At 61.2% G+C, this 66439-nt stretch overlaps 6 protein-coding genes across 6 annotated transcripts in view; all 6 read left to right on the top strand.

Annotated features, from left to right (window-relative positions):
- Positions 1 to 1734, top strand: part of LOC130683109 (NUT family member 2G-like) — a 9066-nt gene extending 7332 nt beyond the window's left edge. Inside the window, exons 8-9 of the mRNA XM_057499382.1 lie at positions 525 to 641; positions 964 to 1734. Of these exons, the coding sequence (XP_057355365.1) occupies positions 525 to 641; positions 964 to 1734 (888 nt within the window). The remainder of the gene's footprint in view (positions 1 to 524; positions 642 to 963) is intronic.
- Positions 1735 to 7801: 6067 nt separating this feature from the next.
- LOC130683110 (NUT family member 2B-like) lies at positions 7802 to 12782 on the top strand. The gene is made up of 8 exons (XM_057499383.1): positions 7802 to 7829; positions 8118 to 8374; positions 8498 to 8835; positions 9676 to 9804; positions 10152 to 10291; positions 10718 to 11013; positions 11573 to 11689; positions 12012 to 12782. The coding sequence occupies exons 1-8, from the start codon at positions 7802 to 7804 to the stop codon at positions 12780 to 12782; spliced, it is 2076 nt and encodes a 691-aa protein (XP_057355366.1).
- A 6068-nt stretch (positions 12783 to 18850) lies between these two features.
- Positions 18851 to 23838, top strand: LOC130683111 (NUT family member 2B-like). The gene is made up of 8 exons (XM_057499384.1): positions 18851 to 18878; positions 19167 to 19423; positions 19547 to 19884; positions 20725 to 20853; positions 21202 to 21341; positions 21657 to 22063; positions 22629 to 22745; positions 23068 to 23838. The coding sequence occupies exons 1-8, from the start codon at positions 18851 to 18853 to the stop codon at positions 23836 to 23838; spliced, it is 2187 nt and encodes a 728-aa protein (XP_057355367.1).
- Positions 23839 to 29893: 6055 nt separating this feature from the next.
- On the top strand, positions 29894 to 34883 carry LOC130683112 (NUT family member 2G-like). The gene is made up of 7 exons (XM_057499385.1): positions 29894 to 29921; positions 30210 to 30927; positions 31768 to 31896; positions 32245 to 32384; positions 32700 to 33106; positions 33674 to 33790; positions 34113 to 34883. Exons 1-7 carry the CDS (start codon positions 29894 to 29896, stop codon positions 34881 to 34883), a joined length of 2310 nt encoding a protein of 769 aa, XP_057355368.1.
- Positions 34884 to 52005: 17122 nt separating this feature from the next.
- On the top strand, positions 52006 to 56995 carry LOC130683113 (NUT family member 2G-like). Its single transcript, XM_057499386.1, has 7 exons — positions 52006 to 52033; positions 52322 to 53039; positions 53880 to 54008; positions 54357 to 54496; positions 54812 to 55218; positions 55786 to 55902; positions 56225 to 56995. Exons 1-7 carry the CDS (start codon positions 52006 to 52008, stop codon positions 56993 to 56995), a joined length of 2310 nt encoding a protein of 769 aa, XP_057355369.1.
- Positions 56996 to 58982: 1987 nt separating this feature from the next.
- The window catches only part of LOC130683114 (NUT family member 2G-like), a 9055-nt gene continuing 1598 nt past the window's right edge, over positions 58983 to 66439 (top strand). Inside the window, exons 1-7 of the mRNA XM_057499387.1 lie at positions 58983 to 59511; positions 59753 to 59853; positions 63391 to 63624; positions 63748 to 64085; positions 64926 to 65054; positions 65403 to 65542; positions 65858 to 66264. Of these exons, the coding sequence (XP_057355370.1) occupies positions 58983 to 59511; positions 59753 to 59853; positions 63391 to 63624; positions 63748 to 64085; positions 64926 to 65054; positions 65403 to 65542; positions 65858 to 66264 (1878 nt within the window). The remainder of the gene's footprint in view (positions 59512 to 59752; positions 59854 to 63390; positions 63625 to 63747; positions 64086 to 64925; positions 65055 to 65402; positions 65543 to 65857; positions 66265 to 66439) is intronic.

Consider the following 66439-nt stretch of genomic DNA (forward strand, 5'->3'; position numbering starts at 1 on the left):
CACCCATGTCGGGGTGGTGCCCAGGCAGCTGGAATTAAGTTGTTCTTATTCCTCAGCTCTGATGTGTGTGTGTGTGTGTGTGTGTGTGTGTGTGTGTGTGTGTGTGTGCATGCGTGTGCGGGTGCGTGTGTGTGACAGTGGATGTGCATATGTATCTGTGTAAATGTATGTGTGTGTCTGAGTGTTGTACAGGGGTAAACCAGGTGAGCCAGGGTTGTGCGGGGTGTTGGTGTGCATGCTTGTGTGTGCGTGTGTGTGCATAGGTACCTGTGTATGTACTTGTGTGGCTGTGCATATGTTTGCGTGCACGTCTCGTGTGGGGTGTGTGGCATGCACACATGTACGTGTGTATATGCTGTGCGTGTGCATGTGTGCCTGTGGTCGGGGACCGTGACCACGTCTTTCCAACACCTCCTTGTTGTGGAGGCTGGGGCTGGTCTCTGCTTTTCCCTCGCCCTCTGGGTCCTCTGGGTGCCCAGGGGATTCCCTCCAAGGATGCTCACAGCCTCTTCCTTCTGGGCCAGGCGGACGCAGTTCTGCACCCACGCTTCCTGGCGGAGTTGCCCTGCCCGGAAGCCCAGCTGGATCTCTTGGCCCTCGCTGAGGAGCTGGAGCAGGAGGAAGGACTGTCTTTGGCACAGGTGAGCTGGGAAAGGGAAGGAAACAGGTGAGCCTGGAGAGAGGCAGCCCGGGTGTGCCAGGGCAGGGGACCCCAGGACAGGATTCCTTCCTGACCGTTCCCCTGCGTTGCATGGCAGAAGTGGCAGGGAGGGCCTCTCTGAGGGTGGGGGCCGGGCAGGAGTACGGCAGGGAGAGGATGGGGGGAGCCGGGGAGGAGAGAGAGGACGCCGGCCGGGGCACCAAGCTGGGGGGTGAGGTTGGCAGGAGAGCCGCAGCGGCTGTCGTTGGCGTGGCACCGCCTCCGCCTCTCGGGCGGCCTCACGGTGCCCTCCCTCCTCGCAGCTGGAGCAGAAGCGACTCCTGGAACTGAAGCAGGAGGAGGGTGTGCAGGCCCCCGCGAGTCACGGCACACCCCGACTGGACTCAAGGCCTTCTGGGTCTGAGGCCGGCCAGGATCCCCAGAGGCACGGCCATGGCCCCCAGCTAGGGGCCAGCGACCAAGCCTGCCCACCAGAGTCTGGTTGCGGGCAGCGCCAGGCGCACAGCCGAGGAGACGCTGGCGTGTGGAGGCCCGAAGCCTTCGCTGCCTCTCCAGGACGCCAGGAGCCCCCTCCCCTGAAGGCTGGCTGGCGGCCCCATGCCCCCCAGGCTCGGTGCCGCACTTCGCCCAGCCTGGGGCCCAGGCTCGCCACTGCTCCGGGAGAGACCTGTCCTGCTCGGGAGCCCCTGGGGCCCACGGGCAGGCCCAGTGAGGGCGAGGAGGAGCTCCCCAGCCTGGCCTTCCTCCTGGCATCTCAGCACACACTGCCATCCTGGGGACTGCCCCAGAGTCCTACTCCAGGCTCAGACCTCCTCCGCCCTGGAGTACCCCAGGCCCGCTCTCCCCAGAAGCCGGGCCTCAGCCCCGCTGGCCCTCCAGCTGGCAAGGCCAGCAGTCGGGCCCCGTGTGCAGGCCCAGCCCCTGCTGGGAAGACACCCCTGCCAGGGGCCAGCCTCGGGGTCGCTGGGGGACCAGCCTTGGCTCTGGGGCTGGGCTGCCCCTCACAGCCCCGGAAGAGAAGGGGGGACCCTTTCGGCACAGGGAAGGGTAGGAAGCGGCCCTGCAGCCAGTAGGGAGGAGTCGGCCCTCCAGGGCAGCTTCGGGCTCCTCCACATCCCAGTCCTGATCCTGGCTGCTGTGGGACAGGGAGGGTGGGGTGGGAGAGGTGGGAGGGCAGGGCCCCTGGGGGTGGCTGGTTGGGGGGTGGGATAAGAGGGTGGTGGGAAAGGTGTGGGGCGGTGGGGGTGTTCAGCCCATTTGGGCCTTGTATGCAAATGCAAATAAAGCCTGTTTTGTCACGAAAGGCTCGGCGTCTCTGCCCCTAGTGGCATCTGGGCTTCTCCACGGGAAGGGGCGCCGAAAGCAGGAAGGTCCCGGGCTCCGGGACCCAAGGCGATGATGTCCCCGTTCCCCCTCCACATTCATGTGCATTCTCCAGATGGCTCCCGATTGCCCACCGCCCGCATAAGCCCTCCCCCGCCCCACCTCTGCCCTCCTGGAGGCCGCTTTTGGGAGTCCCCAGGACACAGCGTCATCACAGGACCCCAAACTTCGAAGGATGGCAGCTGCTTTGGCCCTGTGCTCTCTGCAGCACCAGCCCACTTTCTGGACAGAGCCTGCAGACAGCCGTTGTCTAGAGGGGGCCCTCCCTTTCTCGCTGAAGCGGGCTGGGGCGCTGGGGGATGCTCAGGCATCAGGGTCTCCTGGGGGGCTGAGCAGAGAGGAAAGGCATGTCATGAGGGGACAGGCTCCACAACCGACGTGGAAGGCCCATCCTCCGGCCTCGGTGGGCGCATGAAATGTGTGGGCTGGTGGACAGTCCCTCTTCCCTCAGCACAGAGAGGGCATCGGGCTGGGAAGGAGAATCGGGGCACTCAGAAAGGAGATTGGGCGGGGGGGGGCACCTCGTCTCTCTGGGGGATTTCTGTGCAGGAGCGTCCCGTCCACTGAGGTAGGAGGCCCCATGTAGCTGTGGCCTGAGAGGCTGGCCTCAGGGCCTTTGCATTTCAACGATGCCCACACTGCTGTCCCATCGCCTCCCCCCAGGGCTGGACCTTCTGTGAATAGGGTAATTTGGTGCTTTTGTTTAGACACATGACTGGTTTCTATATGTTGATTTTGTATTCTGCAAGTTTGCCAAATTGGTTTATGAGTTCTAAGAGTTTTTGCTGTTGACACTTCAGGGTTTTCTACATGTATGATCGTGACATGCATGAGCAGAGATAGTTTTACTTCTTTTCTGATTTGGATGCCTTTTATTTCTTTTTCTCCCCTAATTCCCCTGACTGGGCCTTTCGGTGCTATTGAATAGAAACAGTGAGGGTGGGCACCTTTGCCTTCTGCCTAACGTTAGAAGAAAAGATTTCAGTTTTTCATCAGTGAGTATGCTTGTTGTGGGTTTTTCATATATGCCTTTATTGTGTTGAAGTACATTCCTTCTACACCCAATTTGTTGAGAGTTTGTACCGTGCAAGGGGTGCTGAATTTTCTCAAGTCCCATTTCTGCATCGATAGAGATAGCTTATTTTATTCCTTCCTTTTGTTAATTCAGTGTGTCACATTCATTTGGGTATGTTGAACTGTCCTTATATCCCAGGAACAAATCTTACTTGATCATTGTGTATGATCCTTTTAATGTGGTGTTGAATTTGATTTGCTACAATTTTGTTGAGGATTTTTCCATCTATGCTTATCAGGGATATTGGCCTGTAATTTTACTGTATTGTATTGTATTGTCCTGTCTAGCTTCAGTATCACGTAATGCTGGTCATCTAAATGAGTTTGTAAGTGCTCCCTCCTATCCAATTTTTTGGGACCATTTAAGGACTTTTTACATTTCTCTTTAAGTGTTCGGTGGAGTTCACCAGTGAAGCCATGCCATCTTGAACTTTGCTGTTTGGGGAGGTTTTTAAAAATTGATTCAATCTCATTTGTTGTTGGTGTGTTCAGACTTTCTATTTGAGCTTGATTCAGTTTTGGTGGATTATGTTTCTAAGAATTTATCCGTTTCTTCCAGGTCATCCAATTTGTTGGCACATAGCTGTCCATAATTATCTGCTATGACCCCTTTTATTTCTGAGTCATCATCCGGGGCCGCCTCAGCTCGGCGCCGAGAGCCCGCGAGGTGCTGGAGGCCGGCAGCCGCCCGAGCGTCCCCGCCCACCCCCGGCAGCGAGGACGCGGCGGCCACGTCCCCGCCCGCGCTGGGCGGGGCTAGCCGCCGCGGACCCCCGACCGGCCGCTCGGCCGTTGGCCCCGCCCCGCGCGCTCGTGCGCAGCGCGAGCGGTCCGCCGCAAGGGATCCTGGGAGCCGTTGGAGCCGCTGGTCCGCGCGCCCGGAGCCCGCCCGCTCCCTGGGCGTGTGGCGCGCGTGCGCGCGACGCGCGAGGCGAAGCGGGAATCCGCGGCTGGCAGGACCCGGCTTCAGGGTCCCGGGGCGTCGGAGCCGGGCCTCCTTTCCGCCGCCTGTGGACTGCGCACCCCCAGCCCGCACCCTGCGCTCGGCGGCCGGGCCCACGCACCGCGGGCTGGCTGCCTCGCAGCCGTCCTGTCTCACAGGCCTCACGGGCAGCGCGCTGACTCCCTAGGTTCGCGCCCCGCCCCCGAGTCCAGGGGCGGCCCTCCAGAGCTTCCCGCCAGACCTCAACGATAGTGAAAACATTTGCTCTGCCAGTGATCGCCTTAACAAGATGGAAAGACGAGTTGCAGATTGGGAGCAAATATTTGCAAAACATATGTCTCACAAAGGACTAGTGCCTAAAATGTAAAAATAACTCTTCAGAGAACACTCCTGGCTCAGAGCTCTAGACCCACCCGGGAAACACTCGGGGTTCTTCCGCAGGCCTGCTGCACTACGTGTCCCCTTCACGGCACCTGCTGAGTGCATGCAGGTTTCCCGGCGAGCACGCCTCCGCGTGGAGGGTGGCGGGCACACCCTCCTCCGTGAGCATGGCGCTCTGACCTGGATCCACACGGGCCAAGGGGCCAACTGAAGTGGCATAGCAGGCAGTGTAGGAGTAGCTTTACTCCCCTCCTCTTCCAGAGGGAATTTTGCAGCACTTGAGCTGGCAATGAAAAAGACAGGCAGCAGAAGCCACTTTGGGACTTGAGTTTGTAATGCATTCCCAGAAGCTCCACACACCCGTCCGGCCTGTTGCAAGGTGGGTACCGGGTGTCAACTCCGCAGCTTCACCTACCACACTAAAACCTTGTGTGCACACGTGATCTCCCCATTCTGCTGCTCCTCCCTGACTGGGAGGAAGATCCTCTGTCCGCTAAGGCCTGAGACCCACGTCCGGAGATTTTTGTTTTCTCGAAAGACACCCGCCCCTGGCCTTCCTGCAGGGATGGTCAGAAATCAGAGTGCAGAGGACTGTCATCTCCCCCTTGCGTGGCTGGTGTTTTCAAACACATTTGGGCTAACAATTCTATCTGCTTCTGGAGCCTAGGCTTTTTGATGGAGTCATATAAAAAGAGGTGTGGAATTGGGACGAGATAATTTTTCCACCGTGCGGTTTTCCAGTCGGTGGTCCTGAGAAGAACAAGCAAATCCTACATGAAAGCCGTGAGGGAGAATCTTGTCCACAATTGGTGGAGGAAGCAAGAGGGAAGCCTGCCTCTCGTGAGTGTCTCAGTACCATGCTGTGCTTCATCATCCCTCTGAATATGAAGTTCCTTGGTGAAAATCATCTAAGGTTTCCCATGATAAAAACCCAAGTCCTGGGAGATGTCTGCAAGTTGTTCTTTTCTCAATCCCCAGCAGGAGTTCTGTTAAGTAAAGCTCACTGTGGCTTGCTTGCAAGGCTGTAAATATCTGCAAATATATCAGAACATAAATGAATTTTCACCAGAAGAGAAAACTGAAAGCATTTAAAAAATAAGAAGAGAATGCATTTGCCTTTGGCCACATAGCACATGTCTGAGAAGATCTGCACAATCAGATGACACCGGTTCCCGGTGGACAGCGATCTGGGATGCTGGGAAAGAGGCGGGAGGAGGACTCGCCACTGTACTTTCCGTGTTTACAGTGGACTGTGGATCATGCGAAGGTCTTACTTGTGTGAGATAGTACATTAAAACCATTAAAAAGGTAAACATACATATTTAGCAGGAGGGTGATGTTCCAAGAAACGCAAAGGAGGAATTTCTGGTCTTGGACGTGGAGTCTGCAGGGCCTTTCTTTGATGGGCTGGGGCTTTCCAGCAACGGGGGCCTGGCTGGGGTCTGCAGGGCCTCCACACACAGCCCTGGGGACGCACGGGCTGCTTCCTGAAGCGCGACGGGCACAGTGCCCCGAACAGGCTCGCGGCTGCACGGACATCCCCATTTCAAACGCAGGGCTGCCCGTGGCCATGAGTACCTGCGTGCTCATCAGAGCACCTGTTCCCATGGGTTCAGAAAGCCTAGCCTCTGTGGAAGTCAGTGACGGGCAGTAGGAAGCAGTGGGGCCCCGGCCGCACACTAGGTCGATGGTCACGGAATGAAAGTAGCGGGAACATCAGCTAGGACCTTGGTGCTGTGAGCCCGAAAAACGATTTGTAAGCGGCCAAGAGAGGCACCCACCGAGGGTGTGGCGCTGTAAGCTGGAAGAGCACCTGTGCTCTTGCCCACCTGCCAGAGTGCCCGTGGAATGTCTCCCCCTCCCTCGTGCCCCCAGCCCGCCTGCCCTCTGCCCCTCCCCCACTGCAGAGTGTCTTGGGCCCCTACATTCTAGGCCTGTTTACATTCAAACTTGCCCTGCCTGAGTGGGATCCTGAGCAGTTGGTGGAGGAGGCTGCTCTCTGGTCCTGGACTCGGTTCCCCAGGTGGAACGGCCAAGCAGCTGCGGTCGGATCTCAGCCTGTGGGGATGACTTCAGGAGGAGGTAAGGCCTGAAGGCTGGGTGGCAGTGTTTCAGGGGCCACCGCCCACCGGTCCCTGGGATTCAAATGTGACTGTTATCCGGGCACAGTGGTTAGACCGTCAAGGGGGGAGAGAGCTCTGGGCCCCAGGGTATCTCACCTGGGAGGTGCGGGGAGGCCTCTGGAAAGCTGAGGTAGCCCTGGGGAGGTGGCTTCTGGAGGTGGGTCAGGTGACACAAGGGAAGCGCCCTGAGCAGGGAGAAGGGACTGCCGCCCACACGCTGCTGCTTTCTAGAAAGGAGACGCGCCGTGGACCCTGCGTTTGGGGAGGCTGTGGTGGTGGCACGGAGGGGGGTGGTCCCGGGAAAGCCCGGCCCTGAGTCACCCTCCTGGGCACAGGGCTGGCCCCACGATGTCATCCCAAGGGATCTGAACTGCACTTTACCAGACCCCACAGTGCGCTAGGAGAGGTAGACAGACTTGGCCTGAGCCAGAAAATTGTCCAGGGGCCCTATCTGTGGCCAAGTCTGCAGGCACGTGTCCTCTCCACGAGCAAGTCCACAGCGTCCCCTGGCTGCCGGAGCCCAGACCTGCCACCCTCCCTCCAGCCAGAGCTCTTCTCCTCTGGGCAGTGGGCTGTTGTTGGGCTCACCGGGGACAGGGCAGCCGGGTGACGCCAGCAGGATAGGGCTTGGGTTCCTGAGTCATCCTGAATCCTTCTCCCTGTGAGGAGACTCAGTTCTGCAGAGCCACTTCCTCCTGTCCAGTGTCTCACAAACTTGAGCTTTGCGTTTCACCTTTGAGATGAGGCGTTTGCTTGTGTGCGAGGCACTAACCCAGGGATGATAGTGGACGTGGAGTATGGTTGCCTGTCCCGTGGGACATCTACACGTGCTGATTCCTTTCCAAAGCGGAGGGATCCTCCCCTGACTGCCCTCTGCTCTCCATTCCCAGCCCTTTCCCAGGCTCTGCAGGCCACACTGGTTGTCGAGTGACAGAATTCAGGGCACACGAGACCTCCTCCACTGACCCTCTCCTGGGAATGGAGCTCCTGAGCGGTGGCAGGGACCCTGGCCCATGTTAAGGGTGTGCTGTGGGTGGTTCTGGATGGGTTATGTCAGTCAGGGTCCCGGGGCCTTTCCCGCGCAGAGGGACATTTCAAGTGCGTTGGTGTGCTGTGTCAGGCAAGAAAGAGAGGGATTTACGTGGGCACGGGCACCGCAAAGCAGAGGGGCGTGGGCCCCGGTGTTTTAGACACTGCCGGGTCTCAAGGCCCCAGGTCCCGGACCATACCCGGGGGATGAGTGCCCTGCGGCTCACGGGCTGTGGTCGGGGTCGTCCCCGCAGGCAGGTGTCTGCAAGTCTTGTGTGGAGACAGCCATGAGGCCAGGGCCTGGTGGCACAAACGCAGCACCTGCTGGGAGGTCTCTTCTTGGCAGAGTGGGCCGGGGGCCCGGGTGGGGCAGACATTTCCAGGGGAACGGTCTCAGCTGGTCGGGGCCTGACTGTCCCCTGCGGACAGCTGTGCCCTGCCCGGTTCCACCAGCACACCGGCCCCTGAGTCCCGGGCACCCTTCCCAGGACAGATTCTCTCAGCACCTCTCCTGTCTTGACAGCGTTTCCAGTGCCGGGCCCGCAGGGGACCGTCAACCTTGGCACCTTCGTGTCATCTTTCACAGTGATGCCGTCAGCCCCTCCCGTCCTCGGCCCGCCACACTGGGCCCCCTGGCAGCAGCACCCACCGAACATCCTGGGCCCAGTGTTGCCCCCAGGAAGCACCCTGGTGCTGCCGACTCTTCCCAGCACGCCGTTGGTGGCAGCACAGGCCAGCTGTGGCCCAGGCTGGCCCGGGGCCTGCAACGTCACTGTGCACGTCTGGCCGGAACAGAGGCCCGTGCAGGCTCCCCAGCCTCAGACCTTTGTCGTGACTCAGGCCCCTCTCCATGGGAGCACTCCTGGGGCCCTCTGTGGGGGTGCTGTGTGTCCTGTGCCCCAGTTCCTGGCGGCCTCGGGAGTGAAGACCATCCTGCCCGCCCCTCCTGCCTGGAGCACCCAGGCTAGCGATGAAGGCTGGTCCCTGCACCGTCCACCTCGAGCTGCAGTGCCAGCTGCCCAGCTGGCCTCTGGCGGGCTCCCAGCATTGGCCAGTCCTTGTCCACCTGGGGCCGCTAGGAACAGCGGCCCGGCCTGCTCGCAGCCCACCGCCTCGCCCGGGAACGCCTGCCACCGCACCAGCGTGAACGAAAAGTTCCGGCGCTGGCAGCACTGCAAGCCCCTGGCCCGCAGGCACCTGCCCCAGAGTCCCGATGCGGAGGCACTGTCCTGCTTCCTCATGTGAGTGTCGTCCAACGGGGAAGCCACGGTGTCCAGCCTGGATCAAGGGCGGTGTCGCCCTCGCTCTGACCGGGCTGGTTGTCGGGAGGCGGTCACTTCTGGTGGTGACATCCTTTAGGCCGCATCTCGCGGGCGGTCCCTGTGAGCCAGCCGGCCTCTGGCTGCAATGCTCACCACAGGTTCGCTGCGGGCTCACAGTGGGGCCCCTGGCCGGCAGGCCCAGGGTTGGAGGCTGCGGTCTCAGGGTTCTGCCCGTTTTAACACCGGGCTGAGGGGATGATACCTGGGCATCCCCTCAGGGAGGCGGGGGACCCCAGGGCCCAGGAGACAGCTCTCTGCCCAACTGCCCTCCTGGGTGCAGGGTCCAGGCCAGGAGAGGCAGGGGGGACTGGGGCGGGTGGGGCGGCACACTCGGAGCCCAGGGCGGGGAAGCCCCACCATTTCCGGGCGCCTCCTGACTGGCCACTCCACTGCATTCCGAGGCCTGCAGAGCCCGCGCCTTGGGCTGTCCAGGCAGGGTGTCTGATGGCGTGTCCTGTGCTCGCCCATTTGATGCCTGTCGTTGTTAGACGGAAAATGCCAATTTGAGGAGTAGCCCAGCTCTCCAGGCCACAGTGGGCAGCTGCGGTGTGAGGGCACGGGCGGCCGCAGTCCGTGGCGGAGGCTTGTGGAGTCAGGCGGCACCACAGTGGCCCGGAAGGCTGGCCTCTACCGCCGAGACCCTGCCGGTCTCCTCCTGGGCTTAGTCCTCCGTGCTGGGGATGCGGGCTCCACAGTGTGAGGTGGGGTGGGCAGGTTCCGGGCTGCAGATGGTGACTGACCCCAGTGGGCGAATTACAGCCCAGTGCTTCGGACCCTGGCCCGCCGGAACCCCACCATGACCCGGGAGGAGGTCCTGCAGCGGGGCGTGCAGAAGTGGCATTGTCTAAGCAAGTCAGAGCGCAGCATCTACTATGTGATGGCGGGAAGGTGAGTCAGTGCCCTGGGCCAAGGGCAGGATGAAGACCTGTACCCCTCTGGGATCATGCCCCCCACACTTTGGGAGGCTGGCTACTCGTTTCCCCTGCCCCAGAGTCCCAACTGGCCAGACGCTGACCTTTTCTGTCTAGACATGAAGGTCTCAGGACATTGGGGGGGGGGTTCAGACACTGGCACTGGGGCTGCACATGGGGTCGGGTGTCCCAGGCAGCCTGCCTCCCCACCATGGCCGGGGCCATGACACCCCATGCCCTCTCCGTCTGACCTCTCCATTGACTGCTTCTCTGCCTGGGCCCGGGAGGCCTCCTCCTCAAGGGACCGTGCCTCCCTCGCCCCAGGTTCATGGAGTTCGAGGCCGAGGAGGCGAGGCAATGTCAGAACGCACAGTGGATGAAGGCGGCGCAGGGCGTGCCTCATCCAGCACCCCTCAGGCCTGTTCCTCGGGCGCCCTCAGCCCCAGAGCGGGGCCAGAAGCGAGGTATGCCACCGTGTTCCCCCGGAGCCAAAGGCCAGAGGCAGTGGGAGCCTGGGAAGGCTGCGGTCCCCAACACGGTCCTACTCATCCCGGGCGCATTGGGCAGTGACCTCGATGCCACCAGTAGCGTGGGGTCTCCCTTGGTCCCGACGGGAATGGGCCAGGTTTAGGACATGGCCACCCCCCTCTGCCCTGATCAGAGACCCACAAGGGGTGCTGGAAGGGGCAGGGGGCTGGGAGGAGGGCGGGCCTCCCTCCCCAGCATGAAGCCCTCGGAGGCCCTGTGTCCCCTTCCACACCTTGGTGCCTGCGGACCAGCTGGCCATGACCCCCCACGGGAATGTCCCCGAGCTCCGTCCTCCCTGAGCACGCTCAGTGCTGGGTAGGTGCGGCCAGGCTACCCACACTCCTTCCCTGCACCCTCCTCAGCACGCATCCGCGAGAAGGCCAGCGCCGGGGCCCAGTCCGCCAACGCCCAGCCACCGCGATGCCGGCAGAGCCCGCACACCGAGGCGCCGACGGAGATCCCCCTCGAGGCCGTGGCAGAGGGCCTGGAGATCATGGAGGGGCTGCTGGGGCCCAGCGGCCCAACTCAGGGGCTGCCCGGTGAAGAACGTGGGGAGGATAGCTCCAAGCCGCCACAGGGAGAGGAGGGCGTCTATCCAGACGCGGGTCTCCTGACCTACATCAATGAGCTTTGTGCCCAGGGAGACTTTCTCAACAAGGTAGGCTGGCCCTGGCCAGGGTGCTACAGGATTTCAGGGAGCGGCACTCCCACCACCCATGTCGGGGTATTGAACAGGCAGCTGGAATTAAGTTGTTCTTATTCCTCAGCTCTGGTGTGTGTGTGTGTGTGTGTGTGTGTGTGCATGCGTGTGCGGGTGCGTGTGTGTGACAGTGGATGTGCATATGTATCTGTGTAAATGTATGTGTGTGTCTGCGTGTTGTACAGGGGTAAACCAGGTGAGCCAGGGTTGTGCGGGGTGTTGGTGTGCATGCTTGTGTGTGCGTGTGTGTGCATAGGTACCTGTATATGTACTTGTGTGGCTGTGCATATGTTTGCGTGCACGTCTCGTGTGGGGTGTGTGGCATGCACACATGTACGTGTGTATATGCTGTGCGTGTGCATGTGTGCCTGTGGTCGGGGACCGTGACCACGTCTTTCCAACACCTCCTTGTTGTGGAGGCTGGGGCTGGTCTCTGCTTTTCCCTCGCCCTCTGGGTCCTCTGGGTGCCCAGGGGATTCCCTCCAAGGATGCTCACAGCCTCTTCCTTCTGGGCCAGGCGGACGCAGTTCTGCACCCACGCTTCCTGGCGGAGTTGCCCTGCCCGGAAGCCCAGCTGGATCTCTTGGCCCTCGCTGAGGAGCTGGAGCAGGAGGAAGGACTGTCTTTGGCACAGGTGAGCTGGGAAAGGGAAGGAAACAGGTGAGCCTGGAGAGGGGCAGCCCGGGTGTGCCAGGGCAGGGGACCCCAGGACAGGATTCCTTCCTGACCGTTCCCCTGCGTTGCATGGCAGAAGTGGCAGGGAGGGCCTCTCTGAGGGTGGGGGCCGGGCAGGAGTACGGCAGGGAGAGGATGGGGGGAGCCGGGGAGGAGAGAGAGGACGCCGGCCGGGGCACCAAGCTGGGGGGTGAGGTTGGCAGGAGAGCCGCAGCGGCTGTCGTTGGCGTGGCACCGCCTCCGCCTCTCGGGCGGCCTCACGGTGCCCTCCCTCCTCGCAGCTGGAGCAGAAGCGACTCCTGGAACTGAAGCAGGAGGAGGGTGTGCAGGCCCCCGCGAGTCACGGCACACCCCGACTGGACTCAAGGCCTTCTGGGTCTGAGGCCGGCCAGGATCCCCAGAGGCACGGCCACGGCCCCCAGCTAGGGGCCAGCGACCAAGCCTGCCCACCAGAGTCTGGTTGCGGGCAGCGCCAGGCGCACAGCCGAGGAGACGCTGGCGTGTGGAGGCCCGAAGCCTTCGCTGCCTCTCCAGGACGCCAGGAGCCCCCTCCCCTGAAGGCTGGCTGGCGGCCCCATGCCCCCCAGGCTCGGTGCCGCACTTCGCCCAGCCTGGGGCCCAGGCTCGCCACTGCTCCGGGAGAGACCTGTCCTGCTCGGGAGCCCCTGGGGCCCACGGGCAGGCCCAGTGAGGGCGAGGAGGAGCTCCCCAGCCTGGCCTTCCTCCTGGCATCTCAGCACACACTGCCATCCTGGGGACTGCCCCAGAGTCCTACTCCAGGCTCAGACCTCCTCCGCCCTGGAGTACCCCAGGCCCGCTCTCCCCAGAAGCCGGGCCTCAGCCCCGCTGGCCCTCCAGCTGGCAAGGCCAGCAGTCGGGCCCCGTGTGCAGGCCCAGCCCCTGCTGGGAAGACACCCCTGCCAGGGGCCAGCCTCGGGGTCGCTGGGGGACCAGCCTTGGCTCTGGGGCTGGGCTGCCCCTCACAGCCCCGGAAGAGAAGGGGGGACCCTTTTGGCACAGGGAAGGGTAGGAAGCGGCCCTGCAGCCAGTAGGGAGGAGTCGGCCCTCCAGGGCAGCTTCGGGCTCCTCCACATCCCAGTCCTGATCCTGGCTGCTGTGGGACAGGGAGGGTGGGGTGGGAGAGGTGGGAAGGCAGGGCCCCTGGGGGTGGCTGGTTGGGGGGTGGGATAAGAGGGTGGTGGGAAAGGTGTGGGGCGGTGGGGGTGTTCAGCCCATTTGGGCCTTGTATGCAAATGCAAATAAAGCCTGTTTTGTCACGAAAGGCTCGGGGTCTCTGCCCCTAGTGGCATCTGGGCTTCTCCACGGGAAGGGGCGCCGAAAGCAGGAAGGTCCCGGGCTCCGGGACCCAAGGCGATGATGTCCCCGTTCCCCCTCCACATTCATGTGCATTCTCCAGATGGCTCCCGATTGCCCACCGCCCGCATAAGCCCTCCCCCGCCCCACCTCTGCCCTTCTGGAGGCCGCTTTTGGGAGTCCCCAGGACACAGCGTCATCACAGGACCCCAAACTTCGAAGGATGGCAGCTGCTTTGGCCCTGTGCTCTCTGCAGCACCAGCCCACTTTCTGGACAGAGCCTGCAGACAGCCGTTGTCTAGAGGGGGCCCTCCCTTTCTCGCTGAAGCGGGCTGGGGCGCTGGGGGATGCTCAGGCATCAGGGTCTCCTGGGGGGCTGAGCAGAGAGGAAAGGCATGTCATGAGGGGACAGGCTCCACAACCGACGTGGAAGGCCCATCCTCCGGCCTCGGTGGGCGCATGAAATGTGTGGGCTGGTGGACAGTCCCTCTTCCCTCAGCACAGAGAGGGCATCGGGCTGGGAAGGAGAATCGGGGCACTCAGAAAGGAGATTGGGCGGGTGGGGGGCACCTCGTCTCTCTGGGGGATTTCTGTGCAGGAGCGTCCCGTCCACTGAGGTAGGAGGCCCCATGTAGCTGTGGCCTGAGAGGCTGGCCTCAGGGCCTTTGCATTTCAACGATGCCCACACTGCTGTCCCATCGCCTCCCCCCAGGGCTGGACCTTCTGTGAATAGGGTAATTTGGTGCTTTTGTTTAGACACATGACTGGTTTCTATATGTTGATTTTGTATTCTGCAAGTTTGCCAAATTGGTTTATGAGTTCTAAGAGTTTTTGCTGTTGACACTTCAGGGTTTTCTACATGTATGATCGTGACATGCATGAGCAGAGATAGTTTTACTTCTTTTCTGATTTGGATGCCTTTTATTTCTTTTTCTCCCCTAATTCCCCTGACTGGGCCTTTCGGTGCTATTGAATAGAAACAGTGAGGGTGGGCACCTTTGCCTTCTGCCTAACGTTAGAAGAAAAGATTTCAGTTTTTCATCAGTGAGTATGCTTGTTGTGGGTTTTTCATATATGCCTTTATTGTGTTGAAGTACATTCCTTCTACACCCAATTTGTTGAGAGTTTGTACCGTGCAAGGGGTGCTGAATTTTCTCAAGTCTCATTTCTGCATCGATAGAGATAGCTCATTTTATTCCTTCCTTTTGTTAATTCAGTGTGTCACATTCATTTGGGTATGTTGAACTGTCCTTATATCCCAGGAACAAATCTTACTTGATCATTGTGTATGATCCTTTTAATGTGGTGTTGAATTTGATTTGCTACAATTTTGTTGAGGATTTTTCCATCTATGCTTATCAGGGATATTGGCCTGTAATTTTACTGTATTGTATTGTATTGTCCTGTCTAGCTTCAGTATCACGTAATGCTGGTCATCTAAATGAGTTTGTAAGTGCTCCCTCCTATCCAATTTTTTGGGACCATTTAAGGACTTTTTACATTTCTCTTTAAGTGTTCGGTGGAGTTCACCAGTGAAGCCATGCCATCTTGAACTTTGCTGTTTGGGGAGGTTTTTAAAAATTGATTCAATCTCATTTGTTGTTGGTGTGTTCAGACTTTCTATTTGAGCTTGATTCAGTTTTGGTGGATTATGTTTCTAAGAATTTATCCGTTTCTTCCAGGTCATCCAATTTGTTGGCACATAGCTGTCCATAATTATCTGCTATGACCCCTTTTATTTCTGAGTCATCATCCGGGGCCGCCTCAGCTCGTCGCCGAGAGCCCGCGAGGTGCTGGAGGCCGGCAGCCGCCCGAGCGTCCCCGCCCACCCCCGGCAGCGAGGACGCGGCGGCCACGTCCCCTCCCGCGCTGGGCGGGGCTAGCCGCCGCGGACCCCCGACCGGCCGCTCGGCCGTTGGCCCCGCCCCGCGCGCTCGTGCGCAGCGCGAGCGGTCCGCCGCAAGGGATCCTGGGAGCCGTTGGAGCCGCTGGTCCGCGCGCCCGGAGCCCGCCCGCTCCCTGGGCGTGTGGCGCGCGTGCGCGCGACGCGCGAGGCGAAGCGGGAATCCGCGGCTGGCAGGACCCGGCTTCAGGGTCCCGGGGCGTCGGAGCCGGGCCTCCTTTCCGCCGCCTGTGGACTGCGCACCCCCAGCCCGCACCCTGCGCTCGGCGGCCGGGCCCACGCACCGCGGGCTGGCTGCCTCGCAGCCGTCCTGTCTCACAGGCCTCACGGGCAGCGCGCTGACTCCCTAGGTTCGCGCCCCGCCCCCGAGTCCAGGGGCGGCCCTCCAGAGCTTCCCGCCAGACCTCAACGATAGTGAAAACATTTGCTCTGCCAGTGATCGCCTTAACAAGATGGAAAGACGAGTTGCAGACTGGGAGCAAATATTTGCAAAACATACGTCTCACAATGGACTAGTGCCTAAAACGTAAAAATAACTCTTCAGAGAACACTCCTGGCTCAGAGCTCTAGACCCACCCGGGAAACACTCGGGGTTCTTCCGCAGGCCTGCTGCACTACGTGTCCCCTTCACGGCACCTGCTGAGTGCATGCAGGTTTCCCGGCGAGCACGCCTCCGCGTGGAGGGTGGCGGGCACACCCTCCTCCGTGAGCATGGCGCTCTGACCTGGATCCACACGGGCCAAGGGGCCAACTGAAGTGGCATAGCAGGCAGTGTAGGAGTAGCTTTACTCCCCTCCTCTTCCAGAGGGAATTTTGCAGCACTTGAGCTGGCAATGAAAAAGACAGGCAGCAGAAGCCACTTTGGGACTTGAGTTTGTAATGCATTCCCAGAAGCTCCACACACCCGTCCGGCCTGTTGCAAGGTGGGTACCGGGTGTCAACTCCGCAGCTTCACCTACCACACTAAAACCTTGTGTGCACACGTGATCTCCCCATTCTGCTGCTCCTCCCTGACTGGGAGGAAGATCCTCTGTCCGCTAAGGCCTGAGACCCACGTCCGGAGATTTTTGTTTTCTCGAAAGACACCCGCCCCTGGCCTTCCTGCAGGGATGGTCAGAAATCAGAGTGCAGAGGACTGTCATCTCCCCCTTGCGTGGCTGGTGTTTTCAAACACATTTGGGCTAACAATTCTATCTGCTTCTGGAGCCTAGGCTTTTTGATGGAGTCATATAAAAAGAGGTGTGGAATTGGGACGAGATAATTTTTCCACCGTGCGGTTTTCCAGTCGGTGGTCCTGAGAAGAACAAGCAAATCCTACATGAAAGCCGTGAGGGAGAATCTTGTCCACAATTGGTGGAGGAAGCAAGAGGGAAGCCTGCCTCTCGTGAGTGTCTCAGTACCATGCTGTGCTTCATCATCCCTCTGAATATGAAGTTCCTTGGTGAAAATCATCTAAGGTTTCCCATGATAAAAACCCAAGTCCTGGGAGATGTCTGCAAGTTGTTCTTTTCTCAATCCCCAGCAGGAGTTCTGTTAAGTAAAGCTCACTGTGGCTTGCTTGCAAGGCTGTAAATATCTGCAAATATATCAGAACATAAATGAATTTTCACCAGAAGAGAAAACTGAAAGCATTTAAAAAATAAGAAGAGAATGCATTTGCCTTTGGCCACATAGCACATGTCTGAGAAGATCTGCACAATCAGATGACACCGGTTCCCGGTGGACAGCGATCTGGGCTGCTGGGAAAGAGGCGGGAGGAGGACTCGCCACTGTACTTTCCGTGTTTACAGTGGACTGTGGATCATGCGAAGGTCTTACTTGTGTGAGATAGTACATTAAAACCATTAAAAAGGTAAACATACATATTTAGCAGGAGGGTGATGTTCTAAGAAACGCAAAGGAGGAATTTCTGGTCTTGGACGTGGAGTCTGCAGGGCCTTTCTTTGATGGGCTGGGGCTTTCCAGCAACGGGGGCCTGGCTGGGGTCTGCAGGGCCTCCACACACAGCCCTGGGGACGCACGGGCTGCTTCCTGAAGCACGACGGGCACAGTGCCCCGAACAGGCTCGCGGCTGCACGGACATCCCCATTTCAAACGCAGGGCTGCCCGTGGCCATGAGTACCTGCGTGCTCATCAGAGCACCTGTTCCCATGGGTTCAGAAAGCCTAGCCTCTGTGGAAGTCAGTGACGGGCAGTAGGAAGCAGTGGGGCCCCGGCCGCACACTAGGTCGATGGTCACGGAATGAAAGTAGCGGGAACATCAGCTAGGACCTTGGTGCTGTGAGCCCGAAAAACGATTTGTAAGCGGCCAAGAGAGACACCCACCGAGGGTGTGGCGCTGTAAGCTGGAAGAGCACCTGTGCTCTTGCCCACCTGCCAGAGTGCCCGTGGAATGTCTCCCCCTCCCTCGTGCCCCCAGCCCGCCTGCCCTCTGCCCCTCCCCCACTGCAGAGTGTCTTGGGCCCCTACATTCTAGGCCTGTTTACATTCAAACTTGCCCTGCCTGAGTGGGATCCTGAGCAGTTGGTGGAGGAGGCTGCTCTCTGGTCCTGGACTCGGTTCCCCAGGTGGAACGGCCAAGCAGCTGCGGTCGGATCTCAGCCTGTGGGGATGACTTCAGGAGGAGGTAAGGCCTGAAGGCTGGGTGGCAGTGTTTCAGGGGCCACCGCCCACCGGTCCCTGGGATTCAAATGTGACTGTTATCCGGGCACAGTGGTTAGACCGTCAAGGGGGGAGAGAGCTCTGGGCCCCAGGGTATCTCACCTGGGAGGTGCGGGGAGGCCTCTGGAAAGCTGAGGTAGCCCTGGGGAGGTGGCTTCTGGAGGTGGGTCAGGTGACACAAGGGAAGCGCCCTGAGCAGGGAGAAGGGACTGCCGCCCACACGCTGCTGCTTTCTAGAAAGGAGACGCGCCGTGGACCCTGCGTTTGGGGAGGCTGTGGTGGTGGCACGGAGGGGGGTGGTCCCGGGAAAGCCCGGCCCTGAGTCACCCTCCTGGGCACAGGGCTGGCCCCACGATGTCATCCCAAGGGATCTGAACTGCACTTTACCAGACCCCACAGTGCGCTAGGAGAGGTAGACAGACTTGGCCTGAGCCAGAAAATTGTCCAGGGGCCCTATCTGTGGCCAAGTCTGCAGGCACGTGTCCTCTCCACGAGCAAGTCCACAGCGTCCCCTGGCTGCCGGAGCCCAGACCTGCCACCCTCCCTCCAGCCAGAGCTCTTCTCCTCTGGGCAGTGGGCTGTTGTTGGGCTCACCGGGGACAGGGCAGCCGGGTGACGCCAGCAGGATAGGGCTTGGGTTCCTGAGTCATCCTGAATCCTTCTCCCTGTGAGGAGACTCAGTTCTGCAGAGCCACTTCCTCCTGTCCAGTGTCTCACAAACTTGAGCTTTGCGTTTCACCTTTGAGATGAGGCGTTTGCTTGTGTGCGAGGCACTAACCCAGGGATGATAGTGGACGTGGAGTATGGTTGCCTGTCCCGTGGGACATCTACACGTGCTGATTCCTTTCCAAAGCGGAGGGATCCTCCCCTGACTGCCCTCTGCTCTCCATTCCCAGCCCTTTCCCAGGCTCTGCAGGCCACACTGGTTGTCGAGTGACAGAATTCAGGGCACACGAGACCTCCTCCACTGACCCTCTCCTGGGAATGGAGCTCCTGAGCGGTGGCAGGGACCCTGGCCCATGTTAAGGGTGTGCTGTGGGTGGTTCTGGATGGGTTATGTCAGTCAGGGTCCCGGGGCCTTTCCCGCGCAGAGGGACATTTCAAGTGCGTTGGTGTGCTGTGTCAGGCAAGAAAGAGAGGGATTTACGTGGGCACGGGCACCGCAAAGCAGAGGGGCGTGGGCCCCGGTGTTTTAGACACTGCCGGGTCTCAAGGCCCCAGGTCCCGGACCATACCCGGGGGATGAGTGCCCTGCGGTTCACGGGCTGTGGTCGGGGTCGTCCCCGCAGGCAGGTGTCTGCAAGTCTTGTGTGGAGACAGCCATGAGGCCAGGGCCTGGTGGCACAAACGCAGCACCTGCTGGGAGGTCTCTTCTTGGCAGAGTGGGCCGGGGGCCCGGGTGGGGCAGACATTTCCAGGGGAACGGTCTCAGCTGGTCGGGGCCTGACTGTCCCCTGCGGACAGCTGTGCCCTGCCCGGTTCCACCAGCACACCGGCCCCTGAGTCCCGGGCACCCTTCCCAGGACAGATTCTCTCAGCACCTCTCCTGTCTTGACAGCGTTTCCAGTGCCGGGCCCGCAGGGGACCGTCAACCTTGGCACCTTCGTGTCATCTTTCACAGTGATGCCGTCAGCCCCTCCCGTCCTCGGCCCGACACACTGGGCCCCCTGGCAGCAGCACCCACCGAACATCCTGGGCCCAGTGTTGCCCCCAGGAAGCACCCTGGTGCTGCCGACTCTTCCCAGCACGCCGTTGGTGGCAGCACAGGCCAGCTGTGGCCCAGGCTGGCCCGGGGCCTGCAACGTCACTGTGCACGTCTGGCCGGAACAGAGGCCCGTGCAGGCTCCCCAGCCTCAGACCTTTGTCGTGACTCAGGCCCCTCTCCATGGGAGCACTCCTGGGGCCCTCTGTGGGGGTGCTGTGTGTCCTGTGCCCCAGTTCCTGGCGGCCTCGGGAGTGAAGACCATCCTGCCCGCCCCTCCTGCCTGGAGCACCCAGGCTAGCGATGAAGGCTGGTCCCTGCACCGTCCACCTCGAGCTGCAGTGCCAGCTGCCCAGCTGGCCTCTGGCGGGCTCCCAGCATTGGCCAGTCCTTGTCCACCTGGGGCCGCTAGGAACAGCGGCCCGGCCTGCTCGCAGCCCACCGCCTCGCCCGGGAACGCCTGCCACCGCACCAGCGTGAACGAAAAGTTCCGGCGCTGGCAGCACTGCAAGCCCCTGGCCCGCAGGCACCTGCCCCAGAGTCCCGATGCGGAGGCACTGTCCTGCTTCCTCATGTGAGTGTCGTCCAACGGGGAAGCCACGGTGTCCAGCCTGGATCAAGGGCGGTGTCGCCCTCGCTCTGACCGGGCTGGTTGTCGGGAGGCGGTCACTTCTGGTGGTGACATCCTTTAGGCCGCATCTCGCGGGCGGTCCCTGTGAGCCAGCCGGCCTCTGGCTGCAATGCTCACCACAGGTTCGCTGCGGGCTCACAGTGGGGCCCCTGGCCGGCAGGCCCAGGGTTGGAGGCTGCGGTCTCAGGGTTCTGCCCGTTTTAACACCGGGCTGAGGGGATGATACCTGGGCATCCCCTCAGGGAGGCGGGGGACCCCAGGGCCCAGGAGACAGCTCTCTGCCCAACTGCCCTCCTGGGTGCAGGGTCCAGGCCAGGAGAGGCAGGGGGGACTGGGGCGGGTGGGGCGGCACACTCGGAGCCCAGGGCGGGGAAGCCCCACCATGGCCGGGCGCCTCCTGACTGGCCACTCCACTGCATTCCGAGGCCTGAAGAGCCCGCGCCTTGGGCTGTCCAGGCAGGGTGTCTGATGGCGTGGCCTGTGCTCGCCCATTTGATGCCTGTCGTTGTTAGCCGGAAAATGCCAATTTGAGGAGCAGCCCAGCTCTCCAGGCCACAGTGGGCAGCTGCGGTGTGAGGGCACGGGCGGCCGCAGTCCGTGGCGGAGGCTTGTGGAGTCAGGCGGCACCACAGTGGCCCGGAAGGCTGGCCTCTACCGCCGAGACCCTGCCGGTCTCCTCCTGGGCTTAGTCCTCCGTGCTGGGGATGCGGGCTCCACAGTGTGAGGTGGGGTGGGCAGGTTCCGGGCTGCAGATGGTGACTGACCCCAGTGGGCGAATTACAGCCCAGTGCTTCGGACCCTGGCCCGCCGGAACCCCACCATGACCCGGGAGGAGGTCCTGCAGCGGGGCGTGCAGAAGTGGCATTGTCTAAGCAAGTCAGAGCGCAGCATCTACTATGTGATGGCGGGAAGGTGAGTCAGGGCCCTGGGCCAAGGGCAGGATGAAGACCTGTACCCCTCTGGGATCATGCCCCCCCCACTTTGGGAGGCTGGCTACTCGTTTCCCCTGCCCCAGAGCCCCACCTGTCCAGACGCTGACCTTTTCTGTCTAGACATGAAGGTCTCAGGGCATTGGGGGGGAGGGTGCAGACACTGGCCCTGGGGCTGTACATGGGGTCGGGTGTCCCAGGCAGCCTGCCTCCCCACCATGGCCGGGGCCATGACACCCCATGCCCTCTCCGTCTGACCTCTCCATTGACTGCTTCTCTGCCTGGGCCCGGGAGGCCTCCTCCTCAAGGGACCGTGCCTCCCTCGCCCCAGGTTCATGGAGTTCGAGGCCGAGGAGGCGAGGCAATGTCAGAACGCACAGTGGATGAAGGCGGCGCAGGGCGTGCCTCATCCAGCACCCCTCAGGCCTGTTCCTCGGGCGCCCTCAGCCCCAGAGCGGGGCCAGAAGCGAGGTATGCCACCGTGTTCCCCCGGAGCCAAAGGCCAGAGGCAGTGGGAGCCTGGGAAGGCTTCGGTCCCCAACACGGTCCTACTCATCCCGGGCGCATTGGGCAGTGACCTCGATGCCACCAGTAGCGTGGGGTCTCCCTTGGTCCCGACGGGAATGGGCCAGGTTTAGGACATGGCCACCCCCCTCTGCCCTGATCAGAGACCCACAAGGGGTGCTGGAAGGGGCAGGGGGCTGGGAGGAGGGCGGGCCTCCCTCCCCAGCATGAAGCCCTCGGAGGCCCTGTGTCCCCTTCCACACCTTGGTGCCTGCGGACCAGCTGGCCATGACCCCCCACGGGAATGTCCCCGAGCTCCGTCCTCCCTGAGCACGCTCAGTGCTGGGAAGGTGCGGCCAGCCTACCCACACTCCTTCCCTGCACCCTCCTCAGCACGCATCCGCGAGAAGGCCAGCGCCGGGGCCCAGTCCGCCAACGCCCAGCCACCGCGATGCCGGCAGAGCCCGCACACCGAGGCGCCGACGGAGATCCCCCTCGAGGCCGTGGCAGAGGGCCTGGAGATCATGGAGGGGCTGCTGGGGCCCAGCGGCCCAACTCAGGGGCTGCCCGGTGAAGAACGTGGGGAGGATAGCTCCAAGCCGCCACAGGGAGAGGAGGGCGTCTATCCAGACCCGGGTCTCCTGACCTACATCAATGAGCTTTGTGCCCAGGGAGACTTTCTCAACAAGGTAGGCTGGCCCTGGCCAGGGTGCTACAGGATTTCAGGGAGCGGCACTCCCACCACCCATGTCGGGGTGGTGCCCAGGCAGCTGGAATTAAGTTGTTCTTATTCCTCAGCTCTGGTGTGTGTGTGTGTGTGTGTGTGTGTGTGTGTGCGCATGCGTGTGCGGGTGCGTGTGTGTGACAGTGGATGTGCATATGTATCTGTGTAAATGTATGTGTGTGTCTGCGTGTTGTACAGGGGTAAACCAGGTGAGCCAGGGTTGTGCGGGGTGTTGGTGTGCATGCTTGTGTGTGCGTGTGTGTGCATAGGTACCTGTATATGTACTTGTGTGGCTGTGCATATGTTTGCGTGCACGTCTCGTGTGGGGTGTGTGGCATGCACACATGTACGTGTGTATATGCTGTGCGTGTGCATGTGTGCCTGTGGTCGGGGACCGTGACCACGTCTTTCCAACACCTCCTTGTTGTGGAGGCTGGGGCTGGTCTCTGCTTTTCCCTCGCCCTCTGGGTCCTCTGGGTGCCCAGGGGATTCCCTCCAAGGATGCTCACAGCCTCTTCCTTCTGGGCCAGGCGGACGCAGTTCTGCACCCACGCTTCCTGGCGGAGTTGCCCTGCCCGGAAGCCCAGCTGGATCTCTTGGCCCTCGCTGAGGAGCTGGAGCAGGAGGAAGGACTGTCTTTGGCACAGGTGAGCTGGGAAAGGGAAGGAAACAGGTGAGCCTGGAGAGAGGCAGCCCGGGTGTGCCAGGGCAGGGGACCCCAGGACAGGATTCCTTCCTGACCGTTCCCCTGCGTTGCATGGCAGAAGTGGCAGGGAGGGCCTCTCTGAGGGTGGGGGCCGGGCAGGAGTACGGCAGGGAGAGGATGGGGGGAGCCGGGGAGGAGAGAGAGGACGCCGGCCGGGGCACCAAGCTGGGGGGTGAGGTTGGCAGGAGAGCCGCAGCGGCTGTCGTTGGCGTGGCACCGCCTCCGCCTCTCGGGCGGCCTCACGGTGCCCTCCCTCCTCGCAGCTGGAGCAGAAGCGACTCCTGGAACTGAAGCAGGAGGAGGGTGTGCAGGCCCCCGCGAGTCACGGCACACCCCGACTGGACTCAAGGCCTTCTGGGTCTGAGGCCGGCCAGGATCCCCAGAGGCACGGCCACGGCCCCCAGCTAGGGGCCAGCGACCAAGCCTGCCCACCAGAGTCTGGTTGCGGGCAGCGCCAGGCGCACAGCCGAGGAGACGCTGGCGTGTGGAGGCCCGAAGCCTTCGCTGCCTCTCCAGGACGCCAGGAGCCCCCTCCCCTGAAGGCTGGCTGGCGGCCCCATGCCCCCCAGGCTCGGTGCCGCACTTCGCCCAGCCTGGGGCCCAGGCTCGCCACTGCTCCGGGAGAGACCTGTCCTGCTCGGGAGCCCCTGGGGCCCACGGGCAGGCCCAGTGAGGGCGAGGAGGAGCTCCCCAGCCTGGCCTTCCTCCTGGCATCTCAGCACACACTGCCATCCTGGGGACTGCCCCAGAGTCCTACTCCAGGCTCAGACCTCCTCCGCCCTGGAGTACCCCAGGCCCGCTCTCCCCAGAAGCCGGGCCTCAGCCCCGCTGGCCCTCCAGCTGGCAAGGCCAGCAGTCGGGCCCCGTGTGCAGGCCCAGCCCCTGCTGGGAAGACACCCCTGCCAGGGGCCAGCCTCGGGGTCGCTGGGGGACCAGCCTTGGCTCTGGGGCTGGGCTGCCCCTCACAGCCCCGGAAGAGAAGGGGGGACCCTTTCGGCACAGGGAAGGGTAGGAAGCGGCCCTGCAGCCAGTAGGGAGGAGTCGGCCCTCCAGGGCAGCTTCGGGCTCCTCCACATCCCAGTCCTGATCCTGGCTGCTGTGGGACAGGGAGGGTGGGGTGGGAGAGGTGGGAGGGCAGGGCCCCTGGGGGTGGCTGGTTGGGGGGTGGGATAAGAGGGTGGTGGGAAAGGTGTGGGGCGGTGGGGGTGTTCAACCCATTTGGGCCTTGTATGCAAATGCAAATAAAGCCTGTTTTGTCACGAAAGGCTCGGCGTCTCTGCCCCTAGTGGCATCTGGGCTTCTCCACGGGAAGGGGCGCCGAAAGCAGGAAGGTCCCGGGCTCCGGGACCCAAGGCGATGATGTCCCCGTTCCCCCTCCACATTCATGTGCATTCTCCAGATGGCTCCCGATTGCCCACCGCCCGCATAAGCCCTCCCCCGCCCCACCTCTGCCCTCCTGGAGGCCGCTTTTGGGAGTCCCCAGGACACAGCGTCATCACAGGACCCCAAACTTCGAAGGATGGCAGCTGCTTTGGCCCTGTGCTCTCTGCAGCACCAGCCCACTTTCTGGACAGAGCCTGCAGACAGCCGTTGTCTAGAGGGGGCCCTCCCTTTCTCGCTGAAGCGGGCTGGGGCGCTGGGGGATGCTCAGGCATCAGGGTCTCCTGGGGGGCTGAGCAGAGAGGAAAGGCATGTCATGAGGGGACAGGCTCCACAACCGACGTGGAAGGCCCATCCTCCGGCCTCGGTGGGCGCATGAAATGTGTGGGCTGGTGGACAGTCCCTCTTCCCTCAGCACAGAGAGGGCATCGGGCTGGGAAGGAGAATCGGGGCACTCAGAAAGGAGATTGGGCGGGTGGGGGGCACCTCGTCTCTCTGGGGGATTTCTGTGCAGGAGCGTCCCGTCCACTGAGGTAGGAGGCCCCATGTAGCTGTGGCCTGAGAGGCTGGCCTCAGGGCCTTTGCATTTCAACGATGCCCACACTGCTGTCCCATCGCCTCCCCCCAGGGCTGGACCTTCTGTGAATAGGGTAATTTGGTGCTTTTGTTTAGACACATGACTGGTTTCTATATGTTGATTTTGTATTCTGCAAGTTTGCCAAATTGGTTTATGAGTTCTAAGAGTTTTTGCTGTTGACACTTCAGGGTTTTCTACATGTATGATCGTGACATGCATGAGCAGAGATAGTTTTACTTCTTTTCTGATTTGGATGCCTTTTATTTCTTTTTCTCCCCTAATTCCCCTGACTGGGCCTTTCGGTGCTATTGAATAGAAACAGTGAGGGTGGGCACCTTTGCCTTCTGCCTAACGTTAGAAGAAAAGATTTCAGTTTTTCATCAGTGAGTATGCTTGTTGTGGGTTTTTCATATATGCCTTTATTGTGTTGAAGTACATTCCTTCTACACCCAATTTGTTGAGAGTTTGTACCGTGCAAGGGGTGCTGAATTTTCTCAAGTCTCATTTCTGCATCGATAGAGATAGCTCATTTTATTCCTTCCTTTTGTTAATTCAGTGTGTCACATTCATTTGGGTATGTTGAACTGTCCTTATATCCCAGGAACAAATCTTACTTGATCATTGTGTATGATCCTTTTAATGTGGTGTTGAATTTGATTTGCTACAATTTTGTTGAGGATTTTTCCATCTATGCTTATCAGGGATATTGGCCTGTAATTTTACTGTATTGTATTGTATTGTCCTGTCTAGCTTCAGTATCACGTAATGCTGGTCATCTAAATGAGTTTGTAAGTGCTCCCTCCTATCCAATTTTTTGGGACCATTTAAGGACTTTTTACATTTCTCTTTAAGTGTTCGGTGGAGTTCACCAGTGAAGCCATGCCATCTTGAACTTTGCTGTTTGGGGAGGTTTTTAAAAATTGATTCAATCTCATTTGTTGTTGGTGTGTTCAGACTTTCTATTTGAGCTTGATTCAGTTTTGGTGGATTATGTTTCTAAGAATTTATCCGTTTCTTCCAGGTCATCCAATTTGTTGGCACATAGCTGTCCATAATTATCTGCTATGACCCCTTTTATTTCTGAGTCATCATCCGGGGCCGCCTCAGCTCGGCGCCGAGAGCCCGCGAGGTGCTGGAGGCCGGCAGCCGCCCGTGCGTCCCCGCCCACCCCCGGCAGCGAGGACGCGGCGGCCACGTCCCCTCCCGCGCTGGGCGGGGCTAGCCGCCGCGGACCCCCGACCGGCCGCTCGGCCGTTGGCCCCGCCCCGCGCGCTCGTGCGCAGCGCGAGCGGTCCGCCGCAAGGGATCCTGGGAGCCGTTGGAGCCGCTGGTCCGCGCGCCCGGAGCCCGCCCGCTCCCTGGGCGTGTGGCGCGCGTGCGCGCGACGCGCGAGGCGAAGCGGGAATCCGCGGCTGGCAGGACCCGGCTTCAGGGTCCCGGGGCGTCGGAGCCGGGCCTCCTTTCCGCCGCCTGTGGACTGCGCACCCCCAGCCCGCACCCTGCGCTTGGCGGCCGGGCCCACGCACCGCGGGCTGGCTGCCTCGCAGCCGTCCTGTCTCACAGGCCTCACGGGCAGCGCGCTGACTCCCTAGATTCGCGCCCCGCCCCCGAGTCCAGGGGCGGCCCTCCAGAGCTTCCCGCCAGACCTCAACGATAGTGAAAACATTTGCTCTGCCAGTGATCGCCTTAACAAGATGGAAAGACGAGTTGCAGACTGGGAGCAAATATTTGCAAAACATACGTCTCACAATGGACTAGTGCCTAAAACGTAAAAATAACTCTTCAGAGAACACTCCTGGCTCAGAGCTCTAAACACTCGGGGTTCTTCTGCAGGCCTGCTGCACTTCGTGTCCCCTTCACGGCACCTGCTGAGTGCATGCAGGTTTCCCGGCGAGCACGCCTCCGCGTGGAGGGTGGCGGGCACACCCTCCTCCGTGAGCATGGCGCTCTGACCTGGATCCACACGGGCCAAGGGGCCAACTGAAGTGGCATAGCAGGCAGTGTAGGAGTAGCTTTACTCCCCTCCTCTTCCAGAGGGAATTTTGCAGCACTTGAGCTGGCAATGAAAAAGACAGGCAGCAGAAGCCACTTTGGGACTTGAGTTTGTAATGCATTCCCAGAAGCTCCACACACCCGTCCGGCCTGTTGCAAGGTGGGTACCGGGTGTCAACTCCGCAGCTTCACCTACCACACTAAAACCTTGTGTGCACACGTGATCTCCCCATTCTGCTGCTCCTCCCTGACTGGGAGGAAGATCCTCTGTCCGCTAAGGCCTGAGACCCACGTCCGGAGATTTTTGTTTTCTCGAAAGACACCCGCCCCTGGCCTTCCTGCAGGGATGGTCAGAAATCAGAGTGCAGAGGACTGTCATCTCCCCCTTGCGTGGCTGGTGTTTTCAAACACATTTGGGCTAACAATTCTATCTGCTTCTGGAGCCTAGGCTTTTTGATGGAGTCATATAAAAAGAGGTGTGGAATTGGGACGAGATAATTTTTCCACCGTGCGGTTTTCCAGTCGGTGGTCCTGAGAAGAACAAGCAAATCCTACATGAAAGCCGTGAGGGAGAATCTTGTCCACAATTGGTGGAGGAAGCAAGAGGGAAGCCTGCCTCTCGTGAGTGTCTCAGTACCATGCTGTGCTTCATCATCCCTCTGAATATGAAGTTCCTTGGTGAAAATCATCTAAGGTTTCCCATGATAAAAACCCAAGTCCTGGGAGATGTCTGCAAGTTGTTCTTTTCTCAATCCCCAGCAGGAGTTCTGTTAAGTAAAGCTCACTGTGGCTTGCTTGCAAGGCTGTAAATATCTGCAAATATATCAGAACATAAATGAATTTTCACCAGAAGAGAAAACTGAAAGCATTTAAAAAATAAGAAGAGAATGCATTTGCCTTTGGCCACATAGCACATGTCTGAGAAGATCTGCACAATCAGATGACACCGGTTCCCGGTGGACAGCGATCTGGGCTGCTGGGAAAGAGGCGGGAGGAGGACTCGCCACTGTACTTTCCGTGTTTACAGTGGACTGTGGATCATGCGAAGGTCTTACTTGTGTGAGATAGTACATTAAAACCATTAAAAAGGTAAACATACATATTTAGCAGGAGGGTGATGTTCCAAGAAACGCAAAGGAGGAATTTCTGGTCTTGGACGTGGAGTCTGCAGGGCCTTTCTTTGATGGGCTGGGGCTTTCCAGCAACGGGGGCCTGGCTGGGGTCTGCAGGGCCTCCACACACAGCCCTGGGGACGCACGGGCTGCTTCCTGAAGCGCGACGGGCACAGTGCCCCGAACAGGCTCGCGGCTGCACGGACATCCCCATTTCAAACGCAGGGCTGCCCGTGGCCATGAGTACCTGCGTGCTCATCAGAGCACCTGTTCCCATGGGTTCAGAAAGCCTAGCCTCTGTGGAAGTCAGTGACGGGCAGTAGGAAGCAGTGGGGCCCCGGCCGCACACTAGGTCGATGGTCACGGAATGAAAGTAGCGGGAACATCAGCTAGGACCTTGGTGCTGTGAGCCCGAAAAACGATTTGTAAGCGGCCAAGAGAGGCACCCACCGAGGGTGTGGCGCTGTAAGCTGGAAGAGCACCTGTGCTCTTGCCCACCTGCCAGAGTGCCCGTGGAATGTCTCCCCCTCCCTCGTGCCCCCAGCCCGCCTGCCCTCTGCCCCTCCCCCACTGCAGAGTGTCTTGGGCCCCTACATTCTAGGCCTGTTTACATTCAAACTTGCCCTGCCTGAGTGGGATCCTGAGCAGTTGGTGGAGGAGGCTGCTCTCTGGTCCTGGACTCGGTTCCCCAGGTGGAACGGCCAAGCAGCTGCGGTCGGATCTCAGCCTGTGGGGATGACTTCAGGAGGAGGTAAGGCCTGAAGGCTGGGTGGCAGTGTTTCAGGGGCCACCGCCCACCGGTCCCTGGGATTCAAATGTGACTGTTATCCGGGCACAGTGGTTAGACCGTCAAGGGGGGAGAGAGCTCTGGGCCCCAGGGTATCTCACCTGGGAGGTGCGGGGAGGCCTCTGGAAAGCTGAGGTAGCCCTGGGGAGGTGGCTTCTGGAGGTGGGTCAGGTGACACAAGGGAAGCGCCCTGAGCAGGGAGAAGGGACTGCCGCCCACACGCTGCTGCTTTCTAGAAAGGAGACGCGCCGTGGACCCTGCGTTTGGGGAGGCTGTGGTGGTGGCACGGAGGGGGGTGGTCCCGGGAAAGCCCGGCCCTGAGTCACCCTCCTGGGCACAGGGCTGGCCCCACGATGTCATCCCAAGGGATCTGAACTGCACTTTACCAGACCCCACAGTGCGCTAGGAGAGGTAGACAGACTTGGCCTGAGCCAGAAAATTGTCCAGGGGCCCTATCTGTGGCCAAGTCTGCAGGCACGTGTCCTCTCCACGAGCAAGTCCACAGCGTCCCCTGGCTGCCGGAGCCCAGACCTGCCACCCTCCCTCCAGCCGGAGCTCTTCTCCTCTGGGCAGTGGGCTGTTGTTGGGCTCACCGGGGACAGGGCAGCCGGGTGACGCCAGCAGGATAGGGCTTGGGTTCCTGAGTCATCCTGAATCCTTCTCCCTGTGAGGAGACTCAGTTCTGCAGAGCCACTTCCTCCTGTCCAGTGTCTCACAAACTTGAGCTTTGCGTTTCACCTTTGAGATGAGGCGTTTGCTTGTGTGCGAGGCACTAACCCAGGGATGATAGTGGACGTGGAGTATGGTTGCCTGTCCCGTGGGACATCTACACGTGCTGATTCCTTTCCAAAGCGGAGGGATCCTCCCCTGACTGCCCTCTGCTCTCCATTCCCAGCCCTTTCCCAGGCTCTGCAGGCCACACTGGTTGTCGAGTGACAGAATTCAGGGCACACGAGACCTCCTCCACTGACCCTCTCCTGGGAATGGAGCTCCTGAGCGGTGGCAGGGACCCTGGCCCATGTTAAGGGTGTGCTGTGGGTGGTTCTGGATGGGTTATGTCAGTCAGGGTCCCGGGGCCTTTCCCGCGCAGAGGGACATTTCAAGTGCGTTGGTGTGCTGTGTCAGGCAAGAAAGAGAGGGATTTACGTGGGCACGGGCACCGCAAAGCAGAGGGGCGTGGGCCCCGGTGTTTTAGACACTGCCGGGTCTCAAGGCCCCAGGTCCCGGACCATACCCGGGGGATGAGTGCCCTGCGGCTCACGGGCTGTGGTCGGGGTCGTCCCCGCAGGCAGGTGTCTGCAAGTCTTGTGTGGAGACAGCCATGAGGCCAGGGCCTGGTGGCACAAACGCAGCACCTGCTGGGAGGTCTCTTCTTGGCAGAGTGGGCCGGGGGCCCGGGTGGGGCAGACATTTCCAGGGGAACGGTCTCAGCTGGTCGGGGCCTGACTGTCCCCTGCGGACAGCTGTGCCCTGCCCGGTTCCACCAGCACACCGGCCCCTGAGTCCCGGGCACCCTTCCCAGGACAGATTCTCTCAGCACCTCTCCTGTCTTGACAGCGTTTCCAGTGCCGGGCCCGCAGGGGACCGTCAACCTTGGCACCTTCGTGTCATCTTTCACAGTGCTGCCGTCAGCCACTCCCGTCCTCGGCCCGCCACACTGGGCCCCCTGGCAGCAGCACCCACCGAACGTCCTGGGCCCAGTGTTGCCCCCAGGAAGCACCCTGGTGCTGCCGACTCTTCCCAGCACGCCGTTGGTGGCAGCACAGGCCAGCTGTGGCCCAGGCTGGCCCGGGGCCTGCAACGTCACTGTGCACGTCTGGCCGGAACAGAGGCCCGTGCAGGCTCCCCAGCCTCAGACCTTTGTCGTGACTCAGGCCCCTCTCCATGGGAGCACTCCTGGGGCCCTCTGTGGGGGTGCTGTGTGTCCTGTGCCCCAGTTCCTGGTGGCCTCGGGAGTGAAGACCATCCTGCACGCCCCTCCTGCCTGGAGCACCCAGGCTAGCGATGAAGGCTGGTCCCTGCACCGTCCACCTCGAGCTGCAGTGCCAGCTGCCCAGCTGGCCTCTGGCGGGCTCCCAGCATTGGCCAGTCCTCGTCCACCTGGGGCCGCTAGGAACAGCGGCCCGGCCTGCTCGCAGCCCACCGCCTCGCCCGGGAACGCCTGCCACCGCACCAGCGTGAACGAAAAGTTCCGGCGCTGGCAGCACTGCAAGCCCCTGGCCCGCAGGCACCTGCCCCAGAGTCCCGATGCGGAGGCACTGTCCTGCTTCCTCATGTGAGTGTCGTCCAACGGGGAAGCCACGGTGTCCAGCCTGGATCAAGGGCGGTGTCGCCCTCGCTCTGACCGGGCTGGTTGTCGGGAGGCGGTCACTTCTGGTGGTGACATCCTTTAGGCCGCATCTCGCGGGCGGTCCCTGTGAGCCAGCCGGCCTCTGGCTGCAATGCTCACCACAGGTTCGCTGCGGGCTCACAGTGGGGCCCCTGGCCGGCAGGCCCAGGGTTGGAGGCTGCGGTCTCAGGGTTCTGCCCGTTTTAACACCGGGCTGAGGGGATGATACCTGGGCATCCCCTCAGGGAGGCGGGGGACCCCAGGGCCCAGGAGACAGCTCTCTGCCCAACTGCCCTCCTGGGTGCAGGGTCCAGGCCAGGAGAGGCAGGGGGGACTGGGGCGGGTGGGGCGGCACACTCGGAGCCCAGGGCGGGGAAGCCCCACCATGGCCGGGCGCCTCCTGACTGGCCACTCCACTGCATTCCGAGGCCTGCAGAGCCCGCGCCTTGGGCTGTCCAGGCAGGGTGTCTGATGGCGTGGCCTGTGCTCGCCCATTTGATGCCTGTCGTTGTTAGCCGGAAAATGCCAATTTGAGGAGCAGCCCAGCTCTCCAGGCCACAGTGGGCAGCTGCGGTGTGAGGGCACGGGCGGCCGCAGTCCGTGGCGGAGGCTTGTGGAGTCAGGCGGCACCACAGTGGCCCGGAAGGCTGGCCTCTACTGCCGAGACCCTGCCGGTCTCCTCCTGGGCTTAGTCCTCCGTGCTGGGGATGCGGGCTCCACAGTGTGAGGTGGGGTGGGCAGGTTCCGGGCTGCAGATGGTGACTGACCCCAGTGGGCGAATTACAGCCCAGTGCTTCGGACCCTGGCCCGCCGGAACCCCACCATGACCCGGGAGGAGGTCCTGCAGCGGGGCGTGCAGAAGTGGCATTGTCTAAGCAAGTCAGAGCGCAGCATCTACTATGTGATGGGGGGAAGGTGAGTCAGGGCCCTGGGCCAAGGGCAGGATGAAGACCTGTACCCCTCTGGGATCATGCCCCCCCCACTTTGGGAGGCTGGCTACTCGTTTCCCCTGCCCCAGAGCCCCACCTGTCCAGACGCTGACCTTTTCTGTCTAGACATGAAGGTCTCAGGGCATTGGGGGGGAGGGTGCAGACACTGGCCCTGGGGCTGTACATGGGGTCGGGTGTCCCAGGCAGCCTGCCTCCCCACCATGGCCGGGGCCATGACACCCCATGCCCTCTCCGTCTGACCTCTCCATTGACTGCTTCTCTGCCTGGGCCCGGGAGGCCTCCTCCTCAAGGGACCGTGCCTCCCTCGCCCCAGGTTCATGGAGTTCGAGGCCGAGGAGGCGAGGCAATGTCAGAACGCACAGTGGATGAAGGCGGCGCAGGGCGTGCCTCATCCAGCACCCCTCAGGCCTGTTCCTCGGGCGCCCTCAGCCCCAGAGCGGGGCCAGAAGCGAGGTATGCCACCGTGTTCCCCCGGAGCCAAAGGCCAGAGGCAGTGGGAGCCTGGGAAGGCTTCGGTCCCCAACACGGTCCTACTCATCCCGGGCGCATTGGGCAGTGACCTCGATGCCACCAGTAGCGTGGGGTCTCCCTTGGTCCCGACGGGAATGGGCCAGGTTTAGGACATGGCCACCCCCCTCTGCCCTGATCAGAGACCCACAAGGGGTGCTGGAAGGGGCAGGGGGCTGGGAGGAGGGCGGGCCTCCCTCCCCAGCATGAAGCCCTCGGAGGCCCTGTGTCCCCTTCCACACCTTGGTGCCTGCGGACCAGCTGGCCATGACCCCCCACGGGAATGTCCCCGAGCTCCGTCCTCCCTGAGCACGCTCAGTGCTGGGAAGGTGCGGCCAGCCTACCCACACTCCTTCCCTGCACCCTCCTCAGCACGCATCCGCGAGAAGGCCAGCGCCGGGGCCCAGTCCGCCAACGCCCAGCCACCGCGATGCCGGCAGAGCCCGCACACCGAGGCGCCGACGGAGATCCCCCTCGAGGCCGTGGCAGAGGGCCTGGAGATCATGGAGGGGCTGCTGGGGCCCAGCGGCCCAACTCAGGGGCTGCCCGGTGAAGAACGTGGGGAGGATAGCTCCAAGCCGCCACAGGGAGAGGAGGGCGTCTATCCAGACCCGGGTCTCCTGACCTACATCAATGAGCTTTGTGCCCAGGGAGACTTTCTCAACAAGGTAGGCTGGCCCTGGCCAGGGTGCTACAGGATTTCAGGGAGCGGCACTCCCACCACCCATGTCGGGGTGGTGCCCAGGCAGCTGGAATTAAGTTGTTCTTATTCCTCAGCTCTGGTGTGTGTGTGTGTGTGTGTGTGTGTGTGTGTGTGCGCATGCATGTGCGGGTGCGTGTGTGTGACAGTGGATGTGCATATGTATCTGTGTAAATGTATGTGTGTGTCTGCGTGTTGTACAGGGGTAAACCAGGTGAGCCAGGGTTGTGCGGGGTGTTGGTGTGCATGCTTGTGTGTGCGTGTGTGTGCATAGGTACCTGTATATGTACTTGTGTGGCTGTGCATATGTTTGCGTGCACGTCTCGTGTGGGGTGTGTGGCATGCACACATGTACGTGTGTATATGCTGTGCGTGTGCATGTGTGCCTGTGGTCGGGGACCGTGACCACGTCTTTCCAACACCTCCTTGTTGTGGAGGCTGGGGCTGGTCTCTGCTTTTCCCTCGCCCTCTGGGTCCTCTGGGTGCCCAGGGGATTCCCTCCAAGGATGCTCACAGCCTCTTCCTTCTGGGCCAGGCGGACGCAGTTCTACACCCACGCTTCCTGGCGGAGTTGCCCTGCCCGGAAGCCCAGCTGGATCTCTTGGCCCTCGCTGAGGAGCTGGAGCAGGAGGAAGGACTGTCTTTGGCACAGGTGAGCTGGGAAAGGGAAGGAAACAGGTGAGCCTGGAGAGGGGCAGCCCGGGTGTGCCAGGGCAGGGGACCCCAGGACAGGATTCCTTCCTGACCGTTCCCCTGCGTTGCATGGCAGAAGTGGCAGGGAGGGCCTCTCTGAGGGTGGGGGCCGGGCAGGAGTACGGCAGGGAGAGGATGGGGGGAGCCGGGGAGGAGAGAGAGGACGCCGGCCGGGGCACCAAGCTGGGGGGTGAGGTTGGCAGGAGAGCCGCAGCGGCTGTCGTTGGCGTGGCACCGCCTCCGCCTCTCGGGCGGCCTCACGGTGCCCTCCCTCCTCGCAGCTGGAGCAGAAGCGACTCCTGGAACTGAAGCAGGAGGAGGGTGTGCAGGCCCCCGCGAGTCACGGCACACCCCGACTGGACTCAAGGCCTTCTGGGTCTGAGGCCGGCCAGGATCCCCAGAGGCACGGCCACGGCCCCCAGCTAGGGGCCAGCGACCAAGCCTGCCCACCAGAGTCTGGTTGCGGGCAGCGCCAGGCGCACAGCCGAGGAGACGCTGGCGTGTGGAGGCCCGAAGCCTTCGCTGCCTCTCCAGGACGCCAGGAGCCCCCTCCCCTGAAGGCTGGCTGGCGGCTCCATGTCCCCCAGGCTCGGTGCCGCACTTCGCCCAGCCTGGGGCCCAGGCTCGCCACTGCTCCGGGAGAGACCTGTCCTGCTCGGGAGCCCCTGGGGCCCACGGGCAGGCCCAGTGAGGGCGAGGAGGAGCTCCCCAGCCTGGCCTTCCTCCTGGCATCTCAGCACACACTGCCATCCTGGGGACTGCCCCAGAGTCCTACTCCAGGCTCAGACCTCCTCCGCCCTGGAGTACCCCAGGCCCGCTCTCCCCAGAAGCCGGGCCTCAGCCCCGCTGGCCCTCCAGCTGGCAAGGCCAGCAGTCGGGCCCCGTGTGCAGGCCCAGCCCCTGCTGGGAAGACACCCCTGCCAGGGGCCAGCCTCGGGGTCGCTGGGGGACCAGCCTTGGCTCTGGGGCTGGGCTGCCCCTCACAGCCCCGGAAGAGAAGGGGGGACCCTTTCGGCACAGGGAAGGGTATGAAGGGGCCCTGCAGCCAGTAGGGAGGAGTCGGCCCTCCAGGGCAGCTTCGGGCTCCTCCACATCCCAGTCCTGATCCTGGCTGCTGTGGGACAGGGAGGGTGGGGTGGGAGAGGTGGGAGGGCAGGGCCCCTGGGGGTGGCTGGTTGGGGGGTGGGATAAGAGGGTGGTGGGAAAGGTGTGGGGCGGTGGGGGTGTTCAGCCCATTTGGGCCTTGTATGCAAATGCAAATAAAGCCTGTTTTGTCACGAAAGGCTCGGCGTCTCTGCCCCTAGTGGCATCTGGGCTTCTCCACGGGAAGGGGCGCCGAAAGCAGGAAGGTCCCGGGCTCCGGGACCCAAGGCGATGATGTCCCCGTTCCCCCTCCACATTCATGTGCATTCTCCAGATGGCTCCCGATTGCCCACCGCCCGCATAAGCCCTCCCCCGCCCCACCTCTGCCCTCCTGGAGGCCGCTTTTGGGAGTCCCCAGGACACAGCGTCATCACAGGACCCCAAACTTCGAAGGATGGCAGCTGCTTTGGCCCTGTGCTCTCTGCAGCACCAGCCCACTTTCTGGACAGAGCCTGCAGACAGCCGTTGTCTAGAGGGGGCCCTCCCTTTCTCGCTGAAGCGGGCTGGGGCGCTGGGGGATGCTCAGGCATCAGGGTCTCCTGGGGGGCTGAGCAGAGAGGAAAGGCATGTCATGAGGGGACAGGCTCCACAACCGACGTGGAAGGCCCATCCTCCGGCCTCGGTGGGCGCATGAAATGTGTGGGCTGGTGGACAGTCCCTCTTCCCTCAGCACAGAGAGGGCATCGGGCTGGGAAGGAGAATCGGGGCACTCAGAAAGGAGATTGGGCGAGGGGGGGCACCTCGTCTCTCTGGGGGATTTCTGTGCAGGAGCGTCCCGTCCACTGAGGTAGGAGGCCCCATGTAGCTGTGGCCTGAGAGGCTGGCCTCAGGGCCTTTGCATTTCAACGATGCCCACACTGCTGTCCCATCGCCTCCCCCCAGGGCTGGACCTTCTGTGAATAGGGTAATTTGGTGCTTTTGTTTAGACACATGACTGGTTTCTATATGTTGATTTTGTATTCTGCAAGTTTGCCAAATTGGTTTATGAGTTCTAAGAGTTTTTGCTGTTGACACTTCAGGGTTTTCTACATGTATGATCGTGACATGCATGAGCAGAGATAGTTTTACTTCTTTTCTGATTTGGATGCCTTTTATTTCTTTTTCTCCCCTAATTCCCCTGACTGGGCCTTTCGGTGCTATTGAATAGAAACAGTGAGGGTGGGCACCTTTGCCTTCTGCCTAACGTTAGAAGAAAAGATTTCAGTTTTTCATCAGTGAGTATGCTTGTTGTGGGTTTTTCATATATGCCTTTATTGTGTTGAAGTACATTCCTTCTACACCCAATTTGTTGAGAGTTTGTACCGTGCAAGGGGTGCTGAATTTTCTCAAGTCCCATTTCTGCATCGATAGAGATAGCTTATTTTATTCCTTCCTTTTGTTAATTCAGTGTGTCACATTCATTTGGGTATGTTGAACTGTCCTTATATCCCAGGAACAAATCTTACTTGATCATTGTGTATGATCCTTTTAATGTGGTGTTGAATTTGATTTGCTACAATTTTGTTGAGGATTTTTCCATCTATGCTTATCAGGGATATTGGCCTGTAATTTTACTGTATTGTATTGTATTGTCCTGTCTAGCTTCAGTATCACGTAATGCTGGTCATCTAAATGAGTTTGTAAGTGCTCCCTCCTATCCAATTTTTTGGGACCATTTAAGGACTTTTTACATTTCTCTTTAAGTGTTCGGTGGAGTTCACCAGTGAAGCCATGCCATCTTGAACTTTGCTGTTTGGGGAGGTTTTTAAAAATGGATTCAATCTCATTTGTTGTTGGTGTGTTCAGACTTTCTATTTGAGCTTGATTCAGTTTTGGTGGATTATGTTTCTAAGAATTTATCCGTTTCTTCCAGGTCATCCAATTTGTTGGCACATAGCTGTCCATAATTATCTGCTATGACCCCTTTTATTTCTGAGTCATCATCCGGGGCCGCCTCAGCTCGGCGCCGAGAGCCCGCGAGGTGCTGGAGGCCGGCAGCCGCCCGTGCGTCCCCGCCCACCCCCGGCAGCGAGGACGCGGCGGCCACGTCCCCTCCCGCGCTGGGCGGGGCTAGCCGCCGCGGACCCCCGACCGGCCGCTCGGCCGTTGGCCCCGCCCCGCGCGCTCGTGCGCAGCGCGAGCGGTCCGCCGCAAGGGATCCTGGGAGCCGTTGGAGCCGCTGGTCCGCGCGCCCGGAGCCCGCCCGCTCCCTGGGCGTGTGGCGCGCGTGCGCGCGACGCGCGAGGCGAAGCGGGAATCCGCGGCTGGCAGGACCCGGCTTCAGGGTCCCGGGGCGTCGGAGCCAGGCCTCCTTTCCGCCGCCTGTGGACTGCGCACCCCCAGCCCGCGCCCTGCGCTCGGCGGCCGGGCCCACGCACCGCGGGCTGGCTGCCTCGCAGCCGTCCTGTCTCACAGGCCTCACGGGCAGCGCGCTGACTCCCTAGGTTCGCGCCCCGCCCCCGAGTCCAGGGGCGGCCCTCCAGAGCTTCCCGCCAGACCTCAACGATAGTGAAAACATTTGCTCTGCCAGTGATCGCCTTAACAAGATGGAAAGACGAGTTGCAGACTGGGAGCAAATATTTGCAAAACATACGTCTCACAATGGACTAGTGCCTAAAACGTAAAAATAACTCTTCAGAGAACACTCCTGGCTCAGAGCTCTAGACCCACCCGGGAAACACTCGGGGTTCTTCCGCAGGCCTGCTGCACTACGTGTCCCCTTCACGGCACCTGCTGAGTGCATGCAGGTTTCCCGGCGAGCACGCCTCCGCGTGGAGGGTGGCGGGCACACCCTCCTCCGTGAGCATGGCGCTCTGACCTGGATCCACACGGGCCAAGGGGCCAACTGAAGTGGCATAGCAGGCAGTGTAGGAGTAGCTTTACTCCCCTCCTCTTCCAGAGGGAATTTTGCAGCACTTGAGCTGGCAATGAAAAAGACAGGCAGCAGAAGCCACTTTGGGACTTGAGTTTGTAATGCATTCCCAGAAGCTCCACACACCCGTCCGGCCTGTTGCAAGGTGGGTACCGGGTGTCAACTCCGCAGCTTCACCTACCACACTAAAACCTTGTGTGCACACGTGATCTCCCCATTCTGCTGCTCCTCCCTGACTGGGAGGAAGATCCTCTGTCCGCTAAGGCCTGAGACCCACGTCCGGAGATTTTTGTTTTCTCGAAAGACACCCGCCCCTGGCCTTCCTGCAGGGATGGTCAGAAATCAGAGTGCAGAGGACTGTCATCTCCCCCTTGCGTGGCTGGTGTTTTCAAACACATTTGGGCTAACAATTCTATCTGCTTCTGGAGCCTAGGCTTTTTGATGGAGTCATATAAAAAGAGGTGTGGAATTGGGACGAGATAATTTTTCCACCGTGCGGTTTTCCAGTCGGTGGTCCTGAGAAGAACAAGCAAATCCTACATGAAAGCCGTGAGGGAGAATCTTGTCCACAATTGGTGGAGGAAGCAAGAGGGAAGCCTGCCTCTCGTGAGTGTCTCAGTACCATGCTGTGCTTCATCATCCCTCTGAATATGAAGTTCCTTGGTGAAAATCATCTAAGGTTTCCCATGATAAAAACCCAAGTCCTGGGAGATGTCTGCAAGTTGTTCTTTTCTCAATCCCCAGCAGGAGTTCTGTTAAGTAAAGCTCACTGTGGCTTGCTTGCAAGGCTGTAAATATCTGCAAATATATCAGAACATAAATGAATTTTCACCAGAAGAGAAAACTGAAAGCATTTAAAAAATAAGAAGAGAATGCATTTGCCTTTGGCCACATAGCACATGTCTGAGAAGATCTGCACAATCAGATGACACCGGTTCCCGGTGGACAGCGATCTGGGATGCTGGGAAAGAGGCGGGAGGAGGACTCGCCACTGTACTTTCCGTGTTTACAGTGGACTGTGGATCATGCGAAGGTCTTACTTGTGTGAGATAGTACATTAAAACCATTAAAAAGGTAAACATACATATTTAGCAGGAGGGTGATGTTCCAAGAAACGCAAAGGAGGAATTTCTGGTCTTGGACGTGGAGTCTGCAGGGCCTTTCTTTGATGGGCTGGGGCTTTCCAGCAACGGGGGCCTGGCTGGGGTCTGCAGGGCCTCCACACACAGCCCTGGGGACGCACGGGCTGCTTCCTGAAGCGCGACGGGCACAGTGCCCCGAACAGGCTCGCGGCTGCACGGACATCCCCATTTCAAACGCAGGGCTGCCCGTGGCCATGAGTACCTGCGTGCTCATCAGAGCACCTGTTCCCATGGGTTCAGAAAGCCTAGCCTCTGTGGAAGTCAGTGACGGGCAGTAGGAAGCAGTGGGGCCCCGGCCGCACACTAGGTCGATGGTCACGGAATGAAAGTAGCGGGAACATCAGCTAGGACCTTGGTGCTGTGAGCCCGAAAAACGATTTGTAAGCGGCCAAGAGAGGCACCCACCGAGGGTGTGGCGCTGTAAGCTGGAAGAGCACCTGTGCTCTTGCCCACCTGCCAGAGTGCCCGTGGAATGTCTCCCCCTCCCTCGTGCCCCCAGCCCGCCTGCCCTCTGCCCCTCCCCCACTGCAGAGTGTCTTGGGCCCCTACATTCTAGGCCTGTTTACATTCAAACTTGCCCTGCCTGAGTGGGATCCTGAGCAGTTGGTGGAGGAGGCTGCTCTCTGGTCCTGGACTCGGTTCCCCAGGTGGAACGGCCAAGCAGCTGCGGTCGGATCTCAGCCTGTGGGGATGACTTCAGGAGGAGGTAAGGCCTGAAGGCTGGGTGGCAGTGTTTCAGGGGCCACCGCCCACCGGTCCCTGGGATTCAAATGTGACTGTTATCCGGGCACAGTGGTTAGACCGTCAAGGGGGGAGAGAGCTCTGGGCCCCAGGGTATCTCACCTGGGAGGTGCGGGGAGGCCTCTGGAAAGCTGAGGTAGCCCTGGGGAGGTGGCTTCTGGAGGTGGGTCAGGTGACACAAGGGAAGCGCCCTGAGCAGGGAGAAGGGACTGCCGCCCACACGCTGCTGCTTTCTAGAAAGGAGACGCGCCGTGGACCCTGCGTTTGGGGAGGCTGTGGTGGTGGCACGGAGGGGGGTGGTCCCGGGAAAGCCCGGCCCTGAGTCACCCTCCTGGGCACAGGGCTGGCCCCACGATGTCATCCCAAGGGATCTGAACTGCACTTTACCAGACCCCACAGTGCGCTAGGAGAGGTAGACAGACTTGGCCTGAGCCAGAAAATTGTCCAGGGGCCCTATCTGTGGCCAAGTCTGCAGGCACGTGTCCTCTCCACGAGCAAGTCCACAGCGTCCCCTGGCTGCCGGAGCCCAGACCTGCCACCCTCCCTCCAGCCGGAGCTCTTCTCCTCTGGGCAGTGGGCTGTTGTTGGGCTCACCGGGGACAGGGCAGCCGGGTGACGCCAGCAGGATAGGGCTTGGGTTCCTGAGTCATCCTGAATCCTTCTCCCTGTGAGGAGACTCAGTTCTGCAGAGCCACTTCCTCCTGTCCAGTGTCTCACAAACTTGAGCTTTGCGTTTCACCTTTGAGATGAGGCGTTTGCTTGTGTGCGAGGCACTAACCCAGGGATGATAGTGGACGTGGAGTATGGTTGCCTGTCCCGTGGGACATCTACACGTGCTGATTCCTTTCCAAAGCGGAGGGATCCTCCCCTGACTGCCCTCTGCTCTCCATTCCCAGCCCTTTCCCAGGCTCTGCAGGCCACACTGGTTGTCGAGTGACAGAATTCAGGGCACACGAGACCTCCTCCACTGACCCTCTCCTGGGAATGGAGCTCCTGAGCGGTGGCAGGGACCCTGGCCCATGTTAAGGGTGTGCTGTGGGTGGTTCTGGATGGGTTATGTCAGTCAGGGTCCCGGGGCCTTTCCCGCGCAGAGGGACATTTCAAGTGCGTTGGTGTGCTGTGTCAGGCAAGAAAGAGAGGGATTTACGTGGGCACGGGCACCGCAAAGCAGAGGGGCGTGGGCCCCGGTGTTTTAGACACTGCCGGGTCTCAAGGCCCCAGGTCCCGGACCATACCCGGGGGATGAGTGCCCTGCGGCTCACGGGCTGTGGTCGGGGTCGTCCCCGCAGGCAGGTGTCTGCAAGTCTTGTGTGGAGACAGCCATGAGGCCAGGGCCTGGTGGCACAAACGCAGCACCTGCTGGGAGGTCTCTTCTTGGCAGAGTGGGCCGGGGGCCCGGGTGGGGCAGACATTTCCAGGGGAACGGTCTCAGCTGGTCGGGGCCTGACTGTCCCCTGCGGACAGCTGTGCCCTGCCCGGTTCCACCAGCACACCGGCCCCTGAGTCCCGGGCACCCTTCCCAGGACAGATTCTCTCAGCACCTCTCCTGTCTTGACAGCGTTTCCAGTGCCGGGCCCGCAGGGGACCGTCAACCTTGGCACCTTCGTGTCATCTTTCACAGTGCTGCCGTCAGCCACTCCCGTCCTCGGCCCGCCACACTGGGCCCCCTGGCAGCAGCACCCACCGAACGTCCTGGGCCCAGTGTTGCCCCCAGGAAGCACCCTGGTGCTGCCGACTCTTCCCAGCACGCCGTTGGTGGCAGCACAGGCCAGCTGTGGCCCAGGCTGGCCCGGGGCCTGCAACGTCACTGTGCACGTCTGGCCGGAACAGAGGCCCGTGCAGGCTCCCCAGCCTCAGACCTTTGTCGTGACTCAGGCCCCTCTCCATGGGAGCACTCCTGGGGCCCTCTGTGGGGGTGCTGTGTGTCCTTTGCCCCAGTTCCTGGTGGCCTCGGGAGTGAAGACCATCCTGCACGCCCCTCCTGCCTGGAGCACCCAGGCTAGCGATGAAGGCTGGTCCCTGCACCGTCCACCTCGAGCTGCAGTGCCAGCTGCCCAGCTGGCCTCTGGCGGGCTCCCAGCATTGGCCAGTCCTCGTCCACCTGGGGCCGCTAGGAACAGCGGCCCGGCCTGCTCGCAGCCCACCGCCTCGCCCGGGAACGCCTGCCACCGCACCAGCGTGAACGAAAAGTTCCGGCGCTGGCAGCACTGCAAGCCCCTGGCCCGCAGGCACCTGCCCCAGAGTCCCGATGCGGAGGCACTGTCCTGCTTCCTCATGTGAGTGTCGTCCAACGGGGAAGCCACGGTGTCCAGCCTGGATCAAGGGCGGTGTCGCCCTCGCTCTGACCGGGCTGGTTGTCGGGAGGCGGTCACTTCTGGTGGTGACATCCTTTAGGCCGCATCTCGCGGGCGGTCCCTGTGAGCCAGCCGGCCTCTGGCTGCAATGCTCACCACAGGTTCGCTGCGGGCTCACAGTGGGGCCCCTGGCCGGCAGGCCCAGGGTTGGAGGCTGCGGTCTCAGGGTTCTGCCCGTTTTAACACCGGGCTGAGGGGATGATACCTGGGCATCCCCTCAGGGAGGCGGGGGACCCCAGGGCCCAGGAGACAGCTCTCTGCCCAACTGCCCTCCTGGGTGCAGGGTCCAGGCCAGGAGAGGCAGGGGGGACTGGGGCGGGTGGGGCGGCACACTCGGAGCCCAGGGCGGGGAAGCCCCACCATGTCCGGGCGCCTCCTGACTGGCCACTCCACTGCATTCCGAGGCCTGAAGAGCCCGCGCCTTGGGCTGTCCAGGCAGGGTGTCTGATGGCGTGGCCTGTGCTCGCCCATTTGATGCCTGTCGTTGTTAGCCGGAAAATGCCAATTTGAGGAGCAGCCCAGCTCTCCAGGCCACAGTGGGCAGCTGCGGTGTGAGGGCACGGGTGGCCGCAGTCCGTGGCGGAGGCTTGTGGAGTCAGGCGGCACCACAGTGGCCCGGAAGGCTGGCCTCTACCGCCGAGACCCTGCCGGTCTCCTCCTGGGCTTAGTCCTCCGTGCTGGGGATGCGGGCTCCACAGTGTGAGGTGGGGTGGGCAGGTTCCGGGCTGCAGATGGTGACTGACCCCAGTGGGCGAATTACAGCCCAGTGCTTCGGACCCTGGCCCGCCGGAACCCCACCCCATGACCCGGGAGGAGGTCCTGCAGCGGGGCGTGCAGAAGTGGCATTGTCTAAGCAAGTCAGAGCGCAGCATCTACTATGTGATGGCGGGAAGGTGAGTCAGGGCCCTGGGCCAAGGGCAGGATGAAGACCTGTACCCCTCTGGGATCATGCCCCCCCCACTTTGGGAGGCTGGCTACTCGTTTCCCCTGCCCCAGAGCCCCACCTGTCCAGACGCTGACCTTTTCTGTCTAGACATGAAGGTCTCAGGGCATTGGGGGGGAGGGTGCAGACACTGGCCCTGGGGCTGTACATGGGGTCGGGTGTCCCAGGCAGCCTGCCTCCCCACCATGGCCGGGGCCATGACACCCCATGCCCTCTCCGTCTGACCTCTCCATTGACTGCTTCTCTGCCTGGGCCCGGGAGGCCTCCTCCTCAAGGGACCGTGCCTCCCTCGCCCCAGGTTCATGGAGTTCGAGGCCGAGGAGGCGAGGCAATGTCAGAACGCACAGTGGATGAAGGCGGCGCAGGGCGTGCCTCATCCAGCACCCCTCAGGCCTGTTCCTCGGGCGCCCTCAGCCCCAGAGCGGGGCCAGAAGCGAGGTATGCCACCGTGTTCCCCCGGAGCCAAAGGCCAGAGGCAGTGGGAGCCTGGGAAGGCTTCGGTCCCCAACACGGTCCTACTCATCCCGGGCGCATTGGGCAGTGACCTCGATGCCACCAGTAGCGTGGGGTCTCCCTTGGTCCCGACGGGAATGGGCCAGGTTTAGGACATGGCCACCCCCCTCTGCCCTGATCAGAGACCCACAAGGGGTGCTGGAAGGGGCAGGGGGCTGGGAGGAGGGCGGGCCTCCCTCCCCAGCATGAAGCCCTCGGAGGCCCTGTGTCCCCTTCCACACCTTGGTGCCTGCGGACCAGCTGGCCATGACCCCCCACGGGAATGTCCCCGAGCTCCGTCCTCCCTGAGCACGCTCAGTGCTGGGAAGGTGCGGCCAGCCTACCCACACTCCTTCCCTGCACCCTCCTCAGCACGCATCCGCGAGAAGGCCAGCGCCGGGGCCCAGTCCGCCAACGCCCAGCCACCGCGATGCCGGCAGAGCCCGCACACCGAGGCGCCGACGGAGATCCCCCTCGAGGCCGTGGCAGAGGGCCTGGAGATCATGGAGGGGCTGCTGGGGCCCAGCGGCCCAACTCAGGGGCTGCCCGGTGAAGAACGTGGGGAGGATAGCTCCAAGCCGCCACAGGGAGAGGAGGGCGTCTATCCAGACCCGGGTCTCCTGACCTACATCAATGAGCTTTGTGCCCAGGGAGACTTTCTCAACAAGGTAGGCTGGCCCTGGCCAGGGTGCTACAGGATTTCAGGGAGCGGCACTCCCACCACCCATGTCGGGGTGGTGCCCAGGCAGCTGGAATTAAGTTGTTCTTATTCCTCAGCTCTGGTGTGTGTGTGTGTGTGTGTGTGTGTGTGTGTGCGCATGCGTGTGCGGGTGCGTGTGTGTGACAGTGGATGTGCATATGTATCTGTGTAAATGTATGTGTGTGTCTGCGTGTTGTACAGGGGTAAACCAGGTGAGCCAGGGTTGTGCGGGGTGTTGGTGTGCATGCTTGTGTGTGCGTGTGTGTGCATAGGTACCTGTATATGTACTTGTGTGGCTGTGCATATGTTTGCGTGCACGTCTCGTGTGGGGTGTGTGGCATGCACACATGTACGTGTGTATATGCTGTGCGTGTGCATGTGTGCCTGTGGTCGGGGACCGTGACCACGTCTTTCCAACACCTCCTTGTTGTGGAGGCTGGGGCTGGTCTCTGCTTTTCCCTCGCCCTCTGGGTCCTCTGGGTGCCCAGGGGATTCCCTCCAAGGATGCTCACAGCCTCTTCCTTCTGGGCCAGGCGGACGCAGTTCTACACCCACGCTTCCTGGCGGAGTTGCCCTGCCCGGAAGCCCAGCTGGATCTCTTGGCCCTCGCTGAGGAGCTGGAGCAGGAGGAAGGACTGTCTTTGGCACAGGTGAGCTGGGAAAGGGAAGGAAACAGGTGAGCCTGGAGAGGGGCAGCCCGGGTGTGCCAGGGCAGGGGACCCCAGGACAGGATTCCTTCCTGACCGTTCCCCTGCGTTGCATGGCAGAAGTGGCAGGGAGGGCCTCTCTGAGGGTGGGGGCCGGGCAGGAGTACGGCAGGGAGAGGATGGGGGGAGCCGGGGAGGAGAGAGAGGACGCCGGCCGGGGCACCAAGCTGGGGGGTGAGGTTGGCAGGAGAGCCGCAGCGGCTGTCGTTGGCGTGGCACCGCCTCCGCCTCTCGGGCGGCCTCACGGTGCCCTCCCTCCTCGCAGCTGGAGCAGAAGCGACTCCTGGAACTGAAGCAGGAGGAGGGTGTGCAGGCCCCCGCGAGTCACGGCACACCCCGACTGGACTCAAGGCCTTCTGGGTCTGAGGCCGGCCAGGATCCCCAGAGGCACGGCCACGGCCCCCAGCTAGGGGCCAGCGACCAAGCCTGCCCACCAGAGTCTGGTTGCGGGCAGCGCCAGGCGCACAGCCGAGGAGACGCTGGCGTGTGGAGGCCCGAAGCCTTCGCTGCCTCTCCAGGACGCCAGGAGCCCCCTCCCCTGAAGGCTGGCTGGCGGCTCCATGTCCCAAAGGCTCGGTGCCGCACTTCGCCCAGCCTGGGGCCCAGGCTCGCCACTGCTCCGGGAGAGACCTGTCCTGCTCGGGAGCCCCTGGGGCCCACGGGCAGGCCCAGTGAGGGCGAGGAGGAGCTCCCCAGCCTGGCCTTCCTCCTGGCATCTCAGCACACACTGCCATCCTGGGGACTGCCCCAGAGTCCTACTCCAGGCTCAGACCTCCTCCGCCCTGGAGTACCCCAGGCCCGCTCTCCCCAGAAGCCGGGCCTCAGCCCCGCTGGCCCTCCAGCTGGCAAGGCCAGCAGTCGGGCCCCGTGTGCAGGCCCAGCCCCTGCTGGGAAGACACCCCTGCCAGGGGCCAGCCTCGGGGTCGCTGGGGGACCAGCCTTGGCTCTGGGGCTGGGCTGCCCCTCACAGCCCCGGAAGAGAAGGGGGGACCCTTTCGGCACAGGGAAGGGTATGAAGGGGCCCTGCAGCCAGTAGGGAGGAGTCGGCCCTCCAGGGCAGCTTCGGGCTCCTCCACATCCCAGTCCTGATCCTGGCTGCTGTGGGACAGGGAGGGTGGGGTGGGAGAGGTGGGAGGGCAGGGCCCCTGGGGGTGGCTGGTTGGGGGGTGGGATAAGAGGGTGGTGGGAAAGGTGTGGGGCGGTGGGGGTGTTCAGCCCATTTGGGCCTTGTATGCAAATGCAAATAAAGCCTGTTTTGTCACGAAAGGCTCGGCGTCTCTGCCCCTAGTGGCATCTGGGCTTCTCCACGGGAAGGGGCGCCGAAAGCAGGAAGGTCCCGGGCTCCGGGACCCAAGGCGATGATGTCCCCGTTCCCCCTCCACATTCATGTGCATTCTCCAGATGGCTCCCGATTGCCCACCGCCCGCATAAGCCCTCCCCCGCCCCACCTCTGCCCTCCTGGAGGCCGCTTTTGGGAGTCCCCAGGACACAGCGTCATCACAGGACCCCAAACTTCGAAGGATGGCAGCTGCTTTGGCCCTGTGCTCTCTGCAGCACCAGCCCACTTTCTGGACAGAGCCTGCAGACAGCCGTTGTCTAGAGGGGGCCCTCCCTTTCTCGCTGAAGCGGGCTGGGGCGCTGGGGGATGCTCAGGCATCAGGGTCTCCTGGGGGGCTGAGCAGAGAGGAAAGGCATGTCATGAGGGGACAGGCTCCACAACCGACGTGGAAGGCCCATCCTCCGGCCTCGGTGGGCGCATGAAATGTGTGGGCTGGTGGACAGTCCCTCTTCCCTCAGCACAGAGAGGGCATCGGGCTGGGAAGGAGAATCGGGGCACTCAGAAAGGAGATTGGGCGGGGGGGGGGCACCTCGTCTCTCTGGATTTCTGTGCAGGAGTGTCCCGTCCACTGAGGTAGGAGGCCCCATGTAGCTGTGGCCTGAGAGGCTGGCCTCAGGGCCTTTGCATTTCAACGATGCCCACACTGCTGTCCCATCGCCTCCCCCCAGGGCTGGACCTTCTGTGAATAGGGTAATTTGGTGCTTTTGTTTAGACACATGACTGGTTTCTATATGTTGATTTTGTATTCTGCAAGTTTGCCAAATTGGTTTATGAGTTCTAAGAGTTTTTGCTGTTGACACTTCAGGGTTTTCTACATGTATGATCGTGACATGCATGAGCAGAGATAGTTTTACTTCTTTTCTGATTTGGATGCCTTTTATTTCTTTTTCTCCCCTAATTCCCCTGACTGGGCCTTTCGGTGCTATTGAATAGAAACAGTGAGGGTGGGCACCTTTGCCTTCTGCCTAACGTTAGAAGAAAAGATTTCAGTTTTTCATCAGTGAGTATGCTTGTTGTGGGTTTTTCATATATGCCTTTATTGTGTTGAAGTACATTCCTTCTACACCCAATTTGTTGAGAGTTTGTACCGTGCAAGGGGTGCTGAATTTTCTCAAGTCCCATTTCTGCATCGATAGAGATAGCTTATTTTATTCCTTCCTTTTGTTAATTCAGTGTGTCACATTCATTTGGGTATGTTGAACTGTCCTTATATCCCAGGAACAAATCTTACTTGATCATTGTGTATGATCCTTTTAATGTGGTGTTGAATTTGATTTGCTACAATTTTGTTGAGGATTTTTCCATCTATGCTTATCAGGGATATTGGCCTGTAATTTTACTGTATTGTATTGTATTGTCCTGTCTAGCTTCAGTATCACGTAATGCTGGTCATCTAAATGAGTTTGTAAGTGCTCCCTCCTATCCAATTTTTTGGGACCATTTAAGGACTTTTTACATTTCTCTTTAAGTGTTCGGTGGAGTTCACCAGTGAAGCCATGCCATCTTGAACTTTGCTGTTTGGGGAGGTTTTTAAAAATGGATTCAATCTCATTTGTTGTTGGTGTGTTCAGACTTTCTATTTGAGCTTGATTCAGTTTTGGTGGATTATGTTTCTAAGAATTTATCCGTTTCTTCCAGGTCATCCAATTTGTTGGCACATAGCTGTCCATAATTATCTGCTATGACCCCTTTTATTTCTGAGTCATCATCCGGGGCCGCCTCAGCTCGGCGCCGAGAGCCCGCGAGGTGCTGGAGGCCGGCAGCCGCCCGTGCGTCCCCGCCCACCCCCGGCAGCGAGGACGCGGCGGCCACGTCCCCTCCCGCGCTGGGCGGGGCTAGCCGCCGCGGACCCCCGACCGGCCGCTCGGCCGTTGGCCCCGCCCCGCGCGCTCGTGCGCAGCGCGAGCGGTCCGCCGCAAGGGATCCTGGGAGCCGTTGGAGCCGCTGGTCCGCGCGCCCGGAGCCCGCCCGCTCCCTGGGCGTGTGGCGCGCGTGCGCGCGACGCGCGAGGCGAAGCGGGAATCCGCGGCTGGCAGGACCCGGCTTCAGGGTCCCGGGGCGTCGGAGCCAGGCCTCCTTTCCGCCGCCTGTGGACTGCGCACCCCCAGCCCGCGCCCTGCGCTCGGCGGCCGGGCCCACGCACCGCGGGCTGGCTGCCTCGCAGCCGTCCTGTCTCACAGGCCTCACGGGCAGCGCGCTGACTCCCTAGGTTCGCGCCCCGCCCCCGAGTCCAGGGGCGGCCCTCCAGAGCTTCCCGCCAGACCTCAACGATAGTGAAAACATTTGCTCTGCCAGTGATCGCCTTAACAAGATGGAAAGACGAGTTGCAGACTGGGAGCAAATATTTGCAAAACATACGTCTCACAATGGACTAGTGCCTAAAACGTAAAAATAACTCTTCAGAGAACACTCCTGGCTCAGAGCTCTAGACCCACCCGGGAAACACTCGGGGTTCTTCCGCAGGCCTGCTGCACTACGTGTCCCCTTCACGGCACCTGCTGAGTGCATGCAGGTTTCCCGGCGAGCACGCCTCCGCGTGGAGGGTGGCGGGCACACCCTCCTCCGTGAGCATGGCGCTCTGACCTGGATCCACACGGGCCAAGGGGCCAACTGAAGTGGCATAGCAGGCAGTGTAGGAGTAGCTTTACTCCCCTCCTCTTCCAGAGGGAATTTTGCAGCACTTGAGCTGGCAATGAAAAAGACAGGCAGCAGAAGCCACTTTGGGACTTGAGTTTGTAATGCATTCCCAGAAGCTCCACACACCCGTCCGGCCTGTTGCAAGGTGGGTACCGGGTGTCAACTCCGCAGCTTCACCTACCACACTAAAACCTTGTGTGCACACGTGATCTCCCCATTCTGCTGCTCCTCCCTGACTGGGAGGAAGATCCTCTGTCCGCTAAGGCCTGAGACCCACGTCCGGAGATTTTTGTTTTCTCGAAAGACACCCGCCCCTGGCCTTCCTGCAGGGATGGTCAGAAATCAGAGTGCAGAGGACTGTCATCTCCCCCTTGCGTGGCTGGTGTTTTCAAACACATTTGGGCTAACAATTCTATCTGCTTCTGGAGCCTAGGCTTTTTGATGGAGTCATATAAAAAGAGGTGTGGAATTGGGACGAGATAATTTTTCCACCGTGCGGTTTTCCAGTCGGTGGTCCTGAGAAGAACAAGCAAATCCTACATGAAAGCCGTGAGGGAGAATCTTGTCCACAATTGGTGGAGGAAGCAAGAGGGAAGCCTGCCTCTCGTGAGTGTCTCAGTACCATGCTGTGCTTCATCATCCCTCTGAATATGAAGTTCCTTGGTGAAAATCATCTAAGGTTTCCCATGATAAAAACCCAAGTCCTGGGAGATGTCTGCAAGTTGTTCTTTTCTCAATCCCCAGCAGGAGTTCTGTTAAGTAAAGCTCACTGTGGCTTGCTTGCAAGGCTGTAAATATCTGCAAATATATCAGAACATAAATGAATTTTCACCAGAAGAGAAAACTGAAAGCATTTAAAAAATAAGAAGAGAATGCATTTGCCTTTGGCCACATAGCACATGTCTGAGAAGATCTGCACAATCAGATGACACCGGTTCCCGGTGGACAGCGATCTGGGCTGCTGGGAAAGAGGCGGGAGGAGGACTCGCCACTGTACTTTCCGTGTTTACAGTGGACTGTGGATCATGCGAAGGTCTTACTTGTGTGAGATAGTACATTAAAACCATTAAAAAGGTAAACATACATATTTAGCAGGAGGGTGATGTTCCAAGAAACGCAAAGGAGGAATTTCTGGTCTTGGACGTGGAGTCTGCAGGGCCTTTCTTTGATGGGCTGGGGCTTTCCAGCAACGGGGGCCTGGCTGGGGTCTGCAGGGCCTCCACACACAGCCCTGGGGACGCACGGGCTGCTTCCTGAAGCGCGACGGGCACAGTGCCCCGAACAGGCTCGCGGCTGCACGGACATCCCCATTTCAAACGCAGGGCTGCCCGTGGCCATGAGTACCTGCGTGCTCATCAGAGCACCTGTTCCCATGGGTTCAGAAAGCCTAGCCTCTGTGGAAGTCAGTGACGGGCAGTAGGAAGCAGTGGGGCCCCGGCCGCACACTAGGTCGATGGTCACGGAATGAAAGTAGCGGGAACATCAGCTAGGACCTTGGTGCTGTGAGCCCGAAAAACGATTTGTAAGCGGCCAAGAGAGGCACCCACCGAGGGTGTGGCGCTGTAAGCTGGAAGAGCACCTGTGCTCTTGCCCACCTGCCAGAGTGCCCGTGGAATGTCTCCCCCTCCCTCGTGCCCCCAGCCCGCCTGCCCTCTGCCCCTCCCCCACTGCAGAGTGTCTTGGGCCCCTACATTCTAGGCCTGTTTACATTCAAACTTGCCCTGCCTGAGTGGGATCCTGAGCAGTTGGTGGAGGAGGCTGCTCTCTGGTCCTGGACTCGGTTCCCCAGGTGGAACGGCCAAGCAGCTGCGGTCGGATCTCAGCCTGTGGGGATGACTTCAGGAGGAGGTAAGGCCTGAAGGCTGGGTGGCAGTGTTTCAGGGGCCACCGCCCACCGGTCCCTGGGATTCAAATGTGACTGTTATCCGGGCACAGTGGTTAGACCGTCAAGGGGGGAGAGAGCTCTGGGCCCCAGGGTATCTCACCTGGGAGGTGCGGGGAGGCCTCTGGAAAGCTGAGGTAGCCCTGGGGAGGTGGCTTCTGGAGGTGGGTCAGGTGACACAAGGGAAGCGCCCTGAGCAGGGAGAAGGGACTGCCGCCCACACGCTGCTGCTTTCTAGAAAGGAGACGCGCCGTGGACCCTGCGTTTGGGGAGGCTGTGGTGGTGGCACGGAGGGGGGTGGTCCCGGGAAAGCCCGGCCCTGAGTCACCCTCCTGGGCACAGGGCTGGCCCCACGATGTCATCCCAAGGGATCTGAACTGCACTTTACCAGACCCCACAGTGCGCTAGGAGAGGTAGACAGACTTGGCCTGAGCCAGAAAATTGTCCAGGGGCCCTATCTGTGGCCAAGTCTGCAGGCACGTGTCCTCTCCACGAGCAAGTCCACAGCGTCCCCTGGCTGCCGGAGCCCAGACCTGCCACCCTCCCTCCAGCCAGAGCTCTTCTCCTCTGGGCAGTGGGCTGTTGTTGGGCTCACCGGGGACAGGGCAGCCGGGTGACGCCAGCAGGATAGGGCTTGGGTTCCTGAGTCATCCTGAATCCTTCTCCCTGTGAGGAGACTCAGTTCTGCAGAGCCACTTCCTCCTGTCCAGTGTCTCACAAACTTGAGCTTTGCGTTTCACCTTTGAGATGAGGCGTTTGCTTGTGTGCGAGGCACTAACCCAGGGATGATAGTGGACGTGGAGTATGGTTGCCTGTCCCGTGGGACATCTACACGTGCTGATTCCTTTCCAAAGCGGAGGGATCCTCCCCTGACTGCCCTCTGCTCTCCATTCCCAGCCCTTTCCCAGGCTCTGCAGGCCACACTGGTTGTCGAGTGACAGAATTCAGGGCACACGAGACCTCCTCCACTGACCCTCTCCTGGGAATGGAGCTCCTGAGCGGTGGCAGGGACCCTGGCCCATGTTAAGGGTGTGCTGTGGGTGGTTCTGGATGGGTTATGTCAGTCAGGGTCCCGGGGCCTTTCCCGCGCAGAGGGACATTTCAAGTGCGTTGGTGTGCTGTGTCAGGCAAGAAAGAGAGGGATTTACGTGGGCACGGGCACCGCAAAGCAGAGGGGCGTGGGCCCCGGTGTTTTAGACACTGCCGGGTCTCAAGGCCCCAGGTCCCGGACCATACCCGGGGGATGAGTGCCCTGCGGCTCACGGGCTGTGGTCGGGGTCGTCCCCGCAGGCAGGTGTCTGCAAGTCTTGTGTGGAGACAGCCATGAGGCCAGGGCCTGGTGGCACAAACGTAGCACCTGCTGGGAGGTCTCTTCTTGGCAGAGTGGGCCGGGGGCCCGGGTGGGGCAGACATTTCCAGGGGAACGGTCTCAGCTGGTCGGGGCCTGACTGTCCCCTGCGGACAGCTGTGCCCTGCCCGGTTCCACCAGCACACCGGCCCCTGAGTCCCGGGCACCCTTCCCAGGACAGATTCTCTCAGCACCTCTCCTGTCTTGACAGCGTTTCCAGTGCCGGGCCCGCAGGGGACCGTCAACCTTGGCACCTTCGTGTCATCTTTCACAGTGCTGCCGTCAGCCACTCCCGTCCTCGGCCCGCCACACTGGGCCCCCTGGCAGCAGCACCCACCGAACGTCCTGGGCCCAGTGTTGCCCCCAGGAAGCACCCTGGTGCTGCCGACTCTTCCCAGCACGCCGTTGGTGGCAGCACAGGCCAGCTGTGGCCCAGGCTGGCCCGGGGCCTGCAACGTCACTGTGCACGTCTGGCCGGAACAGAGGCCCGTGCAGGCTCCCCAGCCTCAGACCTTTGTCGTGACTCAGGCCCCTCTCCATGGGAGCACTCCTGGGGCCCTCTGTGGGGGTGCTGTGTGTCCTTTGCCCCAGTTCCTGGTGGCCTCGGGAGTGAAGACCATCCTGCACGCCCCTCCTGCCTGGAGCACCCAGGCTAGCGATGAAGGCTGGTCCCTGCACCGTCCACCTCGAGCTGCAGTGCCAGCTGCCCAGCTGGCCTCTGGCGGGCTCCCAGCATTGGCCAGTCCTCGTCCACCTGGGGCCGCTAGGAACAGCGGCCCGGCCTGCTCGCAGCCCACCGCCTCGCCCGGGAACGCCTGCCACCGCACCAGCGTGAACGAAAAGTTCCGGCGCTGGCAGCACTGCAAGCCCCTGGCCCGCAGGCACCTGCCCCAGAGTCCCGATGCGGAGGCACTGTCCTGCTTCCTCATGTGAGTGTCGTCCAACGGGGAAGCCACGGTGTCCAGCCTGGATCAAGGGCGGTGTCGCCCTCGCTCTGACCGGGCTGGTTGTCGGGAGGCGGTCACTTCTGGTGGTGACATCCTTTAGGCCGCATCTCGCGGGCGGTCCCTGTGAGCCAGCCGGCCTCTGGCTGCAATGCTCACCACAGGTTCGCTGCGGGCTCACAGTGGGGCCCCTGGCCGGCAGGCCCAGGGTTGGAGGCTGCGGTCTCAGGGTTCTGCCCGTTTTAACACCGGGCTGAGGGGATGATACCTGGGCATCCCCTCAGGGAGGCGGGGGACCCCAGGGCCCAGGAGACAGCTCTCTGCCCAACTGCCCTCCTGGGTGCAGGGTCCAGGCCAGGAGAGGCAGGGGGGACTGGGGCGGGTGGGGCGGCACACTCGGAGCCCAGGGCGGGGAAGCCCCACCATGTCCGGGCGCCTCCTGACTGGCCACTCCACTGCATTCCGAGGCCTGAAGAGCCCGCGCCTTGGGCTGTCCAGGCAGGGTGTCTGATGGCGTGGCCTGTGCTCGCCCATTTGATGCCTGTCGTTGTTAGCCGGAAAATGCCAATTTGAGGAGCAGCCCAGCTCTCCAGGCCACAGTGGGCAGCTGCGGTGTGAGGGCACGGGCGGCCGCAGTCCGTGGCGGAGGCTTGTGGAGTCAGGCGGCACCACAGTGGCCCGGAAGGCTGGCCTCTACCGCCGAGACCCTGCCGGTCTCCTCCTGGGCTTAGTCCTCCGTGCTGGGGATGCGGGCTCCACAGTGTGAGGTGGGGTGGGCAGGTTCCGGGCTGCAGATGGTGACTGACCCCAGTGGGCGAATTACAGCCCAGTGCTTCGGACCCTGGCCCGCCGGAACCCCACCATGACCCGGGAGGAGGTCCTGCAGCGGGGCGTGCAGAAGTGGCATTGTCTAAGCAAGTCAGAGCGCAGCATCTACTATGTGATGGCGGGAAGGTGAGTCAGGGCCCTGGGCCAAGGGCAGGATGAAGACCTGTACCCCTCTGGGATCATGCCCCCCCCACTTTGGGAGGCTGGCTACTCGTTTCCCCTGCCCCAGAGCCCCACCTGTCCAGACGCTGACCTTTTCTGTCTAGACATGAAGGTCTCAGGGCATTGGGGGGGAGGGTGCAGACACTGGCCCTGGGGCTGTACATGGGGTCGGGTGTCCCAGGCAGCCTGCCTCCCCACCATGGCCGGGGCCATGACACCCCATGCCCTCTCCGTCTGACCTCTCCATTGACTGCTTCTCTGCCTGGGCCCGGGAGGCCTCCTCCTCAAGGGACCGTGCCTCCCTCGCCCCAGGTTCATGGAGTTCGAGGCCGAGGAGGCGAGGCAATGTCAGAACGCACAGTGGATGAAGGCGGCGCAGGGCGTGCCTCATCCAGCACCCCTCAGGCCTGTTCCTCGGGCGCCCTCAGCCCCAGAGCGGGGCCAGAAGCGAGGTATGCCACCGTGTTCCCCCGGAGCCAAAGGCCAGAGGCAGTGGGAGCCTGGGAAGGCTTCGGTCCCCAACACGGTCCTACTCATCCCGGGCGCATTGGGCAGTGACCTCGATGCCACCAGTAGCGTGGGGTCTCCCTTGGTCCCGACGGGAATGGGCCAGGTTTAGGACATGGCCACCCCCCTCTGCCCTGATCAGAGACCCACAAGGGGTGCTGGAAGGGGCAGGGGGCTGGGAGGAGGGCGGGCCTCCCTCCCCAGCATGAAGCCCTCGGAGGCCCTGTGTCCCCTTCCACACCTTGGTGCCTGCGGACCAGCTGGCCATGACCCCCCACGGGAATGTCCCCGAGCTCCGTCCTCCCTGAGCACGCTCAGTGCTGGGAAGGTGCGGCCAGCCTACCCACACTCCTTCCCTGCACCCTCCTCAGCACGCATCCGCGAGAAGGCCAGCGCCGGGGCCCAGTCCGCCAACGCCCAGCCACCGCGATGCCGGCAGAGCCCGCACACCGAGGCGCCGACGGAGATCCCCCTCGAGGCCGTGGCAGAGGGCCTGGAGATCATGGAGGGGCTGCTGGGGCCCAGCGGCCCAACTCAGGGGCTGCCCGGTGAAGAACGTGGGGAGGATAGCTCCAAGCCGCCACAGGGAGAGGAGGGCGTCTATCCAGACCCGGGTCTCCTGACCTACATCAATGAGCTTTGTGCCCAGGGAGACTTTCTCAACAAGGTAGGCTGGCCCTGGCCAGGGTGCTACAGGATTTCAGGGAGCGGCACTCCCACCACCCATGTCGGGGTGGTGCCCAGGCAGCTGGAATTAAGTTGTTCTTATTCCTCAGCTCTGGTGTGTGTGTGTGTGTGTGTGTGTGTGTGTGTGTGCGCATGCGTGTGCGGGTGCGTGTGTGTGACAGTGGATGTGCATATGTATCTGTGTAAATGTATGTGTGTGTCTGCGTGTTGTACAGGGGTAAACCAGGTGAGCCAGGGTTGTGCGGGGTGTTGGTGTGCATGCTTGTGTGTGCGTGTGTGTGCATAGGTACCTGTATATGTACTTGTGTGGCTGTGCATATGTTTGCGTGCACGTCTCGTGTGGGGTGTGTGGCATGCACACATGTACGTGTGTATATGCTGTGCGTGTGCATGTGTGCCTGTGGTCGGGGACCGTGACCACGTCTTTCCAACACCTCCTTGTTGTGGAGGCTGGGGCTGGTCTCTGCTTTTCCCTCGCCCTCTGGGTCCTCTGGGTGCCCAGGGGATTCCCTCCAAGGATGCTCACAGCCTCTTCCTTCTGGGCCAGGCGGACGCAGTTCTGCACCCACGCTTCCTGGCGGAGTTGCCCTGCCCGGAAGCCCAGCTGGATCTCTTGGCCCTCGCTGAGGAGCTGGAGCAGGAGGAAGGACTGTCTTTGGCACAGGTGAGCTGGGAAAGGGAAGGAAACAGGTGAGCCTGGAGAGAGGCAGCCCGGGTGTGCCAGGGCAGGGGACCCCAGGACAGGATTCCTTCCTGACCGTTCCCCTGCATTGCATGGCAGAAGTGGCAGGGAGGGCCTCTCTGAGGGTGGGGGCCGGGCAGGAGTACGGCAGGGAGAGGATGGGGGGAGCCGGGGAGGAGAGAGAGGACGCCGGCCGGGGCACCAAGCTGGGGGGTGAGGTTGGCAGGAGAGCCGCAGCGGCTGTCGTTGGCGTGGCACCGCCTCCGCCTCTCGGGCGGCCTCACGGTGCCCTCCCTCCTCGCAGCTGGAGCAGAAGCGACTCCTGGAACTGAAGCAGGAGGAGGGTGTGCAGGCCCCCGCGAGTCACGGCACACCCCGACTGGACTCAAGGCCTTCTGGGTCTGAGGCCGGCCAGGATCCCCAGAGGCACGGCCACAGCCCCCAGCTAGGGGCCAGCGACCAAGCCTGCCCACCAGAGTCTGGTTGCGGGCAGCGCCAGGCGCACAGCCGAGGAGACGCTGGCGTGTGGAGGCCCGAAGCCTTCGCTGCCTCTCCAGGACGCCAGGAGCCCCCTCCCCTGAAGGCTGGCTGGCGGCCCCATGCCCCCCAGGCTCGGTGCCGCACTTCGCCCAGCCTGGGGCCCAGGCTCGCCACTGCTCCGGGAGAGACCTGTCCTGCTCGGGAGCCCCTGGGGCCCACGGGCAGGCCCAGTGAGGGCGAGGAGGAGCTCCCCAGCCTGGCCTTCCTCCTGGCATCTCAGCACACACTGCCATCCTGGGGACTGCCCCAGAGTCCTACTCCAGGCTCAGACCTCCTCCGCCCTGGAGTACCCCAGGCCCGCTCTCCCCAGAAGCCGGGCCTCAGCCCCGCTGGCCCTCCAGCTGGCAAGGCCAGCAGTCGGGCCCCGTGTGCAGGCCCAGCCCCTGCTGGGAAGACACCCCTGCCAGGGGCCAGCCTCGGGGTCGCTGGGGGACCAGCCTTGGCTCTGGGGCTGGGCTGCCCCTCACAGCCCCGGAAGAGAAGGGGGGACCCTTTCGGCACAGGGAAGGGTAGGAAGCGGCCCTGCAGCCAGTAGGGAGGAGTCGGCCCTCCAGGGCAGCTTCGGGCTCCTCCACATCCCAGTCCTGATCCTGGCTGCTGTGGGACAGGGAGGGTGGGGTGGGAGAGGTGGGAGGGCAGGGCCCCTGGGGGTGGCTGGTTGGGGGGTGGGATAAGAGGGTGGTGGGAAAGGTGTGGGGCGGTGGGGGTGTTCAGCCCATTTGGGCCTTGTATGCAAATGCAAATAAAGCCTGTTTTGTCACGAAAGGCTCGGCGTCTCTGCCCCTAGTGGCATCTGGGCTTCTCCACGGGAAGGGGCGCCGAAAGCAGGAAGGTCCCGGGCTCCGGGACCCAAGGCGATGATGTCCCCGTTCCCCCTCCACATTCATGTGCATTCTCCAGATGGCTCCCGATTGCCCACCGCCCGCATAAGCCCTCCCCCGCCCCACCTCTGCCCTCCTGGAGGCCGCTTTTGGGAGTCCCCAGGACACAGCGTCATCACAGGACCCCAAACTTCGAAGGATGGCAGCTGCTTTGGCCCTGTGCTCTCTGCAGCACCAGCCCACTTTCTGGACAGAGCCTGCAGACAGCCGTTGTCTAGAGGGGGCCCTCCCTTTCTCGCTGAAGCGGGCTGGGGCGCTGGGGGATGCTCAGGCATCAGGGTCTCCTGGGGGGCTGAGCAGAGAGGAAAGGCATGTCATGAGGGGACAGGCTCCACAACCGACGTGGAAGGCCCATCCTCCGGCCTCGGTGGGCGCATGAAATGTGTGGGCTGGTGGACAGTCCCTCTTCCCTCAGCACAGAGAGGGCATCGGGCTGGGAAGGAGAATCGGGGCACTCAGAAAGGAGATTGGGCGGGGGGGGGGCACCTCGTCTCTCTGGGGGATTTCTGTGCAGGAGTGTCCCGTCCACTGAGGTAGGAGGCCCCATGTAGCTGTGGCCTGAGAGGCTGGCCTCAGGGCCTTTGCATTTCAACGATGCCCACACTGCTGTCCCATCGCCTCCCCCCAGGGCTGGACCTTCTGTGAATAGGGTAATTTGGTGCTTTTGTTTAGACACATGACTGGTTTCTATATGTTGATTTTGTATTCTGCAAGTTTGCCAAATTGGTTTATGAGTTCTAAGAGTTTTTGCTGTTGACACTTCAGGGTTTTCTACATGTATGATCGTGACATGCATGAGCAGAGATAGTTTTACTTCTTTTCTGATTTGGATGCCTTTTATTTCTTTTTCTCCCCTAATTCCCCTGACTGGGCCTTTCGGTGCTATTGAATAGAAACAGTGAGGGTGGGCACCTTTGCCTTCTGCCTAACGTTAGAAGAAAAGATTTCAGTTTTTCATCAGTGAGTATGCTTGTTGTGGGTTTTTCATATATGCCTTTATTGTGTTGAAGTACATTCCTTCTACACCCAATTTGTTGAGAGTTTGTACCGTGCAAGGGGTGCTGAATTTTCTCAAGTCTCATTTCTGCATCGATAGAGATAGCTCATTTTATTCCTTCCTTTTGTTAATTCAGTGTGTCACATTCATTTGGGTATGTTGAACTGTCCTTATATCCCAGGAACAAATCTTACTTGATCATTGTGTATGATCCTTTTAATGTGGTGTTGAATTTGATTTGCTACAATTTTGTTGAGGATTTTTCCATCTATGCTTATCAGGGATATTGGCCTGTAATTTTACTGTATTGTATTGTATTGTCCTGTCTAGCTTCAGTATCACGTAATGCTGGTCATCTAAATGAGTTTGTAAGTGCTCCCTCCTATCCAATTTTTTGGGACCATTTAAGGACTTTTTACATTTCTCTTTAAGTGTTCGGTGGAGTTCACCAGTGAAGCCATGCCATCTTGAACTTTGCTGTTTGGGGAGGTTTTTAAAAATTGATTCAATCTCATTTGTTGTTGGTGTGTTCAGACTTTCTATTTGAGCTTGATTCAGTTTTGGTGGATTATGTTTCTAAGAATTTATCCGTTTCTTCCAGGTCATCCAATTTGTTGGCACATAGCTGTCCATAATTATCTGCTATGACCCCTTTTATTTCTGAGTCATCATCCGGGGCCGCCTCAGCTCGGCGCCGAGAGCCCGCGAGGTGCTGGAGGCCGGCAGCCGCCCGTGCGTCCCCGCCCACCCCCGGCAGCGAGGACGCGGCGGCCACGTCCCCTCCCGCGCTGGGCGGGGCTAGCCGCCGCGGACCCCCCGACCGGCCGCTCGGCAGTTGGCCCCGCCCCGCGCGCTCGTGCGCAGCGCGAGCGGTCCGCCGCAAGGGATCCTGGGAGCCGTTGGAGCCGCTGGTCCGCGCGCCCGGAGCCCGCCCGCTCCCTGGGCGTGTGGCGCGCGTGCGCGCGACGCGCGAGGCGAAGCGGGAATCCGCGGCTGGCAGGACCCGGCTTCAGGGTCCCGGGGCGTCGGAGCCGGGCCTCCTTTCCGCCGCCTGTGGACTGCGCACCCCCAGCCCGCACCCTGCGCTCGGCGGCCGGGCCCACGCACCGCGGGCTGGCTGCCTCGCAGCCGTCCTGTCTCACAGGCCTCACGGGCAGCGCGCTGACTCCCTAGGTTCGCGCCCCGCCCCCGAGTCCAGGGGCGGCCCTCCAGAGCTTCCCGCCAGACCTCAACGATAGTGAAAACATTTGCTCTGCCAGTGATCGCCTTAACAAGATGGAAAGACGAGTTGCAGACTGGGAGCAAATATTTGCAAAACATACGTCTCACAATGGACTAGTGCCTAAAACGTAAAAATAACTCTTCAGAGAACACTCCTGGCTCAGAGCTCTAAACACTCGGGGTTCTTCTGCAGGCCTGCTGCACTTCGTGTCCCCTTCACGGCACCTGCTGAGTGCATGCAGGTTTCCCGGCGAGCACGCCTCCGCGTGGAGGGTGGCGGGCACACCCTCCTCCGTGAGCATGGCGCTCTGACCTGGATCCACACGGGCCAAGGGGCCAACTGAAGTGGCATAGCAGGCAGTGTAGGAGTAGCTTTACTCCCCTCCTCTTCCAGAGGGAATTTTGCAGCACTTGAGCTGGCAATGAAAAAGACAGGCAGCAGAAGCCACTTTGGGACTTGAGTTTGTAATGCATTCCCAGAAGCTCCACACACCCGTCCGGCCTGTTGCAAGGTGGGTGCCGGGTGTCAACTCCGCAGCTTCACCTACCACACTAAAACCTTGTGTGCACACGTGATCTCCCCATTCTGCTGCTCCTCCCTGACTGGGAGGAAGATCCTCTGTCCGCTAAGGCCTGAGACCCACGTCCGGAGATTTTTGTTTTCTCGAAAGACACCCGCCCCTGGCCTTCCTGCAGGGATGGTCAGAAATCAGAGTGCAGAGGACTGTCATCTCCCCCTTGCGTGGCTGGTGTTTTCAAACACATTTGGGCTAACAATTCTATCTGCTTCTGGAGCCTAGGCTTTTTGATGGAGTCATATAAAAAGAGGTGTGGAATTGGGACGAGATAATTTTTCCACCGTGCGGTTTTCCAGTCGGTGGTCCTGAGAAGAACAAGCAAATCCTACATGAAAGCCGTGAGGGAGAATCTTGTCCACAATTGGTGGAGGAAGCAAGAGGGAAGCCTGCCTCTCGTGAGTGTCTCAGTACCATGCTGTGCTTCATCATCCCTCTGAATATGAAGTTCCTTGGTGAAAATCATCTAAGGTTTCCCATGATAAAAACCCAAGTCCTGGGAGATGTCTGCAAGTTGTTCTTTTCTCAATCCCCAGCAGGAGTTCTGTTAAGTAAAGCTCACTGTGGCTTGCTTGCAAGGCTGTAAATATCTGCAAATATATCAGAACATAAATGAATTTTCACCAGAAGAGAAAACTGAAAGCATTTAAAAAATAAGAAGAGAATGCATTTGCCTTTGGCCACATAGCACATGTCTGAGAAGATCTGCACAATCAGATGACACCGGTTCCCGGTGGACAGCGATCTGGGCTGCTGGGAAAGAGGCGGGAGGAGGACTCGCCACTGTACTTTCCGTGTTTACAGTGGACTGTGGATCATGCGAAGGTCTTACTTGTGTGAGATAGTACATTAAAACCATTAAAAAGGTAAACATACATATTTAGCAGGAGGGTGATGTTCCAAGAAACGCAAAGGAGGAATTTCTGGTCTTGGACGTGGAGTCTGCAGGGCCTTTCTTTGATGGGCTGGGGCTTTCCAGCAACGGGGGCCTGGCTGGGGTCTGCAGGGCCTCCACACACAGCCCTGGGGACGCACGGGCTGCTTCCTGAAGCGCGACGGGCACAGTGCCCCGAACAGGCTCGCGGCTGCACGGACATCCCCATTTCAAACGCAGGGCTGCCCGTGGCCATGAGTACCTGCGTGCTCATCAGAGCACCTGTTCCCATGGGTTCAGAAAGCCTAGCCTCTGTGGAAGTCAGTGACGGGCAGTAGGAAGCAGTGGGGCCCCGGCCGCACACTAGGTCGATGGTCACGGAATGAAAGTAGCGGGAACATCAGCTAGGACCTTGGTGCTGTGAGCCCGAAAAACGATTTGTAAGCGGCCAAGAGAGGCACCCACCGAGGGTGTGGCGCTGTAAGCTGGAAGAGCACCTGTGCTCTTGCCCACCTGCCAGAGTGCCCGTGGAATGTCTCCCCCTCCCTCGTGCCCCCAGCCCGCCTGCCCTCTGCCCCTCCCCCACTGCAGAGTGTCTTGGGCCCCTACATTCTAGGCCTGTTTACATTCAAACTTGCCCTGCCTGAGTGGGATCCTGAGCAGTTGGTGGAGGAGGCTGCTCTCTGGTCCTGGACTCGGTTCCCCAGGTGGAACGGCCAAGCAGCTGCGGTCGGATCTCAGCCTGTGGGGATGACTTCAGGAGGAGGTAAGGCCTGAAGGCTGGGTGGCAGTGTTTCAGGGGCCACCGCCCACCGGTCCCTGGGATTCAAATGTGACTGTTATCCGGGCACAGTGGTTAGACCGTCAAGGGGGGAGAGAGCTCTGGGCCCCAGGGTATCTCACCTGGGAGGTGCGGGGAGGCCTCTGGAAAGCTGAGGTAGCCCTGGGGAGGTGGCTTCTGGAGGTGGGTCAGGTGACACAAGGGAAGCGCCCTGAGCAGGGAGAAGGGACTGCCGCCCACACGCTGCTGCTTTCTAGAAAGGAGACGCGCCGTGGACCCTGCGTTTGGGGAGGCTGTGGTGGTGGCACGGAGGGGGGTGGTCCCGGGAAAGCCCGGCCCTGAGTCACCCTCCTGGGCACAGGGCTGGCCCCACGATGTCATCCCAAGGGATCTGAACTGCACTTTACCAGACCCCACAGTGCGCTAGGAGAGGTAGACAGACTTGGCCTGAGCCAGAAAATTGTCCAGGGCTGTTATCTGTGGCCAAGTCTGCAGGCACGTGTCCTCTCCACGAGCAAGTCCACAGCGTCCCCTGGCTGCCGGAGCCCAGACCTGCCACCCTCCCTCCAGCCAGAGCTCTTCTCCTCTGGGCAGTGGGCTGTTGTTGGGCTCACCGGGGACAGGGCAGCCGGGTGACGCCAGCAGGATAGGGCTTGGGTTCCTGAGTCATCCTGAATCCTTCTCCCTGTGAGGAGACTCAGTTCTGCAGAGCCACTTCCTCCTGTCCAGTGTCTCACAAACTTGAGCTTTGCGTTTCACCTTTGAGATGAGGCGTTTGCTTGTGTGCGAGGCACTAACCCAGGGATGATAGTGGACGTGGAGTATGGTTGCCTGTCCCGTGGGACATCTACACGTGCTGATTCCTTTCCAAAGCGGAGGGATCCTCCCCTGACTGCCCTCTGCTCTCCATTCCCAGCCCTTTCCCAGGCTCTGCAGGCCACACTGGTTGTCGAGTGACAGAATTCAGGGCACACGAGACCTCCTCCACTGACCCTCTCCTGGGAATGGAGCTCCTGAGCGGTGGCAGGGACCCTGGCCCATGTTAAGGGTGTGCTGTGGGTGGTTCTGGATGGGTTATGTCAGTCAGGGTCCCGGGGCCTTTCCCGCGCAGAGGGACATTTCAAGTGCGTTGGTGTGCTGTGTCAGGCAAGAAAGAGAGGGATTTACGTGGGCACGGGCACCGCAAAGCAGAGGGGCGTGGGCCCCGGTGTTTTAGACACTGCCGGGTCTCAAGGCCCCAGGTCCCGGACCATACCCGGGGGATGAGTGCCCTGCGGCTCACGGGCTGTGGTCGGGGTCGTCCCCGCAGGCAGGTGTCTGCAAGTCTTGTGTGGAGACAGCCATGAGGCCAGGGCCTGGTGGCACAAACGCAGCACCTGCTGGGAGGTCTCTTCTTGGCAGAGTGGGCCGGGGGCCCGGGTGGGGCAGACATTTCCAGGGGAACGGTCTCAGCTGGTCGGGGCCTGACTGTCCCCTGCGGACAGCTGTGCCCTGCCCGGTTCCACCAGCACACCGGCCCCTGAGTCCCGGGCACCCTTCCCAGGACAGATTCTCTCAGCACCTCTCCTGTCTTGACAGCGTTTCCAGTGCCGGGCCCGCAGGGGACCGTCAACCTTGGCACCTTCGTGTCATCTTTCACAGTGATGCCGTCAGCCCCTCCCGTCCTCGGCCCGCCACACTGGGCCCCCTGGCAGCAGCACCCACCGAACATCCTGGGCCCAGTGTTGCCCCCAGGAAGCACCCTGGTGCTGCCGACTCTTCCCAGCACGCCGTTGGTGGCAGCACAGGCCAGCTGTGGCCCAGGCTGGCCCGGGGCCTGCAACGTCACTGTGCACGTCTGGCCGGAACAGAGGCCCGTGCAGGCTCCCCAGCCTCAGACCTTTGTCGTGACTCAGGCCCCTCTCCATGGGAGCACTCCTGGGGCCCTCTGTGGGGGTGCTGTGTGTCCTGTGCCCCAGTTCCTGGCGGCCTCGGGAGTGAAGACCATCCTGCACGCCCCTCCTGCCTGGAGCACCCAGGCTAGCGATGAAGGCTGGTCCCTGCACCGTCCACCTCGAGCTGCAGTGCCAGCTGCCCAGCTGGCCTCTGGCGGGCTCCCAGCATTGGCCAGTCCTCGTCCACCTGGGGCCGCTAGGAACAGCGGCCCGGCCTGCTCGCAGCCCACCGCCTCGCCCGGGAACGCCTGCCACCGCACCAGCGTGAACGAAAAGTTCCGGCGCTGGCAGCACTGCAAGCCCCTGGCCCGCAGGCACCTGCCCCAGAGTCCCGATGCGGAGGCACTGTCCTGCTTCCTCATGTGAGTGTCGTCCAACGGGGAAGCCACGGTGTCCAGCCTGGATCAAGGGCGGTGTCGCCCTCGCTCTGACCGGGCTGGTTGTCGGGAGGCGGTCACTTCTGGTGGTGACATCCTTTAGGCCGCATCTCGCGGGCGGTCCCTGTGAGCCAGCCGGCCTCTGGCTGCAATGCTCACCACAGGTTCGCTGCGGGCTCACAGTGGGGCCCCTGGCCGGCAGGCCCAGGGTTGGAGGCTGCGGTCTCAGGGTTCTGCCCGTTTTAACACCGGGCTGAGGGGATGATACCTGGGCATCCCCTCAGGGAGGCGGGGGACCCCAGGGCCCAGGAGACAGCTCTCTGCCCAACTGCCCTCCTGGGTGCAGGGTCCAGGCCAGGAGAGGCAGGGGGGACTGGGGCGGGTGGGGCGGCACACTCGGAGCCCAGGGCGGGGAAGCCCCACCATGTCCGGGCGCCTCCTGACTGGCCACTCCACTGCATTCCGAGGCCTGAAGAGCCCGCGCCTTGGGCTGTCCAGGCAGGGTGTCTGATGGCGTGGCCTGTGCTCGCCCATTTGATGCCTGTCGTTGTTAGCCGGAAAATGCCAATTTGAGGAGCAGCCCAGCTCTCCAGGCCACAGTGGGCAGCTGCGGTGTGAGGGCACGGGCGGCCGCAGTCCGTGGCGGAGGCTTGTGGAGTCAGGCGGCACCACAGTGGCCCGGAAGGCTGGCCTCTACCGCCGAGACCCTGCCGGTCTCCTCCTGGGCTTAGTCCTCCGTGCTGGGGATGCGGGCTCCACAGTGTGAGGTGGGGTGGGCAGGTTCCGGGCTGCAGATGGTGACTGACCCCAGTGGGCGAATTACAGCCCAGTGCTTCGGACCCTGGCCCGCCGGAACCCCACCATGACCCGGGAGGAGGTCCTGCAGCGGGGCGTGCAGAAGTGGCATTGTCTAAGCAAGTCAGAGCGCAGCATCTACTATGTGATGGCGGGAAGGTGAGTCAGGGCCCTGGGCCAAGGGCAGGATGAAGACCTGTACCCCTCTGGGATCATGCCCCCCCCACTTTGGGAGGCTGGCTACTCGTTTCCCCTGCCCCAGAGCCCCACCTGTCCAGACGCTGACCTTTTCTGTCTAGACATGAAGGTCTCAGGGCATTGGGGGGGAGGGTGCAGACACTGGCCCTGGGGCTGTACATGGGGTCGGGTGTCCCAGGCAGCCTGCCTCCCCACCATGGCCGGGGCCATGACACCCCATGCCCTCTCCGTCTGACCTCTCCATTGACTGCTTCTCTGCCTGGGCCCGGGAGGCCTCCTCCTCAAGGGACCGTGCCTCCCTCGCCCCAGGTTCATGGAGTTCGAGGCCGAGGAGGCGAGGCAATGTCAGAACGCACAGTGGATGAAGGCGGCGCAGGGCGTGCCTCATCCAGCACCCCTCAGGCCTGTTCCTCGGGCGCCCTCAGCCCCAGAGCGGGGCCAGAAGCGAGGTATGCCACCGTGTTCCCCCGGAGCCAAAGGCCAGAGGCAGTGGGAGCCTGGGAAGGCTTCGGTCCCCAACACGGTCCTACTCATCCTGGGCGCATTGGGCAGTGACCTCGATGCCACCAGTAGCGTGGGGTCTCCCTTGGTCCCGACGGGAATGGGCCAGGTTTAGGACATGGCCACCCCCCTCTGCCCTGATCAGAGACCCACAAGGGGTGCTGGAAGGGGCAGGGGGCTGGGAGGAGGGCGGGCCTCCCTCCCCAGCATGAAGCCCTCGGAGGCCCTGTGTCCCCTTCCACACCTTGGTGCCTGCGGACCAGCTGGCCATGACCCCCCACGGGAATGTCCCCGAGCTCCGTCCTCCCTGAGCACGCTCAGTGCTGGGAAGGTGCGGCCAGCCTACCCACACTCCTTCCCTGCACCCTCCTCAGCACGCATCCGCGAGAAGGCCAGCGCCGGGGCCCAGTCCGCCAACGCCCAGCCACCGCGATGCCGGCAGAGCCCGCACACCGAGGCGCCGACGGAGATCCCCCTCGAGGCCGTGGCAGAGGGCCTGGAGATCATGGAGGGGCTGCTGGGGCCCAGCGGCCCAACTCAGGGGCTGCCCGGTGAAGAACGTGGGGAGGATAGCTCCAAGCCGCCACAGGGAGAGGAGGGCGTCTATCCAGACCCGGGTCTCCTGACCTACATCAATGAGCTTTGTGCCCAGGGAGACTTTCTCAACAAGGTAGGCTGGCCCTGGCCAGGGTGCTACAGGATTTCAGGGAGCGGCACTCCCACCACCCATGTCGGGGTGGTGCCCAGGCAGCTGGAATTAAGTTGTTCTTATTCCTCAGCTCTGGTGTGTGTGTGTGTGTGTGTGTGTGTGTGTGCGCATGCGTGTGCGGGTGCGTGTGTGTGAC

Source organism: Manis pentadactyla, chromosome 3 (assembly GCF_030020395.1).
Source record: "Manis pentadactyla isolate mManPen7 chromosome 3, mManPen7.hap1, whole genome shotgun sequence".
Classification (NCBI taxonomy): domain Eukaryota; kingdom Metazoa; phylum Chordata; class Mammalia; order Pholidota; family Manidae; genus Manis; species Manis pentadactyla.

Bases quoted from the DNA above. Each gene is read 5' to 3' on its own strand.
- LOC130683112 (XM_057499385.1), top strand. From the start codon at position 29,894: ATGAGTGCCCTGCGGCTCACGGGCTGTG. The intron at 29,922-30,209 runs GTCGGGGTCGTC...CTGTCTTGACAG, and splicing joins CCTGCGGCTCACGGGCTGTG to CGTTTCCAGTGCCGGGCCCG. The intron at 32,385-32,699 runs GTATGCCACCGT...CCTGCGGACCAG, and splicing joins AGAGCGGGGCCAGAAGCGAG to CTGGCCATGACCCCCCACGG.
- LOC130683110 (XM_057499383.1), top strand. From the start codon at position 7,802: ATGAGTGCCCTGCGGCTCACGGGCTGTG. The intron at 8,375-8,497 runs GTCTGGCCGGAA...CCTGTGCCCCAG, and splicing joins CCTGCAACGTCACTGTGCAC to TTCCTGGCGGCCTCGGGAGT. The intron at 10,292-10,717 runs GTATGCCACCGT...CACCCTCCTCAG, and splicing joins AGAGCGGGGCCAGAAGCGAG to CACGCATCCGCGAGAAGGCC.
- LOC130683111 (XM_057499384.1), top strand. From the start codon at position 18,851: ATGAGTGCCCTGCGGTTCACGGGCTGTG. The intron at 18,879-19,166 runs GTCGGGGTCGTC...CTGTCTTGACAG, and splicing joins CCTGCGGTTCACGGGCTGTG to CGTTTCCAGTGCCGGGCCCG. The intron at 21,342-21,656 runs GTATGCCACCGT...CCTGCGGACCAG, and splicing joins AGAGCGGGGCCAGAAGCGAG to CTGGCCATGACCCCCCACGG.
- LOC130683113 (XM_057499386.1), top strand. From the start codon at position 52,006: ATGAGTGCCCTGCGGCTCACGGGCTGTG. The intron at 54,497-54,811 runs GTATGCCACCGT...CCTGCGGACCAG, and splicing joins AGAGCGGGGCCAGAAGCGAG to CTGGCCATGACCCCCCACGG. The intron at 55,903-56,224 runs GTGAGCTGGGAA...CCCTCCTCGCAG, and splicing joins AAGGACTGTCTTTGGCACAG to CTGGAGCAGAAGCGACTCCT.